This window comes from Engystomops pustulosus, chromosome 2 (assembly GCF_040894005.1).
Source record: "Engystomops pustulosus chromosome 2, aEngPut4.maternal, whole genome shotgun sequence".
NCBI classification, from domain to species: Eukaryota; Metazoa; Chordata; class Amphibia; order Anura; family Leptodactylidae; genus Engystomops; species Engystomops pustulosus.
In genome coordinates, this window is record NC_092412.1 from 62229643 (window position 1) to 62299253 (window position 69611).

The following is a 69611-nucleotide window of genomic DNA, read 5'->3' on the forward strand; positions in this document are numbered from 1 at the left end:
ACATGGGTCGCGTATGTATGTAGTCAATTTATATATTAAAACACTTTAATGAAAAAGTCTTATCTATTTCACTTTACTCTTATTACTAGATTCAAGACTATACATAAATACAATTCATACACATTTCCAGAATCCACCCTTTCACATCCATGGAAATCTCTAAAACCCCAATTGTTGCTCTGATACACTCTTGATTACAGTAGCATAACAACTGCTGTAGCAGGTGTTGAGCCCATCCCTCTATGTCCCTGCTGAGCATAGCCCCTTTTCAGCATCGGGTCATGGGCTACGCTCATCGGGGAGATAGAAGGATGGGCCCAGGGGCCGTAGCTCCGGGCCTGTCCCTCTACTGCTGCCTTAGTTGTTTCAACTCCCTACTTACTTACAGTCTTTACTAAACTGTGGGGATATTAAGGTGGGTTAGAGGTTAGAACAAGGCATGGAAAAAGTGTTAGGGCAGGCATAGGGTATCACACTTTTTTGCATCTTTTGTCCCTCTTTCTGTGTCCCAAAATTTGGGAGTTATGGTGCCTACTGCCAGACATGAACTCTTGTTTCTTGACTACCTCTATTTGCATCTCTGATGTGGTACCATGACATTTTGTCTCCCCTTTTTCATATTCTTCCCCCTTTTAGTGTAGGTAAAATCACCCATTGATATCCCTTAAACAGTTACTGTGATTTCAGAGGATTTTTGATATTGCTTGTGGGGGAAGAGGAGTGTTGTGAACATTTTATTTTAATATACTTCTTTAAGTAATTCTGTTTAGTTTGTAAAGAAACAGACTTTAAGTTGTTACTTGTAAGTTAACGACAGGTACCTCTCCTGTTTACACAGCTGTCACTGTTAACCCATTCTGCTTTCTCGTTGGCTACAGTATGCTATGAGCATTATTTTCAATGATCAAGCTGAAAGAAAGAGTTAATCCTCCCATCTCAGAGCGGTTTGAGCAAACACGGGGAGATAAGATGTGAGAATGCAGAATTTCTTAATGAAGTATGTTAGAAAAATGTTTACAAATCCTCTCACACACAAAATAAAAAATCTTGAATGACGGTTACACTCTGCAATCGAGTTTAACCTAAATCCAGGAAGAGATAATGGGGCTTATTTATTAAAGGTCCGCGGCCGCACTTTAGTTGGTTTTTCCGACATTTTCAGGATTTGCGTCGCTGGGACAGTTATTTAACTGGGGATTGTGCCATATGTGACGGGATTATGGCGTGGCTGCGCTGGCTTTCATGCGACAGAAATCGGGAGGCAGGCCATCGGAAGATCCGACTAATTCGGACTGAGCGCAGGATTTAACTTTCAAATTGTGTAAAAAAGAAGTTGAACTTTGTCGGACCTGAGCGGGGAAGCGACACATGCAGGATATCAGGCGCACGATCTTAGTGAATCGCGGCACAGTGTATTATCGTCGGACAATGCACTTTTTGTGAACTCCACAGGACCGGGTAAGTAAATGTGCCGCAATGTATGCTGCACCATCACCATCAAGCATGAACCTAGCGTGTACTTGTGTGTGAACAAAGTTTCTTTTCATGATGCTGCAACTGAGATATTTCAGTAGATAAAGATGTGCGGCTGATTATTGTGCTTTTCCTTGCAGTTTTATTTTATCTCTTGTTTAGTATGATGACATCTGTGGTGTAAATGTATTTATTTTTATACAGTATGTTATAGCTTTAAGGTTGATGTTTCCATTCTGTTTATGTAGACTTTTTTATTATTGCTGATGGTGCACACTATAAGGTGTTAAAAAAAAGAAAAAAAGCTGATGTCTTGTTTCCAGAACAATTCCATCTTGTGTACCAACAATTAAAATTGTAATGACTTTAGATACAGCTGTCACGCTATAAAAGAGTGTACATATCCTGGATTTGTCAAGCTACGCTTAAGAGGATTGATGTAGGAGATGAAACCGAATATAATACTAACGTAGTCGGCTTCTAACAATGAACAGGTTCTTCTAGCAGTATAATAAGGCCAGGTACAGTATCAACATCAATTTCCCTGCAGCTTTGGAAATAATATCTGTAGTTAGTATTTGACCCAAGCAATTTAATTTTTGTGGGTCAATCTATTGGCATTTATAAGCCTTTAGGGTGAAGATTTCCTTTTGCATTATTACATATTATTGTGATGGAAAACAGTATCCTAGACTTAAAATATGATGTTCCTTCTGTCCTTGTGTTTCAGTGTAACACTGGCAATATTTATTGTACCTGTGTCTCCACAGCGGCGCAGGACACCGAGAGCAGCAGGAAAGGAAAGCACAGGTATATTTTTTTCTACTATACCCGCTTTAACTTACTGTAAATGGAGATATAACCTAAATGGGAGCCTAAACCTTATTCGGGACTATGATGTGGACAGTTATACTAATAGTGGTAAGGAGGGTACTAATCCAAATGAGGGAGCAAATGAATGGGTGCTAAATTTTAAAAATAGCTGAACACTAAAGTTCCAAGATGGCAGAGGGTGTACTCAAACTCTGACACCTTATTATCCCCTTAATGACTAATCCACTTTTCATCTTCCTGACACGGCCCATTTTTTCAAATCTGCCCTGTGTCACTATAAATGGTTATAAGTTTGGAATGCTTTAACATATCCAAGATTTTGAAATTGTTTTCTCGTGACACTTTTTACATCATGGTAGTTGAAAAATTTTGGTGGTATGTTTTGCGTTTATTTATGAAAAAATTGATATTTGGTGAAAATTTTGAAAAATTCTCAATTTTCAAAATTTAAAATATTCTACTTTTTCCATTCATAGTCATAACAGTAAAAAAAACCTTGATAACTAACATTTACCTAATGTCCTCTTTATGTGGACATGGGTTTTTTTTGCATCCTCTCATTTTTGTAGGATGTTATGTGGCTTTGACTTTTAGGTGTGATTTTTCACATTTTCATAAAAAACACAAAATCCTGCTATTGAGGGACATGCTCAGGTTTCAAGTCACTTTAAGAGGCCTAAATAAAAGTTAAACGCCATAAATTACCCCATTATGGAAACTACACCCCTTAACGTATGTAAAACAACTTTCATGAAGTTTGTTAATCCTTTAATTTTTTTACAGGGGATAAAACAAAATCGTGTGCAATTCTGAATTTTTCATTTTTTTGGCTAAAAGAATGTGTTTTTCAAAAAATGTACAAATTTTCAGTGGATAAAATACCAAAACACTCCACAAACTTTGATACCCAATTTCTCCTGAGTGCACCAATACCCCATATGTGGTGGTAACCTGTTGTACACGCCTGGGCATTGAAGGGAAGCTGCGCCATTCAGAGCAGATTATGCATTGTCACTGCTTTACAATCATTTAAATTTTTTTGGAAATTTGGACAAATAAGGGCTTATTTTCAGAGACATAAGATGCACTTTACAAATACTTCATTTTAGTTAGTCATTATCTTATCGATGAGATTTTATTAACTTTTGAATGTATGTAGGGAAAGAAAATCGTAAATTCTGGTTTCCTTTCCTCTTGTATTTTTTGGGGGCCGTAGACCATACCATAAAATAACAATTTACTTACCCAGTCCTGTCGCGATCCCGCGGTAGAAAAGTAGGTGCAAAAAACACAGGTATATAGGTGCGCACTGCCTCTAGAGCTAAAATGTAGAACGCGGTGCGTTCTCCGATGAGGATTCAGGTCTGCCGCGATTCATGAAGATTGTGCGCCCGAGTTCCTGCATCCGTCGCTTCCACCCTGAGGTACGCCGGAGTTTACCTTCTTCTTCCTGGTGTATGTAAGTACATATCTTGCCACACAATGCTAAAAGTTTAATCTTGCGTGTTGTCCAAATCCTTCGGGTTGTCTGCCAGCCTGCCTCCCGATTTCTGTCCCGTGCAAGTCGGTGCCGATGAACCAAAATCCGATCGCGTGCACCAAAATCCCGGGGCAATTTGGCGCAAAACGGAAACCTTATTATGGTGATAGCTCATTTATATTGATTTTTTAATATTTTTTTTACAATTTTACTGAAGAAAACCTATTATAGAGAAATTCTAATTTATTTTCAGAGACAACTTTTATATTTTTTGGTTGACAGAGCTGTTTTAGGGCTTATTGTTCAGTTCTCCTTTTCAGAGGTACCATTTTGGTGCACATAACTTTTTTTATCACTTTTTGGAACATTTTTGTGAATGGATTTCATGAAAATGAAATGCACAAGCACCTTTTTGGCAAGTTTTCGGGTTTTGTTTTTTACAGCGTTCACCAAGCGGGTCCAATAATAATACTAATTTATTGTACAGATTGTTACGGACTCAGAGATAACAAATATGTGGGGTTTTATGTGGGCCCGTAAGGGGTTAACGCCGGCGAAAGGAGGAAACTCTGATCACAGGTGTTAGCGGCAGTTGTCGGCTATAATATACAGCCCACCCTTTGGCTCAATCTTTGGCTAGTTTCTTAGATTCTGCTTGGTTGCTGTCTGGGCTGAACTCAAACTGTCGTAGACTATATTTTTCCTGCCCCTGGTGCATACTACTGGCTTCCTCTTGCATAGACTGGGATACTCCTAAAGCCAGTGGACTCAGTGGGGAAAAAGGGTGAAAAAACAAGAGACGACACTTGAATAACACGATTGTTATACGCTCAAAGAGAAGGGTTCTGTAAATGAACAATAACATAAACGTAACATAAAAGAACAATATGTTATGGTTAAAGGGAACCTGTCATCAGCACTTGGACTCTTAAACCACTACCAGTATATTGTCAAGCACCGTGACACCATTTAGCTTTTGTTTCTTTCATGGACCTTAGTGATAGCATCATCCAGAAAATCAACTTTGAATTGAGAGGTACATTGGTTGTATAAAGTCAAGGAGGTAGAGGTTTTAATACTAATGTCAAGGTGGGGAGCACTGAAAGCCTCCTCCTCTGTGATTGAAATCATGCATCGGACTTCAGCAGATCTTGTTAGTGATGTCTCTGGATGCAGGTCCATCAATTACAGTGAAGGCGACTTTCTGAGGTGGAGAGAACTTGACTTCAGTGGTGACTTTATGCAACCAATTTAGATCTCACTTGAAAGCTGATTTTCTGAATGATGCCACCACACTGGTCCATGGAAGAAACATGATCTGGAAGGTGTTTAGTTTCTTAACAACATACTGTTAGTGGTTTATTAGGTCGATTTCTGCTGACAGGTTCCCTTTAAGTAAAGAAGAGGAATAAAGTCCTTGTACATCATACAGTGACAGACCCATATGTGCCAATACCTTAGTTGCAGGTCCAATAATTAAGGAAAGAAGAGGAGGGATTTTCAGCAGTTTTTGAATCCGGACCCTTTTCCTGCACTTTTAGTTTACTGACACCTTTTTCTGGCGCAATTTTTGTCACACAGTCAGCAAGTCTCCCAACCTCTATAACACCTTCTTGAATGTGGAAAGTCATTTCAGACACTTTCTGCCCTGTGCCAAATTATTAAGTTCTGGTGACACAGTCTAAAAAAACAACACAGGCTCCAAAATACTACCTTGGGGACACTAATAATAAAAGTGCCCCAGTGGGTCCACAACCCGTAGTAGTAGTTTAATGTACAGTCAAATACAAGGACAAACATTAAAAAAGGCAGAGTTGGAATTGGGTATTTGTGGGATTTTGTGCAGAAAAAACAAGGAACTTTTTTTTATTATGCTCTGAACCACGCACCGTCTTTATTGTCGGAGAATCTTGTATAATGAAAACTTTACAATTTCATTTGCAGCTATTTCAGTGGCAATGTTCTTTAATATCAGAGAATATTTAAACAGTAGTTATATTTATACACGTGTCTGCTCTGGGAATATGGTGTAGACATAGAAATCACACAGGGAATTGTTGATCTACAGACTCAATATCAGTCTTGCTACAGTAATTACAGAGACATAATAGGGGCAATTTCATGGCAGCGCCAGGGCCTTGGCGCCTTCTCATGTATGATAAACTGTGAATAAAGATGGATAGCTTACATTTATTACAGTTTAAATCTTGAAGTATATTCACTTATTCTTCTCCTCTGCCTATCTAGTTCTAATCTTCTTTCTATGCCCTTCTTTTTAACCTTTCACCCTTCACAATGCTGCTGATTTTGGGTTGCTAAGCAACTGATTGTCTGGAAGTTTGAGTAGTCCTAAGTCTCCATGCCAACAGAATGTCTACAATACAGATGAGCCCAGACCACCGGCTATCAAGAGACTACCTCAAGGGACAAGATATCTCTTTGCTTGAATAGATAGTACCTGGTAAGTTTACGAAACTTATTCCAGCCTCGAATATCCATAAATCAAGTCAAACACCACATCAAGGCAATGCATTTATTTTCAATAATAGGATATTTTAGAGATCACGTAGTTATGGAATAGGAAATCAGAGAACACCACTGTGAGATGACATTTTACGCAATCTGAGAAAGACAGTCTATTTTCTTTCTTTGGAGGGAGCTTCCAGTAAATATCAATAGCAAATTGATGCTATGGAGTATCTGAATTACCCGGAGCCAATTCAATGAAATAGGGGAAAACTGGAGGGATTTTTTTTCACTGACTCTGTGAAGCCATGACAACACAAATAATTTAAACTTCTATTTTTAAAATCATAGCAAGGGTTGTAAACATTGCCCCATGTCACTTGCACTTGAGGTAAACCACATATACCATTGAGCTATTAAGAAACATCAGGACTGAATGTAGTCTAGAAATTAATATTGAGCAGAAAATTTGCCGCAATGTTTTGGAGCTGTATTTTGTCACAATCCAGGTTGTTGGTCAGGCCTCAATAATAAATGTCTGGACACTCTTGGAGGAACGCGTGACAGTCTTATCCAATGACAGCTACCTCGTTTCAAGGGGACAACATGGCTACATTTTTGGAAAATTATCCACAAATATTTTTATTATAACATGTATATGGCAGATAAATTAAATACCCAGATGGGAAGGAATTGGGACAAGTGCACAAGTAGTGATGTGCGAGCTTGACAGCATGGAGGAAACTTTATCATCAGTAACAGTAGAGAAGATAGTTAAGTGGAAAGGGCATTGGAAATTCTCGGTTGGTTGCAAGGATTGGAGGTTGAAACTTTTCCTGATGCCGTCTATTTTGTTTTTAGAGTCTAAGTAAGAAAGGTGGGTGGAGGTGCTAAAGGTAAAATAATTGTCTGTGGTTGTGAGATAGGATAGTTATAGGATTAATGAAATAATCCTGTTTAGTACACATAAGAACAGATTTGTAGGTGAAGACCATCTGCTTGTATGGCAGGAGATCTTCCATGGAGAGGGACTTCTCCAGTCACTTTGCCTTAGTTGTTTTGTGAGGTTGGTATGCCAGGGTTGCCGGTTGGGTTGTTTGGTTGTAGTAAGAGTGAGGGGGCTGCAGAAACAGTGGTGCTATAAAAAGTGGGAGCAGTTTCTACCTCCTTGCATGAACATATGGAGGTGAGAGGTAGGAGAATCTGAGAGTTTTCAGAGGTTTAGTTGTTTGAGATTCCTACTTTTGGCTTGTGCAGTGGTTGAAGCAAGAATAGTAGAGAAAGTGAATAAATTATGACCATATAGGAGGAGAGTAGTACAAGACCGATTGGATAGGGGACAAAGGCAGGTAAAAATTAAGTCTAGCGTATGGCCCTCTTGTTGGTGGCTGTGAAGGATCAGAGTGAGAAGCCAAAGTTGGAGGTTAGTGAGAGGTGTTTAGAGGAACTAGACTAAGGGGTGTTATGGCACAACACAGCAATCATGCCCCCCCCCGTCCCGCTCCTGTGTTCCTGCTGCCCCACCCCTGTGTTTCTGCCCCCTGCTTACCTGGCCGGAGCGTCGCCGGCATCCCGGTCTACCCACTGTCTGCAGAGCTGCCACTTCGAGTAAAGACACAGGGAAGTGGACATGATCACCGGTGGGTGAGTATATACATTTATTATTTGCGAAGGGAGGCTGCTGGGGTATTTTACAAGTAAAGAGATGCTGCTGCTGAGGCTTGTTATTTATACAGGGAGGCTGTTGAGGCATGTTATTTGTAAATGGAGGCTGCTGCGGCATGTTATTTGTAAAGGGAGGCTGCTGCGGCATGTTATTTGTAATGGGAGGTTGCTGGAGCATGCTTTTTGAAAAGGGAGGCTGCTGGGGCAAGTTATTTGTAAAGAGAGGCTGCTGCTGCACATGTTATTAGTGAGGGGAGGCCGCTGCTGGACATGTTATCAGTGAGGGGAGGCCACTGCTGGACATGTTATTAGTGAGGGGGGCCGCTGCTGGACATGTTATTAGTGAGGGCAGCCTGATGCTGAACATGTTATTAGTGAGGGGAGGTCACTGCTGGACATGTTATTAGTGAGGAGAGGCAGCTGCTGGACATGCTATCAGTGAGGGGAGGCCACTGCTGGACATGTTATTAGTGAGGGGGGCCGCTGCTGGACATGTTATTAGTGAGGGCAGCCTGCTGCTGAACATGTTATTAGTGAGGGGAGGTCACTGCTGGACATGTTGTTAGTGATGGTAGGCCGCTGCTGGACATGTTATTAGTGAGGGGAGGCTGCTGCTGGACATGTTATTAGTGAGGGGAAAACGCTACTGGACATGTTATTAGTGAGGGAGGCCGCTGCTGGACATGTAATTATTGAGGGGAGGCCACTGCTGGACATTTTATTAGTGAGGGAAGGCTGCTGCTGGACATGTTATTAGTGAGGGGGGCCTCTGCTGGACATGTTATTAGTTAGGGGGGCCGCTGCTGGACATGTTATTAGTGAGGGGGGCACTGCTGGACATGTTATTATTGAGGGGAGGCTGCTGATGAGCATGTTATTAGTGAGGGGAGGTCACTGCTGGACATGTAATTAGTGAGGGGAAGCTGCTGCTGGACATCTTTTTAGTGAGGAGAACCTGCTGCTGGACATTTTATTAGTGAGGGAAGGCTGCTGCTGGACATGTTATTAGTGAGGGGGGCCTCTGCTGGACATGATATTAGTGAGGGGGGTCGCTGCTGGACATGTTATTAGTGAGGGGGGCTGCTGCTGGACATGTTATTAGTGAGGGGAGGCTGCTGCTGAACATGTTATTAGTGAGGGGAGGTCGCTGCTGGACATGTTATTAGTGAAGGGAGGCCGCTGCTGGACAAGTTATTAGTGAGGGGAGGCAGCAGCTGGACATGTTATAAGTGAGGGGAGGCCACTGCTGGACATGTTATTAGTGAGGGGAGGACGCTGCTGGACATGTCATTAGTGAGGGGAGGCCTCTGCTGGACAGGTTATCAGTGAAAGGAGACCGCTGATGGACATGTTATTAGTGAGGGGGGAACGCTGCTGGACATGTTATTAGTGAGGGGAGGCTGCGGCAGCCTGGACTGGACCAGTTCAGCCTATGGATACAGGCCTGTATGTCGGCCGGGCCCCACAGACCCACACCTTGCAGAAGATGAAAATTCTTGTATTATATTGAAATATGATGCAAGGACTTCTCATCATTCGGACAGAATGCAACGCTAGCACTGTATAAACTGTATTATCTGCAGTCTGGCCGGCAGTTGAGAAGTCTTTGCATCATATTTTGATATAATACAGGATTTTTCATCATCTGCAAGGTGTGTATTCTGTGTGGCAGGCCTGACAACGAGCATTATATATGGACCCTTATATATCTGCAAAACGGGCAAAGGAGGCGCTGTGGTTGGGGGTGGGGGTAACTCATTCCTAGTTACGCCACTGGCCCTAGCCAAGCTGGTTTGATGGCCTAGTAGACCCCAAATCCTCTACACATTTTCTGCACTTCTAGTTTGGGACCAAGAAATAGAGAGCATGAGTAAGAATTAGTGACATCAATGATTTATTTTTTTTCATCTTTAACTCATTTTTGGTAGTTTTTCTTAAATTGTTTCCCGGACAACCCCCTGGATCATTACTTACAGTTTAAAGGAGGTGTTTTAAGGTGACACTAAGCAGATGGATGTCAAACGATATTTAGATCCATTAGACGTGTAATCATGTGTGTGTACATCCTCCATTTGTTTCCTTTACACATCTACTTGACTTCAGGCAATAATTAGTAGATAGGTCCTGAAATCTCATTACTGGATTAGAAGGGAACTAATCCGTTTTCTGTCCTAGGTCCTAATCTAAATCATCATGCAAAACTCTGTCTTTGTCATGAATCACCCATAATGCCCAAATATAGACCTTTCTAAAACAGACTGTATGATAGGGTCAGATTTTGTACAGACACAGCATTTAGATTTAACATACACAGAAATCATAAGCTGCTGCTAACTCAAAGACAGCGTAGCATTGTGTGACAAAAACAGGTTAACATTGAAATATACCAAATTCTGTAGTTTTTAGAAATTTACCAAAAGAAACCACATTTGACATAAGTTCACAAAGCAGAAACACTATGCATTATAGTACACATAGGTCCATATTTACTGGAAACAGTGCAAACTGTACTATGTGCCGTGTTCATATATAGTACCAGGACAATCAAAATTAACAATTATTGTATAAATTAAACGTATCAATATTATGCAAGAATGCAATATATAGATGATTATCGATAAGCAAAAAATAGAAAAAAGCTGGTGCAAACCCTTATTATGTTTAATGAATCCATCCCACATTTGAATGGTGTTGCATAGAGTGTCATATCTGATTCATAGATATGATCATAGATGATCATAGAAATCAGTACTGATTTGGGGCTGCAGTGTCAGGGACAGCTACATCTAATGTATAAAGCTGAGTGTATGTGTGTGTATGTATGTCCGCTAAAGGAATCTGCACCGTCACGGTTACAATCACCAAATTTTGCACAGTTGCTGCCTGTGACTCAGGGAACGTGTTAGACCACATTGTGATCTGAAATTTTCCGTGCGTTTTCCAAAATCCACCATATACACTCCTGAAAATTGACTGCCGCTGTGGCAGTTGGAAGCTGAGTCGTGATTGGTTGTTGTTCTGTCACAGGTCATTAATATGAGCTCTGAGCTGTGATTTGTTACTATAGGCAACAAGTATAATACAAGTGTGAGGTAAGATGGACCGGAAGTGTGGCAACTAGAGCAGTTCTGCTCTCATACACTTCTGATAAATCTCTCCATAGACAAAGTGACAGTCGGAGACAGAATAACTGGAATGTGTGCTCGAGACAGACAGTCACTGGAATGAGAGTTCCTGAGACAGACAGTCACTGGAATGAAAGTGCCTGAGAAAGACAGTCACTGGAATGAGAGTGCCTGAGACACAGTGACTGAAAGAGACTATCCGAGACGGTTACTGAAAGAGACTGCCAGAGACAGACAGTGTCAGAGACAGTCTGAGACAGTCTATAGATATATATAAAATATTTTTGTTAACCCATTCTATTTTGTTACAGCTGAGAGCAGTCATTTACTATCCTGGACAATGCCAGGAGCTACAGCTAGTATTATAAATTTAATAGGATAGGTCATAAATATTTAGAAAACAACTTTAGCCTGGATATTTCCAGGTCTCCTATGTGAAAATGAGTTCCCTTCTTCTTCACTAAAAGCTGCACCACTTAGCAAACCTTTGGCCTAGCCATGATGACACTTTACTTTATGGTAAGAAATAAAATGTCCAATTGCAGAACCCAAACCACCAATAACACTGATGACCACACTATACAGTGTACAAGTAATAAGGACAGGGCTTCTCAGCAGAAAGGTGTAAAGGACCTATTGAAAGATCTTCCTGGGACCTCATGCGGATCCAAGCCTCTGGATAACAGAAGACTTTCAGAGAAGATAAAGGAAGGTAGGTGTGTCTGTCTATGTGAGAAATTCGACATGTGGCCGTTCAGTGTACATTGTATATTTTGCTCCTGATAGTGTGTCTCCCTCATGACCAGTATTATAGTTTACATATTGTCTGCATCATGGATACAACTATTGGTTACCACACACATGATTATCTCTCATATACTCCAGCATTATTATGTTGAACAACAAAAGTCACATGAAGAAATCTGATGGGCAGTGGAGCTCCAAACAAGACACAGAGCTCACAGTGTCCCATTGCTAAAGCCAGTGTTTATAAACCTCCTAAGTGCTATCTAAGATAAGACATGATAGGTCCATTAAACACCTCTTTTAATATACTTTTTACCTATGCCTAAGGTCAGAAGAAAGCAAAAAACCTGAACACATTCAGCCACAGGGAAAAAAAAATATTAAAATATTCATAAGCACTGGTAAAATGAAAGCTGAGCTGAGCTATGGGCAACTAGCACACTCTTAAACTTAGACAGCTTAATAAATGTACCCCATTATCCCTTAAGCACTTGTCACATCTATATAAGTGTCTTCCTTGGTTTGAACTACTAGACTGACGAGAGGCTGAATTTTACTGTGGTTCACTTTCATCCGGCTGTGTGAACAATGGCCTGGTTATTGCTGCTGAGTGAATTCAACGGTCTTTCTGCAGTGGTGCTCTGGACCAGTCATAGTTAAAACCATGTTAGTGATTGAGCTTGCTCCTATCACCTGAGTTCTTGCTCATGTTGAATATCCTGTACTCAGTTTACTTCCTGATGGTTAAAGTCTTCTTTGCCTGTTTTGTTTTCTGTGTGAGTTTTTATTGGCTTAGGTTTTGTGACTATCCCTTTGTACTTCTGATTCTTTCCTCTATCACTACTTCTCTTGTGTCCAGGATTGTCGACCCTTCGCTTCTTTTGTGTAAACTTGTCTTGTTTCGTGCCTCACTTTGGCGTAGGAAGGGACTTCTATGTGGTAGCCCTGTATCGTTATGGATACGTAGAAGCTAGCAGCCAGCAATTTGGGGGGTTGGAGCTTAAGGCTCTCTGTGCTGTCTTGTCTGTCCTCCCTCAATAAAACTCCTTTCATTATAGCACTTTTGTAATTTTTAAGCAAAAGTATTTAGATCACATAATTATATGGATTGCTTCTTGCATTTTTTTTATTTCACTCATAACACTGCCATAGCCATGCTTCTATTGTAATATTGCTCCTGATAACAGGGAGCACTGTACTCAATATGTATTGTACAGTGGGCTCAAGGGATCTGCAGTACACCAATTTAGATGGAAACTCTCAGAGGATGAGAAGAGCCAAGTAATGGGAGAAAGAAGGACTTTTTTCTGATATTACAGCATCTTCTTGTATTGTGTACTATTCATATACAGCATATTTTATAGACACAATAAGTAACATTGTAACACATGGCTTCATTACTTCAAATATTGGTATCTTAGAACAATATACAGTATATATTAATATTTCTGATGTGGTGCCATGTGCTGCTTTCTAGTGCCTTTTTTCTGTCTTTACAGCACAATTCTGAATCTCTGCCCAGATCAGCAGATTTTCTGTCAGAACCCAGTATTTCTGTCTTTATATATTATGCCCCTGTAACGTTTATAAGTCACTAAGGAGATTTCTTCACACAGTCTGTATACATGCCAGCTAGCTGCAGTATATATCTGGCACATGTGGGAAGCAGATAAATCACAGAGGCTGCAGTCTGCCGTGCCAGACACAGAGGTAGCTCCACATCGCACTGTATTTTGTTTGTTTTATAGATGACAGAGCTTTGAAATATTTTTTTTAGTCTTTTTATAAGTCTTTTCAGCTCATACGATAACAATGTGAAGCTTCTTATTTACCTGCTCGTAGAATGCAATCAAAGCTGAGTCTCTGGTTGGTAATCTGAAATAGGTTCATATCGGAAAGCCACCCCAGTGGCCAGGGAAAGAGAGGTCCCTTTTGGCTCAGAACAGTTGTGCAAACACTATTAAAATATGTGAGCTATAAGAAACTTGCTTGCTTGGCATTTGGAGTATCTCACAGCAATCTACTTGGAACTCCTTGTACTTTGGCGTGATGAAGACTCTGTACGGTATCAAAACATGTTTCCATTTGTTCTAAATCAAATAATCTTTCATATACAAGCACATGACCTTTGTTGTTTGATGATCTGAATGGCCAGGAAGCATAATCATAAACCCCGACACTTTTGCTCTCTTTCACCCCAGTGATCAGTAAGTCACCCACACCATGTAAAAACCACTGGCAATGCCCCATAGAGCCTCAATTATTCCACCGTGCTGAACAATCAGTAAGGGATTCACATACATTACATAAAGACAAGAATAAATCCAAAAACTACAGAAATCAGGAACAAGTGGAAGGAAGACCATGCCCATGAGGGCTCACAATCTATATGGGAGGGTAGACGGAGACACAAGATGGGGGAACAGAACAGTGCAGTTAATGGCAATCTTGAACAGGTGGGTTTTCAGGTTTACGTTTGAATGGAAGGTGGGGGACAATCCGACACATTTTGGTAGAGAGTTCCAGAGTATGGGGGATGCACGACAGAAGTCCTAGATACGGTTGTGAGAAGAGATGATAGTAATAGAGTGCTCCTATGAGGAATGGAGATTGTGTGTAGGATGGTATTAGCTGATTAGTTTATAGATATACTGTATGGAGGAGACAGGTTGTGGACAGCTTTGTATGTCATTATTAAATTCAAAACATTGTTCAAATCAGACTGTTGCACGTTAGAAATCTAACAGGGAAGGAAGCTGTGTTGTTGTGGTTCATCACAGGAAAGGAATAGGTTAAGTGAAAATGTAATATTTATCTTATGGATACCATTAAACCTCAATTAACATTGACTTTAAGAGGGACAAGGAGGTCATAAAGACTTTTAGGGAGGAGTTAAAGGGCCTAAAAAAAAGTTAGGGTCATGGAGAGACACAAAAACTTTCTGAGGAGGAGTTAAAATAACTTAACTAACTAAAAAAATTAAAATAACTTAATTAACTAAAAAAAATAAAAAAAAATGGGGTACTCAAGTTAAGGAGGGGCATTAAAATGATAATGGTATAATGTTCAGAGGGGCCACAATAGCCAATGAGTGGGACAGAAAAAAATGTAATTAAATGAAATTAAAATTAATGAAATTCCATTTTATTGGGTTAGGGAGGGGATACTTCCTAGGGTAAAATTGTAAGGGGGTACAAAATTTATGAGGGTTCAAGGGGCAATAAACTAGCGGAGGCTCATATAATACACTTTAAGGAGGCTACTATAAACTATGAGGGAGCACTAGAACTTTTGTGGGTAGCAGTGGGCATTATTCTCCATCGGTGACACTTTTACCTTTCAGAGAAACAGGGTCATTTTATTGTGTGCTGATAAAGAGGACTATTACTGATTTATGTGATTTTATGTCATTTATTACAATAATGACATTCTCTTTCTGCTACTATTCAATAAAAATCTTGGCTTTCTACACTTTACTGTTTTGTAGGAGGCACAAAACAGATGTTACTATGCACATGGGGAGTTTATGTAGGTTAGAGAATGCTAAGACTGATAACAAACTAGGACTGAAAAATGGAAATTACTCGATAAACATTTAATTGTGACCTCCGTCAAACTCAACCACTCAACTGTATGGTCACTTCATGGTCACACTGGCAAATATTGTTCTTTGTATACTGGATTTTATCCAGTATAATTTTGATGTGGCAACATTAGTGGTGGGTAAAATTTGGTCCCATAAAAGGAAAAGAAAAATTTACCTATGTTGGTTTAATGGATTAAATCCGAATTAAAGGGGTATTCGATGATGTCGGCACGCCAGGCTAATTATGCTAATTATGTATGCCCTCATACCTCACTCAACCCTGGTGGGAGAGGGAGGTGACGTCACGAAAGAAGCATGAATTCATGATGTCACCTCGCTCTCCGACGCTCCCAGCATGGGTGCTTGCATAATTAGCAGCCTGGAGCGCGGGACATCTTGTCTTCACATTCCATGCTGCTAATTATAACTATGAAGAGGAGTATAAGTGTGTATTTCTATACTATAGCTGACTTCTTCTCAGAGGAAGGTCCATAGATGAACACTACCTCCTTAGGAAGACAGGACTCATGCTAAAAATTTTTCTACACATAGGAGCATTTAAAGAAGCCAGCAGAGAGTATTAAAAAAGGGTCACAAGGTTTAACACCGTGGAAGATTGGCTTCAACAATTAGTTTCCAAGGGGCCTTTACACAGAGGGCTTATGTCGAAATGTTATGACACAGTCCTTAAGGTGGGAGGGCCTAAAAAACCTCATTATATAACACAATGGGAAGAGGAGTTACAGACTAAATTCACAGAAGAAGAGGTTACATCTCTACTGAGAAACTCAAATGGTTTTTCAAGATGCACCAGAATAAAAGAAAATCACTATAAAAACTCATATCTGGTGGTCATGTCCAATAATTGCTGACTACTGGGACGCGGTGTTAGAGGCCACTGGGAAATTATGTTCCATGGACATACCCAAATCACCAAAGGCTATACTTTTAGGACTTACTGATTCAAACCTCAGTATGAGTAAGACTTTTCTACACACACATTTAATAACAGCAGCTAAACTGTTAATTCCTACACAGTGGAGATCCACATCACCACCAACCATAGCACAATGGAAAATGAAAGTAAGCGAAATTTGCAGATTTGAAGAACTTTTCCACTGGGCAAATGATACTCGAGCAAAATATCTACGTATATGGTCACCCTGGTTAGACAGACAAAATTCAGAAAAGGAACAACAGAACCCACCCTGCTCCAACACACCCCTCCTCCCCTCCCCCCCCTCTTTTTTCCTAATCCTTAAATTTATATGTTTGGATAAGGTTTATTATAACAATGTTAACTGTTAAAAAGAAAAAACGGTACAACTGTATCAAATGTAATTGTGGAAAACAATGTATTTGTACCTAATAAAAACTGTTTTAAAACAATAAGTGTGTATTTCTAGTTTTTTGTGTGTTTTTTGAGTGATTGATTTCCTTTAAAGACATTATTTTGACATTTTCTAAAACGTAACAATACACGTAACAAGTAGACAAAACAGTAACCTCAGGTGGGCAACCCAGTATACAGCGAGAAAAAAAAAATCAAGCTAATATTATATGGAATCTTGTTAATAAGACCCAAAGGATAGGAGAGATGAAGCATATCAGGTTGTCTCACCATTCAGAGGCCAACACATGCACATACGACAGCAGGAAGGAAGCTAGTCAACTCTCTTACTTAAAGCAGAATGGGCTGAAAGACAGATATCCCAGGGCAGGGAAAAGCAATCCGGAGTACCTCTAGCAGCATAAAGAGCGTATATACAGGAAGGTCTGAATTAATCAGGGCAATCTATCATGCCAAAGCGGAAATTTAGGGAGCTTCCATTTAAGCCGAATTACTTGCCTGACATAGCACATCAATATACTGTAAAATTAGGAGTAAGAACTCATATTTAGTTTGGAGTACATCATAAACCAGGCCAAGAAGGGACACCCGAGAGCAGTGGACACCCTGGAGACCTAATATGGTAATAATGCAGGAATGAATATTCGTCCAAGAATCCTGACTGAATTCCCAAACCATGTGATAAAAGGTCCTGAGTTTCCCATCTACATCTGCCTAAGGGTGTGTCCACACGTTCAGTTTTTTAATGCAGTTTTTGATGCCCAATCCAGGAATAGAGTAAAAGTAAGAGGAGGAGTAGCACCTTTCAATCATTTGTCTCAACTCATTATCATCCACATCGTCCAAAAAATGCATATTAAAATCTGAACATGTGTCGTCAAGCTCAGGTATGTCCCTCTGTCAAACCCCAAAACTCCTCTCTACAGGTGTAGGCTAAACATCATTGAGCTGCTTGTAGAAAGAAGAGGTGGGCTGTGCAACATCTTTAATCTGAGCAAATGGGACCATGTTCAAGTTTTGGACACTCCCTTCCAAATTGTACACCAAAAGCGTGACGTTAAAAGGCAATAGTGGGCAAATCAATTCTTGGCTGAAGGAAGGAAATTATCTAAAGGCACCATCCTGGTATAGTTGGACTTAACTCCCTTGCAGGTGGCCCAGAAGTCAAAATCTAGCTGTGTGACCATATTTGACGTGCAATATGGCCATCAGACCTTCCTCTCTCTGTATACAATGTCCGCAAGCGCTTCATAACACCCCAGATGAGCTGCTTCAAGGACAACCACTGGGTTTTTAGCATCAGCTCTGATCCAACACGTTGCGTAAGTCTGTTGGACTTCCTGATAATATTTTTGCATGTAGGGGGGAGTAAGACCTTCTTTCTTGATGCCAGGTAACAGATAATTGATCATAACTGTATCACAATTATTTATTTGCTGTAATATTACTGTGTTGTTTGTTTTGTGACATCATGTTCTGTATTATACCTGCACCATGATGTGACTATTATTACTCTTGCGTTACACTTGCGTTTTTTCTCACGCGTTTTCTGCGCATGCTTTTGACGTGCAGAACTTGCATTGCACTCTAACCCATTGTAACTAGAGATGAGCGAACATGCTCGTCCGAGCTTGATGCTCGGTCGAGCATTAGGGTACTCGAAACTGCTCGTTACTCGGACGAATACTTCGCCCGCTCGAGAAAATGGCAGCTCCCGCCGTTTTGCTTTTTGGCGGCCAGAAACAGAGCCAATCACAAGCCAGGAGACTCTGCACTCCACCCAGCATGACGTGGTACCCTTACACGTCGATAGCAGTGGTTGGCTGGCCAGATCAGGTGACCCTGGGATAGACTAGCCGCTGGCCGCGCTGCTCGGATCATTCTGTCTCTGGATGCCGCTAGGGAGAGAGCTGCTGCTGGTCAGGGAAAGCGTTAGGGTGTTCTATTAGCTTACTGTTAGGCAGGAGTGATTCTCAAAGAACCCAACAGCCCTTCTTAGGGCTACAATAACGTTCTACTTTTTTTATTTTAATTTGCATCTTTTACCATTTTGTGAGGAATTAGCAGGGGGACTTGCTACCGTTGTGTTTAGCTCTTAGTGGCACACATATCCATAGCAAAGACCGAAGTGGGAAAATTCAGTAGGGGTTGGATTTCTATTAGGCAATAACTCAGTGTCATCTCATCTGGCATAGTAGTGTGCTTCCTTTGATACTTGGCTAGAAAATAGCCATAGGAGAATACAAACAGCTTCTTGAAGCCTACAGTAGCGTTCTATATATTTGATTTCTGGTTGATCTGCTGGTGGCTGTAGTTTCTGCAGTGCATGTACTTGCCAATTCTGAGCAATTTGTAGTGAGACTTGCGACCGCTGTGTTCTGCGCTTAGTGGCGCACATATCCATAGCAAAGGCCGAAGTGGCAAAATTCAGTAGGGGTTGGATTTCTATTAGGCAATAACTCAGTGTCATCTCATCTGGCATAGTACTGTGCTTCCTTTGATACTTGGCTAGAAAATAGCCATAGGAGAATACAAACAGCTTCTTGAAGCCTACAGTAGCGTTCTATATATTTGATTTCTGGTTGATCTGCTGGTGGCTGTAGTTTCTGCAGTGCATGTACTTGCCAATTCTGAGCAATTTGTAGTGAGACTTGCGACCGCTGTGTTCTGCGCTTAGTGGCGCACATATCCATAGCAAAGGCCGAAGTGGCAAAATTCAGTAGGGGTTGGATTTCTATTAGGCAATAACTCAGTGTCATCTCATCTGGCATAGTACTGTGCTTCCTTTGATACTTGGCTAGAAAATAGCCATAGGAGAATACAAACAGCTTCTTGAAGCCTACAGTAGCGTTCTATATATTTGATTTCTGGTTGATCTGCTGGTGGCTGTAGTTTCTGCAGTGCATGTACTTGCCAATTCTGAGCAATTTGTAGTGAGACTTGCGACCGCTGTGTTCTGCGCTTAGTGGCGCACATATCCATAGCAAAGGCCGAAGTGGCAAAATTCAGTAGGGGTTGGATTTCTATTAGGCAATAACTCAGTGTCATCTCATCTGGCATAGTACTGTGCTTCCTTTGATACTTGGCTAGAAAATAGCCATAGGAGAATACAAACAGCTTCTTGAAGCCTACAGTAGCGTTCTATATATTTGATTTCTGGTTGATCTGCTGGTGGCTGTAGTTTCTGCAGTGCATGTACTTGCCAATTCTGAGCAATTTGTAGTGAGACTTGCGACCGCTGTGTTCTGCGCTTAGTGGCGCACATATCCATAGCAAAGGCCGAAGTGGCAAAATTCAGTAGGGGTTGGATTTCTATTAGCCAATAACTCAGTGTCATCTCATCTGGCATAGTACTGTGCTTCCTTTGATACTTGGCTAGAAAATAGCCATAGGAGAATACAAACAGCTTCTTGAAGCCTACAGTAGCGTTCTATATATTTGATTTCTGGTTGATCTGCTGGTGGCTGTAGTTTCTGCAGTGCATGTACTTGCCAATTCTGAGCAATTTGTAGTGAGACTTGCGACCGCTGTGTTCTGCGCTTAGTGGCGCACATATCCATAGCAAAGGCCGAAGTGGCAAAATTCAGTAGGGGTTGGATTTCTATTAGCCAATAACTCAGTGTCATCTCATCTGGCATAGTACTGTGCTTCCTTTGATACTTGGCTAGAAAATAGCCATAGGAGAATACAAACAGCTTCTTGAAGCCTACAGTAGCGTTCTATATATTTGATTTCTGGTTGATCTGCTGGTGGCTGTAGTTTCTGCAGTGCATGTACTTGCCAATTCTGAGCAATTTGTAGTGAGACTTGCGACCGCTGTGTTCTGCGCTTAGTGGCGCACATATCCATAGCAAAGGCCGAAGTGGCAAAATTCAGTAGGGGTTGGATTTCTATTAGCCAATAACTCAGTGTCATCTCATCTGGCATAGTACTGTGCTTCCTTTGATACTTGGCTAGAAAATAGCCATAGGAGAATACAAACAGCTTCTTGAAGCCTACAGTAGCGTTCTATATATTTGATTTCTGGTTGATCTGCTGGTGGCTGTAGTTTCTGCAGTGCATGTACTTGCCAATTCTGAGCAATTTGTAGTGAGACTTGCGACCGCTGTGTTCTGCGCTTAGTGGCGCACATATCCATAGCAAAGGCCGAAGTGGCAAAATTCAGTAGGGGTTGGATTTCTATTAGGCAATAACTCAGTGTCATCTCATCTGGCATAGTACTGTGCTTCCTTTGATACTTGGCTAGAAAATAGCCATAGGAGAATACAAACAGCTTCTTGAAGCCTACAGTAGCGTTCTATATATTTGATTTCTGGTTGATCTGCTGGTGGCTGTAGTTTCTGCAGTGCATGTACTTGCCAATTCTGAGCAATTTGTAGTGAGACTTGCGACCGCTGTGTTCTGCGCTTAGTGGCGCACATATCCATAGCAAAGGCCGAAGTGGCAAAATTCAGTAGGGGTTGGATTTCTATTAGCCAATAACTCAGTGTCATCTCATCTGGCATAGTAGTGTGCTTTGATACTTGGCTAGAAAATAGCCATAGCAATAGGATAGCATTGTTTGGTTTTAAAAACTCAAAAAAAAACAAAAAACACAAAAAAAAAAAAAAAACACAAAAAAAAACAAAAAAAAGTAAAAAAAAAAAAAAATAAAGTTATAACTCTCATTTTAAAAATGTTTAACCCGAGGGCTAGGGGTAGAGGACGAGGGCGGGGACGTGGGCGTCCAACTACTGCAGGGGTCAGAGGCCGTGGTCCTGGGCGGGGTGAGACACCACCTGCTGATGAGGGAGCAGGGGAACGCCGCAGAGCTACACTCCCTAGGTTCATGTCTGAAGTTACTGGGACTCGTGGTAGAGCACTGTTGAGGCCAGAACAGTGCGAACAGGTGATGTCGTGGATTGCTGACAATGCTTCGAGCAATTTGTCCACCACCAGTCAGTCTTCCACGCAGTCCACCCATGTCACCGAAATCGCCACTCCTCCAGCTCCTGCACCTCAGCCTCCTCCCCCCCAGTCTGCCCCCTCCCAGGAAAATTTGGCATTTGAACCGGCATACTCTGAGGAACTGTTTTCTGGACCCTTCCCACAGTCACAAACCACTTGTCCGGTTGCTGCTGAGCAATTTTCCGATGCCCAGGTTTTCCACCAGTCACAGTCTGTGGGTGATGATGACCTTCTTGACGTAGTGGAAGTGTGTAAAGAGGTGTCCGACGATGAGGAGACACGGTTGTCAGACAGTGGGGAAGTTGTTGTCAGGGCAGGAAGTCCGAGGGGGGAGCAGACTGAGGGATCGGAGGATGATGAGGTGACAGACCCAAGCTGGGTTGAGAGGCCGGGTGAACACAGTGCTTCTGAGACGGAGGAGAGTCCTCGACCTGAACAGGTTGGAAGAGGCAGTGGTGGGGCCAGACGGAGAGGCAGGGCCAGAGCTGGTGCATCAGCGCCACTGTCAACTAGTGAAGCTCCCGTGGTGAGGGCTCTTGCGGCGAGGGCTAGATCTTCAGAAGTGTGGAGGTTCTTTAAGGAAACACCGGATGACCGACGGACTGTGGTGTGCAACATTTGCCAAACCAGGCTCAGCAGGGGTTCCACCACTACTAGCTTAACTACCACCAGTATGCGCAGGCATATGAATGCTAAGCACCCCACTCAGTGGCAACAAGCCCGTTCACCTCCGGCCGTGCACACCACTGCTCCTTCCCCTGTGTCAGCTGCTAGTCAGCCCCCTGCCCAGGACCCTGGCACAAAAACCCCATCGTCGCCTCCACGATCCTCCACAGCATCCACCAGCGTTCAGCTCTCCATACCCCAGACGCTGGAGCGGAAACGCAAATATAGTGCAACCCACCCGCACGCCCAAGCCCTTAATGTGCACATCTCCAGATTGCTTAGCCTGGAGATGCTGCCCTATAGGCTAGTAGAGACCGAGGCCTTTCGCAACCTCATGGCGGCGGCCGCCCCTCGGTATTCGGTCCCCAGCCGCCACTACTTTTCCCGATGTGCCGTCCCAGCCCTGCACCAGCACGTGTCAGACAACATCATCCGTGCCCTGACCAACGCCGTTTCTGACAAGGTCCACCTGACCACGGACACGTGGACGAGTGCTGCCGGGCAGGGCCACTATATATCGCTGACGGCACATTGGGTTAACTTGGTGGCTGATCTGTGGCTGGCACCGCTGAACCTCAAGCCGGGAATGGTTGTGTGTGACAACGGCCGTAACCTGGTGGCGGCTCTGCAACTCGGCAGACTGACACATGTGCCATGCCTGGCCCATGTGTTAAATCTGATAGTGCAGCGTTTCCTCAAGACATACCCCAATCTGTCTGATTTGCTCACGAAGGTGCGCCGCATCTGTGCGCATTTCAGGAAGTCCAGCCCAGATGCTGCCACTCTCAGGGCAGCGCAGCGCCGCCTCCAACTGCCCGCTCACCGACTGTTGTGCGACGTGCCCACGAGGTGGAATTCAACACTGACCATGTTATCCAGAGTTTACCAGCAGCGCAGAGCGATTGTAGACTGCCAGATGTCAACTTCCACCAGAACTGGTAGTCAGGTCAGTCAGCTTCCTCAAGTCTACAATGAGGAGTGGACGTGGATGTCTGATATCTGTCAGGTGCTGAGTAACTTTGAGGAGTCAACACAGATGGTCAGTGGCGATGCCGCCATCATCAGCCTCACCATCCCGCTGCTTGGCCTGTTGAAAAACTCTCTGGTCAGCATGAAGTCGGAAGCTTTGCGCTCGTCACAAGAGACGGGGGAAGAATATTCCCTTGTTGATAGCCAAAGCACCCTGAGGTCTGTTTCTCAGCGCATATCGGAGGAGGTGGAGGTGGAGGAGGATGAGGAGGAAGAGGAGGAGAATGTTGGCGAGACACAAGAGGGGACCATTGTTGAGTCCTTCACTGTTCAGCGTGTATGGGCAGAAGAAGAGGAGTTGGAGGAGTTGGAGGAGGAGGAAATGGACAGTCAGGCCAGTGAGGGGAGTGAATTCTTACGCGTTGGTACTCTGGCGCATATGGCAGATTTCATGCTAGGCTGCCTATCCCCTGACCCTCGCGTTCAAAGAATTTATTCCAGCACCGATTACTGGGTGTTCACTCTCCTGGACCCACGGTACAAGCAAAATCTTCCCACTCTCATCCCTGGAGAGGAAAGGAGTGTGAGAATGCATGAATACCAGCAGGCCCTGGTGCACAAGCTGAAACAGTATTTCCCTTCTGACAGCGCTAGCGGCAGAGTGCGTAGTTCTGCGGGACAAGTAGCGAGGGAGAGTAGGCGAGCAGGCAGCTTGTCCAGCACTGGCAAGGGTACGCTTTACAAGGCTTTTGCCAGCTTTATGTCACCCCAGCAAGACACTGTCACCTGTCCCCAGTCTCGGCAGAGTAGGGCTGATCTTTACAGAAAGATGGTGAGGGAGTACGTAGCTGACCATACCATCGTCCTAAATGATCACACAGCTCCCTACAACTACTGGGTTTCAAAGCTGGACATGTGGCACGAACTGGCGCTCTACGCCTTGGAGGTTCTTGCCTGCCCTGCCGCTAGCGTGTTGTCCGAGCGGGTTTTCAGTGCAGCTGGTGGCATCATCACCGATAAGCGTACACGCCTGTCGACTGACAGCGCTGACAGGCTGACGCTTATTAAAATGAATAAAGGCTGGATTTCTCAGAATTTCCAATCTCCACCAGGTGAAGGAAGCTCAACCTGAATAATTGATCCACTCCTCCTCCTCCTCCTCATTTTCCTCCTTCTCCTCCTCTTTGTACAGTAAAGCAGAGGAAACTGGCTATTTTTTGACAGGGCCCACTGGCTCTTGCTATAGTACTTCATGCATTTAATTTTTCTGGAGGGCCACCTACCCGGTCCTCTGTTTGAAACAATTTTTGTGAGTGCCACATACAGGCACTCAATCTATTCCATTTTACTGCAGGGCCACCTACCTGCTCCTCTGGTTTGAAACATTTTTGGGACTGCCACATACAGGCACTCAATCTATTCCATTTTACTGCAGGGCCACCTACCTGCTCCTCTGGTTTGAACAATTTTTGGGACTGCCACATACAGGCACTCAATCTATTCCATTTTACTGCAGGGCCACCTACCTGCTCCTCTGGTTTGAACAATTTTTGGGACTGCCACATACAGGCACTCAATCTATTCCATTTTACTGCAGGGCCACCTACCTGCTCCTCTGGTTTGAACAATTTTTGGGACTGCCACATACAGGCACTCAATCTATTCCATTTTACTGCAGGGCCACCTACCTGCTCCTCTGGTTTGAACAATTTTTGGGACTGCCACATACAGGCACTCAATCTATTCCATTTTACTGGAGGGCCACCTACCTGCTCCTCTGGTTTGAAACATTTTTGGGACTGCCACATACAGGCACTCAATCTATTCCATTTTACTGCAGGGCCACCTACCTGCTCCTCTGGTTTGAACAATTTTTGGGACTGCCACATACAGGCACTCAATCTATTCCATTTTACTGCAGGGCCACCTACCTGCTCCTCTGGTTTGAAACATTTTTGGGACTGCCACATACAGGCACTCAATCTATTCCATTTTACTGCAGGGCCACCTACCTGCTCCTCTGGTTTGAACAATTTTTGGGACTGCCACATACAGGCACTCAATCTATTCCATTTTACTGCAGGGCCACCTACCTGCTCCTCTGGTTTGAACAATTTTTGGGACTGCCACATACAGGCACTCAATCTATTCCATTTTACTGGAGGGCCACCTACCTGCTCCTCTGGTTTGAAACATTTTTGGGACTGCCACATACAGGCACTCAATCTATCCCATTTTACTGGAGGGCCACCTACCTGCTCCTCTGGTTTGAAACATTTTTGGGACTGCCACATACAGGCACTCAATCTATTCCATTTTACTGCAGGGCCACCTACCTGCTCCTCTGGTTTGAACAATTTTTGGGACTGCCACATACAGGCACTCAATCTATTCCATTTTACTGCAGGGCCACCTACCTGCTCCTCTGGTTTGAACAATTTTTGGGACTGCCACATACAGGCACTCAATCTATTCCATTTTACTGGAGGGCCACCTACCTGCTCCTCTGGTTTGAAACATTTTTGGGACTGCCACATACAGGCACTATCCAAATTAAATTGTCTCCATAGCAGCCTCCACACGTTGTCTCCATTGCTACCTCCAAAAGTCGTCCATATAGCTGCCTCCATACATCGTCCCTTTATCAAACGAGGTGTGTCAGGCAGAAATTTGGGTTGTTTTCATGGATTCCACATCAAAGTTGTTAACTTTGTCGCCACCCTGCTGTGTTATCCACAAAATATACTGGCAAACTTTTACCATTTAGGGATATTATTTCAGCGCTTCTTGCGCATCTGTTTACATTCCCCTCACCCGGCATATCCTAAACTTATAAGAACGCTACTACACTTGATCTTATACAAAAGGTTCTTAGAAGTGCTGTTTGGGGAGTAGCCTAGAGACAGGGGCTTGGATTGGCGAAAGCTCGCCTGGCAGCGGAACGCCAGCTCCATGCGCATCATGCGCTTCTTGCGCATCTGTTTACATTCCCCTCACCCGCCATATCCCAAACTTATGAGAACGCTACTACACTTAACTTGGTGCAGGCTGGGACCGAGTCTGACCCTGGGGCTGGTCATATACTGCCGACGCAGAGAATTGCGGGGCCTACCTCGGTCCAGGTCTCAAAGGCCTACTATACCTCCTCCCACCCCTCCTCCACCTCCTCCTCCTCCGAATTACCATCCGTGGGCATGGCGCCATCAGTCGGTAGCTCTAGGCACAGCAGCAGTGCCGTCGCTAAGCGACAGCAGGCGGTGCTGAAACTGCTGAGCCTAGGCGATAAAAGGCACACCGCCCAAGAGCTATTACAGGGCATTCCACATCAAAGTTGTTAACTTTGTCGCCACCCTGCTGTGTAATCCCCAAAATATACTTGCAAACTTTTACCATTTAGGGATATTATTTCAGCGCTTCTTGCGCATCTGTTTACATTCCCCTCACCCGCCATATCCTAAACTTATAAGAACGCTACTACACTTGATCTTATACAAAAGGTTCTTAGAAGTTCTGTTTGGGGAGTAGCCTATAGACAGGGGCTTGGATTGGCGAAAGCTCGCCTGGCAGCGGAGCGCCAGCTCCATGCCAAGATCCAACTAACATAGTTTTAACTGCAGCACCTTTAATCTACTACTAGTTCACTGCCTCCATACATCGTCCCCTTATCAAACGAGCTGTGTCAGGCAGAATTTTGGGTTGTTTTCATGGCTTCCATGTTAACTTTGTCGCCACCCTGCTGTGTAATCCACAAAATATACTGGCAAACTTTTATCATGTACCGATATTATTTGAGCGCTTCTTGCTCACCTCCTTTGGTTCCTCTCTGCCACCCATTGGTTTGAAGCCTGAGTCCATTTAGGGTATGTCGCCATGACACTCTCTAGCCTGCTGCCGCTGCCTCTGCATGCCGTCCCCTATAGTGTCAGGGTCAATTATTGGATGTTTTAGATGCTATCTAGCTTCATTCTGTCACTCTGTCATGGCCATGCTGTTGCCCATAATTTTGGCATAATGGTGCAATTATGCAGCCTCAGAGGCATCCATGCATGCTGCCCCTGCTGTTTCCTGTCCATTTCCGTGGTGTTTCCATCCTTTTCTGAGGTTCCCAGGTGTTTGGCCAAGCTTCCCTGTGCAGAGCCTTGGTCCCCTTGAAAAATGCTCGAGTCTCCCATTGACTTCAATGGGGTTCGTTATTCGAGACGAGCACTCGAGCATCGGGAAAAGTTCGTCTCGAATAACGAGTACCCGAGCATTTTAGTGTTCGCTCATCTCTAATTGTAACCAATGGGTCTTTTCAGACTTGCAATTTTTTTCACGCACACATGCGCGTTTTTTTTAACGCGCGTTTAAATCTCGACATGCTCTACTTTTGCAAGTCACGCGCGTGAAAAATGCACCATTCAAGTCTATGGAGACGCATCAAAAAAGCATCGCACTCTGAGACACTTGCAAGTGCAATGCAAGTGCAATGCGTTTTTCACGCATCAATTGCCATAGAAAAGATAAAGCTCAGTCCTGAGTCCATTTCACGCGCATTTTCTGCGCGTGAAAAACGCATTGAAATTGCATTGAAAACGCGAGTGAAAAACTGAGACACTGAACAAACTCAGACTGAAAACTGATTGCACTCTGATGCAAAATGTGTGTTTTTCATTGACCAAACCCTGATCGCACCCTGATCAGACTCTGACGTGATCTGCAACGCAAGTGTGGAAGGGGCCTAATTCCCTGCTGTGCAGTGAAATACCATTTATCTCTAAATTGTGACATCAATATATTTATTATGGCTTTTCTGTCATGTCAATCTGTATATTATAGTGTGAAGTGACATTGTCCACTTTACAATCCCTTTGGGATATCAACAGAGTGTGCAGTCTACACAAGAGGTGAGATAGAATGGAAAGACGTGTATCTGTTCTGTGCGTCCCAACACTCCCGGTTTTGGCTCATATTGACTGATGAAAAAAAACTGATGAGAAAACTGAGGTGTGAATTGGAGACACTTTTATTTCTGTTAAACATTCATTATAATCCTATAAATAATATTTATAAATCATAAAGCAGACATGATCGGAGCCTATGTCAGGGATAGTACAGTATATAAGGGTGCCGATATTTGTATGTCTCCCTCCGTATTCAGATTTGGTAGCCTATTGCTTAGTGAACAGCAGGAGGCGGCTATGATTGTACTATATAAATAAGAAATTCATCTCTGACAACCATGCCTCAGGAGATCCACTCTTCGAGCTCGATTACACTTATCCAGTTAGTGCCGGGCGTCCCGCTGATTGTTGATGGACCTATTACCAGCATTCAGCAATATCTTTTCACCATTACATTAAAACTACATTTCTTCACTGAGCTCTGCTAGACATAGCGGTAAACAGAATACGTCTTCTGCTCTGTCATAAAAATCATTATTTATCTTATGTGTTTTACCCTCAGCTCAACATATAGATTTCCAGTAATAAATCCATCTCACTCCACATTGTAATGTATGCATGTATTTGTCAGTGTCACATATCCCCATATGTATGGCACGGGGATATTATAATGCATCTCTCGTCTGCCGTCCCTCAATATTGTACTGGCAGCAATAATGCTCCGCATATTCATCCACGTCAGCAGAGTATTTCTGCTTTACCTGAGAAAACTGATTATTCTTTACAGGCAAATCCAATAGAAATAAACTGAATGTCGGAAGTTTATTATTAGACGCGATAGAAATAATTTATGATTATTTCTAACTCTTGTCCAGAGCAACAACTTACAGATAATAGCTATGGTAACATGGGCTGCATAGATCCAATCTTCTGACATATCTAATTATCACATTTTATTGACCTATGAACAGTGTGTATTAGGTTCTCTGACTACTAAACCTAATAGAATCAGTATCCATGTAGTAAACAACTCCGCCACTGCTGGGATAAGTGGTAGGATAAATCTGAAAAATAAACTAACAGGAAAAGTTAACTGTTTGCTGTCCACTTTGAACATGAGGCAGGTCAGACGAGTGAGGATATAGAAATAATTTCCATAGCTCTACAAGCATTGTGTATACAGGTCGCTTTCATAGGGCTTTATTACCCGGGTCCAGTGATTATATATGCAGTGTGCCTCCCTTACTTCCTCCATAACTGAGGCTATTATGTCAACATGCCAGTTGCAGGGAACATAGTAAAATAAGTAAATAAATAGGTTTAATAGGCAAATAAATCAATTGTGGGACTCTCAATGGTCATGCACACAAACATAGAGAGACATTTATCAGGGCTTCAACAACCATGAAATGATCAAAATGCCTCGCAAACCACCAGGCATTGGGGCTCATTTACTAAGGGTCACACTGCTCACTTTTGTCGGACTGTGTGCTGTTTTCAGGGATTGTGCGGCATGGACAGGCATGGATTGTGTTGCATCCAAGCCTAAACACTAACATGCACCACAAATGGTGAACTCTGTCAGACCTGAGTGGGGAAACGACACATGCAGGATATCAGGCGCACGATCTTAGCGAATCGCGGCAATGTTCAGTGAACTCCGCGGACGAGTGAGTAAATGTGCCCCATTATGTTTATTATCCCCTTCATGCCATCTCTGACATAGTGGTGTCAGCACGGCCAGCGGCAGAGTGGGCCATTGCAGTGCGTTCCTGCCCGCCGACTGCACATAAACCATGTGAGTGTTCACCTTAAACATTTGCATGGTTTTTGAATAAACTACCCTAGCTTGCACAGGGCATAGTTTTGACACCCAGAACAGCCACGTATGCTAGGTGCTGTTTCAATAGCTAGCACGTGTCCCCATGTATTTCTATGGGCTTATACACACAGGGATACATTTACTTACCCCGTCTGCAGAGTTCACCGAAAGTGCATTGTCCGACAATAATGCACTGTGCCGCAATTCACTAAGATCATGCGCCCGATATCCTGCATGTGTCGCTTCCCTGCTCAGGTCCGACAGAGTTCACCTTCTTCTTCCTGGTGCATGTAAGTGCTTGGTCTGGTGACACAATTTGAAAGTTAAATCCCGCGCTCAGTCCAAATCAGTCGGATCCTCCAATGGCACCCCCCGACACAATCCCAGTGCAGACACCTGTTAAATACCTGTCAAAGCAGTGCAAACCCCCGAAACTGGCGAACAGTCCGACCAAAGTGCGATCCATGACCCTTAGTAAATAAGCACAATTTGTTTTTAATGTCCTATGTCTGAGCCGACTGCCTGAGTTGCAAAAATTAAAGCAGTGAACCTCACACACCAATGAAACTATGGCAACAAATCATAGATGTGAACTATATTAACCCTAGGTCCCATTGGTAAGGAATTAGAGGCCTAAGAGATAAAGGGGCACAGTTAGTATTTATGTTGCAAGGTCCTTTCTTTTAGTGCACAAATTGTGTGGTTTATTAGACTGATATTTTAGATTGTGTTGCAAGGGCTTAATAAATAATCATTTGGAGCACAGCAAAAAGTGCCTGAAATGACTCTCCACATTCAACAAGATATTATAGAACTTGGTAGATTTGCTTTTCAAGGGTCCAAGTGTGTGACACTTAAGAGACTAATAAATTAAAAGTTGTGAGCTTCTGAAAAAGAGGAAATTTGTGGTGCTGACAAATATTAAATAGGTTGCATGAGCACTGTAAAAGAAAAATAGCAGCCCACACCAAAAACAGGCATAAACAGCAAAATAAATGTATCCCAACAATTCTGTCTATAGAACCACTCCAGTTTACCAGGAATATGACTTTTTTTCTACATTGTAATATATAATATGTTATAAGATACAGCCACATAAGTTACAGTATGTTGTTTTTGCCTATTATAACATATAAAGGTAGGAAAAACTATAAAAGAGTTACCTTGTATAAGCCGAGTTTTTCACCACAATTTTTGTGCTGAAAATTCCCCACTCGGCTTATACTCAGGTATATAAAAAAAATAAACTGACTACTCACCATTCCGACTGCCCGGGCAGTTCCTCTTCTATCTCCATGTTCGTGGCAGGTCCTTTTCTATCTCCATGTTCGCAGCGGGTTTGCAACAGCACCTCTTCTTTCTTTAGGCCGGTGCCAGGTCCACAACAGCTCCATGCCATGGTCTGGCCGGCACACAACTGTGATGTCAGCCGCCGAGTGTGCCAGCTGGCCCGTGCGCACCGGCCTGCAGATAGAAGAGGCGCTGGCAGGCTATATACTACAGGGAACTGGCAGGCTATATACTACAGGGGCTGGGCAGGCTATATACTACAGGGGCTGTCAGGCTATATCCTACAGGGGCTGTGACCAATGCATTTCCCACCCTCGGCTTATGCTCGAGTCAATAGGTTTTTTGTGTTAAAATTAGGGGTCTTGTCTTATACTTGGGTCGGCTTATACTCAAGTATATATAGTACGTAAACTTTTACATGCACTAGATTTACTAGCTCTATTGTTTTTTTATTTACAATACTGTATAAACACATTGGGAGTCACTCATCATTGGATTTCCGCCATTTTTTCTCGTAGCCATTTTTTCTTTATTAAATACTTTTAGTTTCTCCAACACTTTTTTTTTGCCGCAAATTTTGGTGCAAGATCAACCAAAAGCAAATCTACCAAGTTCTATTTCACCTTCATGACTGCGAAGTCATTTCAGACACTTTCGGCCGTGCGCCAATTTATTAAGCCTGTGAGACACAGTAAAAAATGACAGTCTAATAAACCATACAGTTTGTGCGCCAAGAAAATGGATCTTGCGACACAAATAATAAATCTATTCATTGGTTTGTAGATTCTGTACAAATCAAACTCAAATTTCTTCTGATACAATTTAGACAAATCTGATTTAGACAAATCAAAATGATGGCTAGCTAATAACGGGAGAGGGAAATTTATAATCAAAATAAGAGCTTTTCATGACAAATTTGTATTTTAGACGACTGGTGGGGGGTTATATGCAAATTTCCAGAACAATTGGAGCAACATCGGTCCTGAAAAGAATCTTTCGAAAAAAAGTTGAAAGAGCTTCTATGAATGGAATCTTGGATCCTAGTTTGTACATTGCTACATCTGAACTCCTAGAATAGTGACACGTTTCCTGTAAAGGTGTAGAGAAGGGTTAATCTAGAAGAATGCATTATTTTCAGTCACATCCTTTTGCCACAACATTATATTTTCATCAAGTTATTTTTCATTTCTAGGGTACAGAACCTGCTCAGATCAGCATTTTTTAGTAACTAGATTACTGCTGTCTCTCCCAGGAGAGAACGCACTGCTTGTTCTGTATTGACCAGGGAATATTACTGCAGGCTCATTTCACAAACATTGTTTTCTGCTAATACCATTTAAAGGGGGATTTATCAATATGTTTAAAAATATATGTTTTTTGTGTTTTTTTTTTGTGAGATAAAGCAGAGTCTTTAGCCCCATCCGAATGTTTCATCCCTGGCTTTAAAATGCAATATACAGTCGGATGTCTTCTATGGCAAATTATATAACATAAAGCAAATGTGTTGTGATTATTTACAATTAAACTTTTTCTAGAAAACTTTTATTTGAAAACTGAAAAAAATATTTCAAAGATGGCAGAATGTTTGTAACTATTAATATCATAGTATATAAGGTTGGAAAAAGATACAAGACCGACCTTTAAGAATTGAACAAATATTTTCCCCCATAACCCGTGATATTTTTTCTCTCCAGAAAGACATCCAGGCCTCTCTTGAACATGTACATAGAGTCGGCCATAACAACCTCCTGCAGCAGAGTTCCATAGTCTCACTGCTCTTACAGGAAAGAACCTTTGTCTATGGTGATGGCAGAATTGTTTCTCCTGTAGGCGTAGAGGGTGCCACGTCTATGGTGATTGTAGAACCACCTTTCCTCTAGGCGTAGAGGATGCCCTCTTGTCCTGGTCACAGGCCTAGGTATAAAAAGATCTTTGGAGAGATCCTTGTACTGTCCGTTCAGGTATTTGTACATTGTAATGAGGTCTCCCCTCAGTCGTCTTTTTTCTAAACTGAATAATCCCAAATTTTGTAATCTGTCATTGTATTCTAATCCCCCCATTCCCCTAATAATCTTCGTTGCTCTGCTCTGCACCCGTTGCAGCTCTACTATATCCTTTTTATACACTGGTGCCCAAAAATGTACACAATAGGGGTCATTTACTAAGCGCCCGATTCACGTTTTTGCGACGGGTTAACCGAATTTTTCCGTTTCCGCCCTATTTTCCCTGTATTGCCCCAGGATTTTGTCGCACGCGATCGGATTGTGGCGCATCGGCATCGACATGCACTCGACGGAAATCGGGGGCGTGGCCGTATGAAAATCCGACGGATTCAGAGAAACTGCCTCATTTAAAAAAAAAAAGTGCCGCTGAACTACCTTAGTGAATCGCCGGAAGACCCGAATCCACCGCAGAGAACGTGCCGCTGGAACGCGAATGGACCGGGTAAGTAAATCTGCCCCAATATTCCATGTGTGGTCTGACCAGGGATTTATATAAGGGCAAATCTATGTCTTTATCATGAGAATCTATTCCTCTCTTGAAACATCCAGTGCCGGGCTCTGGTCACTAAAATTAAATTTACCATCCACCAATAATTGACTGTTTAGAACATAATTGTTCTTTATGTTTCTTACTTTGTTGTTAGAAATTATTTGTGGTGTGGATAAAAAAAGGGGGAAAATGTCATACAAATAATTTCTTACAGCTATAGTATATCACATGTCTTACTTTCCCATAATTTGCTGTTTATTCCCATAAATTTATTGATAAGCAGTTTGCACCTTTGGAATAAAGGGCCACATGTATCACTTGTTTTTTCTGTTGTTTTTGCGCCTTTTCATTCAGGGGCACCGTTTTTGCGCCATTTTTGCGACTAAACACCAAACTAGCCGCGCAGCAAATATAACCAGCTTTCCCTCATCTATCTTAATAATCCAGATGTTTTGCTGCGCCTAATGATATTCTTCAATTGCAACGTTTTCATTTAGGCGCAAAAACGGGCGCAAAAACACTCCAGCCCAAAGGTGTCGTTAACTGAGAAGAAAGCACTGAGCCCCTTTGCAGAACAGCTCATTCCTAGCAGCAAAGCTCAGCCAGACACTAGTACATATAATACAGACATGAGATGCTCTGCAGACTACAGTTCATCACCTTCTATTTACAAAACATTGCAGAAGCCTCAGCTCAAAGCAAGAGAGAAGAGAAGTTTGCAGAAGTTTGCAGAATGTTGCAGATATTACATGCAAGTGTCCCCCATGTAATTCTGCACAGTAACTGAGGGGGATACAGTGCAGAAGTACAGGGGTGCAGCAGGAGACCAGCACTGGGGGATCCCCTCCAGGAGAAGCCCCTGCTGAGGAGGTCACTGGGTGCTGTGTGTCACACACCTGGGTGCTGCTGTGAGTGTTATCTTCATTCTGGGATGTGGGAGAAGCAGAGAGGAGCTTGTAGCAGGATCACATGTAAGTGCCTGAATCTAACATTACGCCTTAACTGCGCCAAAATTGCACCTAAATTGTTTGAAAGTAAAGTGATTAATAAGAGGCAGGAAATTACCTTATCACAGATGGTGATAATTCTGGCAAAACAGTGCACCAGAATTTAGGTGCAACTACTACACTTAGGCGCACAAACGTGATAAATGTGGCCCAAAGTTCTATGCTACAGACAAGAGATCCAATAATTTTCATATATCACGTAGAGTCTGAGCATAGCTGTGCATGAAAAACGGTGTGAATTTACTGTAACTGATATTTCGACCTAACTGGCCTTCACACATGTGTAATGGAAAAGACTGGGGATCTGGCGCAGGGTTATATGCGACTGCACTTCTCCAGTAGTTCGGCTACTAGTGAAGTACAGCCGCACATTACCCTGCGCTGGATCCTCACTCTATTCTATTAAACATGTGTGTAAAATTCTTGCAAATCTATGCTCAGACTCTACACAATAGTATTTCCATAAAATGCTCAATATCCTAAGCCTTTTATACAAAATGGATTTTTGCATGTTTTCTCCAAGATATTTGACAAACCAGAAAAATATAAGGATAAACACTTTTTGCAAAACGGAATAAAACAGCAGCATATAAATAAACACCATGTAAAACTGTGTACAATACAAGGTAACAGGCCTGGAGAACTGTGTCACCAGCCTTTTGTATGTGATGTTAGTAGCAGCAGGACAGTGAAAAGTTCACATATATTCCAGAGTCATAGCTTTTTCATTTGCATCCAGGATTTGTCACTAGGCTGCTGAACCCATAAACTCAGTATTCATCTGCTCCACAGTGTCTCCCCTATGCTCTGACAGATCTACCACCATAGTAGCCATATCATAACAACAATACAAAGGGGCCCCAGACAGCCCCATGCATAACTCATCATACACCTCTGAGCATTCGGAACTCAATGCATATGTACTCTCACCGGCCACTTTATTAGGTACACCATGCTAGTAACAGGTTGGTCCCCCTTTTGCCTTCAGAACTGCCTCAATTCTTCGTGGCATAGATTCAACAAGGTGCTGGAAGCATTCCTCAGAGATTTTGGTCCATATTGACATGATGGCATCACACAGTTGCCGCAGATTTGTCGGTCTGCACATCCATGATGCGAATCTCCCGTTCCACCACATCCCAAAGATGCTCTATTGGATTGAGATCTGGTGACTGTGGAGGCCATTTGAGTACAGTGAAGAAGACATTGCAGATGTATGGAAACATCTGCAATGTGTTCTTTACACACATATATATTGTTCTTCACATGCTATTTTGTTCGCAGCGCTCCGCGCGTATCTCCCGACAAGTAAGCAGATGTGCCGAACATCTGTAATCTATTCTGCACTGTGTTCTGCACTGTGTTTTTATCTTAAATGATCCTGTGGTCACTGTTTTCACTGTGTTCACTGGTTTTATTCTATTCTTCACTGTTCTTCATTGTGTTTTTTAAATTAAATGATCGTTCGCGAGCAGGGGAAATACTGTTATACTGGTCACCTAGCAACCCTTACGTTTAAAACGCATTGCACTCGCATTGCACTTGCAATGATTGCGAGTGCAATGCGTTCTTGATGCATCTCCATAGACTTGAATGGGGCGTGAAAATTGCGCGTGACTCGCAAAAATAGAGCATGCTGCGATTTTGACGCGCGTGCAAACGAACGCAAGCACGCGCGTTGAAAACCACGCAAATGGAGAAAGACCCATTGAATACAATGGGACAGAGTGCAATGCGAGTTCTGAGCGTCAAATGCACGCGCAGAACTCGCGCGTGAAAAACGCCAGTGGAGAAGGGGCCTTAGACAAACATTTTTAGATTCATTGCAAAAATTGTTTGGTGTCCCCTGTGGATTTAACGTTCCTTTTGCTGCATATTTTGGTGAATATACACATGTGGGGACTGTATGATCTCCTCACATCTTACTGTTTTAGGAAAGTAGATTTTCTATATATAGGTATTCTGGATTTGTACATATTTAAGAGGAAATTTTGAATGTTAATTGCCAACTGCATCGCCTGGTTGTCTGTTTTCAAAATTATAGGTTTTATGGCACATTTACTTTTTATTCTGTTTTATTGATATATTTTGCAGGTTGTGACTGTCTTAAAATTTCTAGCTGAAAAGCAGATATCTAGTTATTACAGTTTTAGTGATATTATGTGATTTGTGAACTCTACACATGTCCATCTATTACATTTAGGAAATGTGAAGGTAAATATTTTTTGTTTGGAGAACATTTTTTTACATCAAAGTCAAATTTTTGGTATTTTTTATAAAATGTTTCAGTTTGAAACAAAATTGCATGTAGGCGCCTATGTCTATAAATTATTTAATGCAATTTTGAAAATGGGGCAAGTGTCTGCTTTCTGAAATTATATGGTTTGTTGGGTTTTTCTTTTAATTCTATTAACTGTAATTTCAATTAATAAATCTTCTATTTCTCTTCATCCTTCATATTTATCTTCTATCATAATAATTATAATTAATAATTTATTTATATAGCGCCTACAGATAACGCAGCGCTGCATAGAGCTTGCCAAATCAGTCTCTGTCCCCAATGAAGCTCACAATCTATTCAACCTACCAGTAATTTGGGAGTGTGGGAGGAAACCGGAGGACCCAGCGGAAAACTAAGCAAACACAGAGAGAACATGCAAACTCTTTGCAGATGTTGACCGGCACTGCAAGGCAGTATTGCTAACCACTGAGCCACCGTCCTGCCCATCAATCTAACTATCAACTGTCTCCTGTAAAATTCTCCCATATTACAGTTTGTTTTACCATACTAAAGGGAGTCTCATACTGACTGTGACTAGTCATAAAATAGTTTTATTTTGGGGCCCCACTTTTAGTTTTGCCCAGGGCCCCACTTTGTCTAGAACCGGCCATGATCTGTATGTACAGTGGGGAAAATATGTATTTGCTACTCTAAGGATTTTTGACGTTTTCCCACCTACAAAAAATTGATAGCCCTGTAATTTTCTACTTAGGTAAACTTCAACTGTGAGAGACAGAATGTAGAAAAAAATACATTGTTGCATGATATCAATATTTGTTACATTAAATTAAAGAGAATATTTGATACAGAAACCTTTGTTTGCAATTACAGAAGTCCGACGTTTCCGGTAGTTCTTGATCAAGTTTTTGCGCACTCCTTCATACAGAGCTTCTCCAGCTCTTTCAGGTTTCAGCTGGGTAGCATTGAGTTTTAGCTCCTTCAATTGGGTTCAGGTTTTGAGACTGGTTAGGTCACTCCAGGACCTTGAAATGCTTCTTATGGAGTCACTCCTTAGTTGCTCTGTGTGTGTTATGTGTCAATGTCATGTGACAATGCATTAACAACCGCATGCGTTAACCGCAATGTTAACACATGTGTTAACAATGCGTTAACAGTTGCGTTTTGTAAACACAGGTATTAGCAGCTGTTTAATTAGGCAAATCACTCTCCAGCTATTGCAATGCGTTTTTAAACGCATGCGTTAAACGCGACGTGTGACCGCACCCTTAAAGGGGTTGTCCACTTTCAGCAAATAATTGATATTGTTTGTGTAAAGAAAAGTTAAACAATTTTCAACAAACTTTCTGTATGAATTCCTCATGGTTTTCTAGATCTCTGCTTGCTATCCTTGTATAGAAAGCTCCTACGATACTTTACTTCCACTGGATAGAGATCTGTCCCTGGTTATGTGATGTCACACAGCTCTGATTAGTCTCTGATTCCAGTGGAAATAAACATAGAAGCTCTATAGCAGGACAGCAAGCAGAGATCTAGAACACCTGAAATAATTAGTAAGAAAAGTATATTGGATAATTGTATAACTTTTCATCAAGCAAACAACATCAATTATTTGCTGAAAGTGGACAACCCCTTTTATTCAATATTATTTGTGACCTCAGGATACAATACAAAGCTGTGACAGAGAAGAAAGCAATGTTTAAAATGGCATGTTGGCACTTTGGGCTAAATAGGTGCGCTTCGGGTTCAGTTTGGGCGCACTGTCTCTACGAGGTTCCCCATCACTGATATAGTAGTTTCAGCTGTTATGAAAAGCACTGACATTACTAGTGACTTTGTTTCAATATAAACCTTGATGTTAAATCAGAACAATATAAGTAGTACCAGTTACTTTGCTGGGTATAGACTCATGTGGAAGGCTAGCTGGGCACCTCCCTGCTCCATTGCTTTCCTTACATCTTCCTCGCTGCCAGCGTCAGTCAATATAAGCCCCTGTTTTACTTCATTTTAATATCAATGCAACACATATATGTGTTCTAACTACATGACCAAAAGGTGGGATATAATTGGGATATAATGGGGCAGATTAACTTACCCGGTCCATTCGCGATCCAGCGGCGCTTTCTCTGCGGTGGATTCGGGTCCGGCCGGGATTCGCTAAGGTAGTTCCTCCGACGTCCACCAGGTGTCGCTGCTGCGCTGAAGTTCCCCGGAATGAACTGATCTTCACCAAGCCGGACCAAGTGAAGGTAAGCGCGAGTCCCGATACACTTTTTTTTTTTAAATGCGGCAGTTTTAACGAATCCATCGGGTTTTCGTTCGGCCACACCCCCCAATTTCCGTCGCGTGCATGCCGGCGCCGATGCGCCACAATCCGATCGCGTGCGCCCAAATCCTGGGGCAATTCAGAGGAAATCGGCGCAAATCGGAAATATTCGGGTAACACGTCGGGAAAATGCGAATCGGGCCCTTAGTAAATGACCCCCAATGTATGCTATCTAAGGGCCTTGTGCACACGAGAGGATGCTCATCTGGGACACAACCCGGGTGGGCATTCAGCTGGGCATAGGAGAGAAGAGGGGTGAGTGCCCTTCACCCCTCCCCTCTTCATTGAAAGCCAAGTGGGTGGCTTTGTAATATTGCAAAATATAGGACATGTCCTATATATTTCCATGTAACTGCCTGGCCCGGTCACTTTGTCAGACATTATAGTTTTTTTTTGTAAGTGTTTATTAAAAAAATGTGTTTTTTTTGCACATTCTCATTAAGTGACGAGCTAATAACTTCTCAATGTACCTCTCTTTCTCACCCTTTGATACCGGGGTGCAGTATTGAGCACATGAGCATATGTGCATGTTATGCCCATTTCACACTTGCGTTTTTTACGCATGTGTTCTGTGCGTGTATTTGACGTGCAGAACTTGCATTGCACTCTGTCCCATTGTAATCAATGGGGCTTATTTACTAAGGTTCCGCGGATAGCATTTCCGTCAGACTGTTCATGTTTTTCGGGATTTGAGCCGCTGGGACAGGGATTTGGACTGAGCGCAGGATTTAATATTAAAATCGTTTCGCAACTAATGCACTTACATACACTGGGAAGAAGATGGTGAACTCTGGTGGACCTGAGCGGGGAAGCAACACAGGCAGGATATCGGGAAGTGTGCTTCCACTACTAAATATGAAACTGATGAGAGGGCAGCAGTGTAGGACCATGTACATGGGCTGAACCCCACCCACCTATACAATTGCTGGCAAGTTAAAACTAACATATTTTTGTGATTTTGGAATATTCAACACTTCAAATTCTCCTACAGTGTTCATCATTTTGTTTTTAGGCGATTCATTTCATAATATTTTTTTATAGATTGAAGCTTCATGTTTCTCAGCTTTGATGTTGCTGTTTTTGCTCCTTTGACCTCTTACATTTAGGAATCCAAGTTCCCCATGTCTGGGCAGGAGAGTAAATAAAATAAAGGGGTCATGCCGTTGAACCTGGGAGCTGAGGAATATTTTGTTTTCTTATGTTTACCATGCTTCAACCTCCCAGGGTGTTTCAGTGGACCAAAACTTGCTTCCTTTTCTGGCCTTGCAACTAATTGTTGAAGGCTACACACAGTTCCCTCTAATGTTGGGTAAAGATATCAGTGTGAATGTGTTCCAATATTCTACTTGAACTAAAAGAAGATTTTTTTTCCAATCACTCCACTCTTGTGTTATAGGTCCTATACTCCAGGTTTTTTTGTATTGCCTACACACTAAGTAACCCTATATGGATCGTGAGACCTTACAAGCAGGGTCCTCCTTCTACATGTGCCAGTTCAGTTCTAGATTTATATAATTTCATTTGTACTAGCCTTAATGTATTGTTTTTGCTGCCTTATTGAATGTATTGAATGTACAGAACCAATGAATTAATGTATTTGTTGGCTAAATCATGGTGGTCCAGCAACATCAACTTTTGGAATGAAGTTTACAACAAAACTATTACGACTTACTGTACCTAGTTAGTACTGTACACTCTAGTTAGTATTTTACCCTAGTTAGTACTGTACAATCTAGTTAGTATTTTACCCTAGTTGACACTGTACACTCTCGTTAGTATTTTACCCTAGCTGACACTGTACACTCTAGTTAGTATTTTACCCTAGTTAGTACTGTACACTTTAGTTAGTATTTTACCCTAGTTAGTACTGTACACTTTAGTTAGTATTTTACCCTAGTTAGCATTGTATACTCTATTTAGTATTTTACCCTAGTTGACACTGTACACTCTAGTTAGTATTTTACCCTAGTTAGTACTGTACACTCTCGTTAGTATTTTACCCTAGTTAGTACTGTACACTTTAGTTAGTATTTTACCCTAGTTAGTACTGTACACTTTAGTTAGTATTTTACCCTAGTTAGTATTGTATACTCTATTTAGTATTTTACCCTAGTTGACACTGTACACTCTAGTTAGTATTTTACCCTTGTTAGTACTGTACACTCTCGTTAGTATTTTACCCTAGTTAGTACTGTACACTTTAGTTAGTATTTTACCCTAGTTAGTACTGTACACTCTCGTTAGTATTTTACCCTAGTTGACACTGTACACTCTAGTTAGTATTTTACCCTAGTTGACACTGTACACTTTAGTTAGTATTTTACCCTCGTTGACACTGTACCCTGTACTTAGTACTATACACCCTAGCACTGTACCCTCCAGTTAGTACAAACCGAATTCAGTAATACATACTGAATACATCCTAGGTATTTCAGTTATGGATTGGGTTATCATTTGTAGACAAGGGACGCTCTATCATGAGCCTTCTAGACACCAGAATCGGTTACATTACAACTCTCATAATAAGGGGTGATTAATTGAGAGCCGTCTTGTAATTTATTTAAACTCTTTTCTTATTGCTAATTGTCTTTTTGGGATCATTAAATGGAGTGTCACAAGTATATGCCCTGTGAATACAAGTAATGTCATTTACCACATTAGTCATTTCAAGAAACTGGACTGAAATAAATTATGATCACTAAAAAAAGAAGCGATCAATGGAGGCAACAGAACCAGGGGCTATGTACACTATAGACCAGGATAGAAATGAGATGTCTAATCAAATTACATCCCTTACAGCCTCATTACACAAAATTATGTCAAGATGTGTACGAGTGTTTTCAAGAGAGGCAGGCTGCAGATTTACTGTATACACCCACCCTCAATTGTCACCCCCTCCTTAAATAGGACACTCTTCACCAGAGACGCATGCTGGGACCTGTTGCTTGTAGAAGTCACCAGAGCAGGACAGAGACCTTACTTGGACAGAATGTGGTGGAAATTTTCAACATTGTCAAAGCAGGTGAAGAAGCACCCTGGAGTAAGTCCTGCTTTATATATTGCCTTACCTTTAAGTTATTACCTGTGCTACTTGTAGGTTAGTAGTTAGTAGAGAGTGTAGCAAGAACAATTGTGTAGAGTAAAAGTTTCTGAAGTAATCTGTAGTAACCACTTTTTATTGATTTACAGGATTAGATTAAATACAGATGTTGGTTACAGTTCTGAAATATGTCTATTACTAGTAGGTGCAGTCATAGTAGTAGCTTATGATGAATGATAGGTCTCAAATCAAGAGGAGGACCACTGTTTCATCATATCTCTTAGATCATGGGGAATGTTCGATACTATGAAAATGTAACTTATTAACAAATACCTTAGATATGTTACAACGTATTAATATATCTTTACACAGTGCAATCATATTACATGGGATACATATACATATACCATAAGACATTACTGAGCAGTATGAAAGAATAGGAATGAGAGCCCAGTTCACAAGAGCTTACATCTATACATTGCTTTGTATAGATCATATACTGCAAGCATGAAGTTAGTTTGTACTGATTCCAGAATTATGTCATTATGATAAGAGATTATTATGGGATAGGCTGAGACTTCTCTGGTGATGCTATGAGCTATTTCTCCCATAGGAGGTTATACAGAGTGTTTCTTGTAGACAGTCACGTGTAGATATTAACCAATAAATTAACATTATGTATTGTGATGTAAAAAATACTTTATCAATAAGAATTCTATATATGTGGCATAAAATTACCTAAAGAGCAATCTACAGGTTGTAAACAATCCCTTCCATCATGCTTAATCTATATTATTATCAGCTTGATGTGATACTCCAGTATATAAGGAAACTACACAAGGAGCAATCCCAGTGTACAGTGGTACCATGCTGTGAAAGGTCCATTAATACACAGGACCAATCCAGTAAAGACATCTTTGCCCTGCAGAATACAGATGTCAGGCTCCTGGAAGCATCAAAAGAGAAACAATTATTGGATTAATTTCTGGAACATTTTTTAAGAAATTGCTAGTCCTCTAATTCCAAATTTAAAAAAAAAAAAACAATCCTCAGATTTAGCATCATCCATCCATAGAGCACCTTCCCATATTGGTAGCAAGAGGGATTCATTTGTGAAGTCTAGGGGGTGTCGTAGAAAGGTTCTGTAAATGCAGTAATCCCCTCATCTTTTATGGTATGTTAACATGTGGGAGAAAGAGCAGAATTTCTGTAGTTATCACCTTTTGAATAGGAAAAAATAAAATCGATAGGATACAATTCACATGCTATGGATTGAATATCTGCCCTACAGGTCAATATCCACACAGATTGCATCTGCATTGTGTGGAGGAGATTTTAGGAAACCCCAGATTCTTCCAGGCCTGTGTTGCATTTTGCTTCTTCAGCTATCGGTGTAAAATTTGGGGTTTTTTTCTCAATCCTAAACTAACATTTATTCACTACAAAGAGTCAATATAAAAGTGATATATTGTATGAAGAATATACATTATTAATAGATAAACCTTGAAGCTCATCATACAGCCCTTCTTCTCTTCTTCCCATAATGCAGTGTGTTACAATTTTCCATGTGCATCAATGTGGTGTCAATGGAATGTGTATATTTTTCATGAAGATGAAAGTAAACCTTTGTGTGCGCACTCATGTGCTTGGGAATGCTTATGTTTAACACCAGGGGGTGAAAGGTCCATCATTTGGAGAAGTTCCAGAGGAAAAGTACGCTTCCCAGGACCTTTATTCCCCTGGATACATCCTTGAGTATTCCCACTCATCCCATCAAGTTGCTAAGAGCTACTGCTGCATAACTACCTCTAGTATCTTGTCATTGTCTCAGTGTGAACATCCTACTAACACAATTCCTCAATTCTACATCCCATCCACTGAGAGATTACACTGCAGCTGAAGGGCTCTACACTATGGATCTTTCATGTATAGTAGAGTCTATTATACTGCAATATGGTGCCGTTATTATGACTTGAAACTCAGAAAAGTATCAATAGTAACGAGTATAACAATTTATACCTAGAGACCAGAGACACTTACCATTATACCTTCACTGCCCTAGACCACCAGGCACACTGCAATTCACCCTTTCATAAACCTAAACCACTGAGTTACATTCACCCTATCTCTGCCCTCTCTGCCCTGCCTATAAATCCTTAAATTAATCCTGTAATTGTCTTAGACCACCAAATATTTTGACATTAGAGCTTTCAGAGATGTAAATTAGAATATTGACCATAATTGATTCTTTCAATGTTATAGATTATTATGGATATTGATGCTAACAATTCTACTGTTACAGATGACTAGGGGCACATAAATAGACTCCTTCACTGCCCTAGACCACAAAACAGTAACCTACAACGCAATAGATGTTGTAATGCTGTTCTCTACTATTTGCTTAGGCCCCACTTACACTACCATAATTCTGGCCATGACTGAGATTGGCGCCTCAACTTCCTATGGAGAGGGGAGGCTGAAGAGCCTTCACTCTCCCTCCATTCTCCATCCGGCCATGTGCTATACCCAGGATCCGTTCTGGGTGAGAACACAGCTGTGTCAATGTGGCCATGTGAAAGGGAGTAGCACAAGTCTTCAGTTGACCAGCTCGCTAATTACAGAGGCTTAAAGCATAACTAAAACTTTGCAGCAATATGTTTATTGCAGTAAAAAGTGCAGGTGATAATAGTAAACTTTGCAACAAACTTCATTGAGTAAATCAGATGCTCTTTGCCTTTTTGCTGCTCCTTACGAATTCTCTTGTAGTGAGCACTTTATTTGAAGTCCCATATACAGCATATAGATAAGGAAAACAGACAATCTTTTAAGGGTTGGTCTCTCTTTTCCAGAAGTTGCCCATGTGCGAATGTAGATCAAGGGATTCAACAATCCTCCTATTTACATTTGTGCTGTTTGCAGACCCTCTATGAAGCTTTGTTTATATGTGTGAGCACTGATGAATAGGATGGGTTGCAGCAGGAGACTATGACTCACCTGTTCTCTCCTCTTGCTGAGTCCTTCAGTGAGATGGACTGTGAGAGATAGGGGCACAGTGGGAGACTGCATGAAGAGGGGCTGGAACAGTGAGAGAGAGAAAGATGTGTATATATGCAGTATGGTGAAAACAGGGAAAAGCTGAAACTCTCAAAGGAGGTAAAAGTACAAAAACTTATAGATGCAGAGACATGTCTAATGGGACAGATTTATTTAAAAGTGGCCAACCCCATTTAGCTCTTTCCATACTTAGAGACTATGAATTTCACATTTCATCTATCTGAGGAGAGTGAACATTTACAGAGACTGTATGTAAAGAGATAAGTCATTAGGAACATTGTCAGGTTCCTTTATCCCTCAGCTGTCAGTGGATACAGGACAACAAAAGCATTTACACAAACTGCTTAAGTATGGAAGAAAGGCAGAGGAAAAAGATGGTCACAAAAGCATATTTCTTAAATCAAGTATTTTCGCTTTGGGCTAACAGTCACCAGTGTAACTGCCCAAATATTAGTTATTATGATCTGCGCTATTGATTTATACATTTATATTAAAGTTAAGTTACTCTTTAAAGGGAACATTACCAGTTGGCTAACACAAAATCTTACAACACATTCCAGCAGAGTTGTCATTATGCTAATTGTGTTCTCTACAGTATTGTCAGGTGGGTGGTCCTGGGCTGAAACTTGTATAATGGCCAATTCAAAAAGAAATTTTAAAAAAAGTATGCTGTGTTATGTTTATCAAGCAGTAATATAAGCGTTGGAAGATTCATGGAAGAATGGGCATGGCCTAAGTAGCACCAATTATTATTCAAAATGTTATGGTGTAAACTAAGCCAACTGTGTAAAGTATAAAGTTAAAGTTGAAAGTATAAAGTTAGTCAGTCTAAAACATAAGCAGCACAGTCCTTCCCAAAAATGAAAAAAGGGGCTATCCGGTACAGTGGTGATAAATGGTTGCAACATAGTGACGTTTCTTATTCATCACTTAGTACAAATCTATAAATATACTCAAAGAGTTTACATAAACCTCATAAACAGTGACAAATATATGTGCAGGATGAAACATATATATAATATCAAGATTATACAGTGTTTAGTTACTTGGGAAAATTACATTAAAGTATTAATTAAAGCAAGAAATCACCTTTTTGATTCATTCCTCTATCCGCGTCTTAAAATTGTAAATGTGCATATTCGGAAGGTAGATCGTAATGTGAACGGCTGTACTGCGCATGTCACATGCACAGTACAGCCCAGCCCACTCGGAGTGAATCGCACAGGTGATTTCTTGCTTTAATTAACACCAAATTTTATGGGCTTTCTAAAGTAGGTAGAGTAGTAGGCCACCATCTACAACTACAAGTCCCATGATCACTCAGTAACAGCTCCTCCCTTGCATGTGCTGCTCCAATGGATGATGAAACAGACTGTCCTGCTCTGTTACCATCGTAATGATGTTTGTAACTGCCGTCACTGCACATTGCCCCACTAGCAAGCTCGCGGCCTTACATACGTCCCCCAGACAGTCGTGTAAATGAGCCCTAAGATGGATCTCGCTACAACACTGCTTGTACTGCAACCAACCTACTACAGCCAAACATAGTGGATGTCACATGACCTGCCCAGGCAAGTGCAGGACATGTGATGTGGCCATGTGTTCAGTGACCATCTTCTCTCCTGTGTTTCCTCACGGACAAAATCAACAGTAATGCCAGTAGCATTTAAAGGAAATCTACCACCAGAACAAAGAAGTGTAAACCAAGAACACTGACATGCCCTTATTTTTAAGAAAAAAAGGCTATAAATTATGCAAATGAGCCTTAGGGCTCCATGCTCAATTAAAACTTACAGAGACTGGAGCCCCTTCGACTTATTTGCATAATTTTAAGACCCTAAAAGAAGAGCGGATCCTGACAGAGGGTGTACACACCAGTATGTCAATGTGCTTGGTTTACAACACATGATCCTGGTGGTAGATGCCCTTTAAATTCTATTTTATAGTGTATGTTCACAGCATTTTTCTGCTAAACGGATCACAATTTGAAATAACAACTAGCTACATATTAACTTATCTGTTAATGACCCCTTTGAATATGAATTATGCTTATTCCTGGAGTACACCTTTGAGTGTCATGTCTGCTATGTAATGACATAACCGTGCCCCCCCCCCCAACTTCTACAAGTGGTGACATCTGAATTTAGCTCATTGTAGGTGCACCCTTAACTGCATTCTATCCAAGCATACTCCAACATAAGAAAACTGTGAAGGTGGTGTTTAGCTGCAGTTTCATGGTCACTAACTTTTTAAAAAAGTTTGCATTCAAATAAATGAATAACTCCCATCACCCGGGATTGGCTGTAGAGGAGCAGGGGGCGTCGCTAAGCCAAGTGATGGGTGTTTTCATGTATTTGAAAAGGACACATGGAGAAGCAGTTTCCCAGGGTTGTGGGGAAAGTGCTCCTCTATAGCCACTCCCAGTGCACAAGTGCCTAGTCACAGAGCACATGGCATTGAAAGGTTCTATATAACTTTTTTTCAGCAAAACCTATTTTCTTATACAAAGACATTTTGGCAGTGTATGTACTATGCTCTGTGGGGACTGGGGGGTGCTAAAAACAGCCTGGTTTTCCGAATTTTACAAAAAGAAAACAAAATGAACCCTCTTACAATTGTGACATATTGATATATAACTTTTGACGATAAAAAAATTGGATGAATGATGTCAGGGCTTTACAAAGAACACAGACTAGTCTCCTCGTCCTAAATCGCTCACCACATTTTGATTATTTCCACACTTTGTATGTGAGAGCCCTTCTGTGTGCTATTGGTCCATTCTAGATGAGACAATCAGCAGCAGTACACGGCCTGGCAGGGGACTCCAGCTTAGTTAAGGTCAAGAGCTTGTGTATAGTATCCGATTGAGGGCAAAGCTTTTCTCTCCCTTGGGACAAACACAGGCAAAGTAGACCTGAAGACAGCAACAAAAGCCATTATTCTGAGAAATGGAGAAACAAAACTCTTATTAGTGCGCTAAGGAGGCAGAGATTTGACCCATTGAATGCTGGACGGACTGGGGATGCTGCTGTAATGGTGTATTGCTACCAAGATTACTATACGATTTTTTGTCTTGTTTCATTTAGCAAACAATTAATCTTGGGAAAACTGGGGAAAAGAAACTGTAAAAATATATATTAAAATTTGTGTGCAATTGTTTTGTATAAAATACGCTTGGCTCTCAGTGTCTTACATTTAAAAAAGCTTCTGGAAACCTGGAGTTAATGTTTCAAAGAGATTTTTCAATTAAGGATCTTCCCTTTTTAATGATCAAATCAAAATATAGATAGGTAGATCGATTGATAGATAGGTAAGATACAATATATAGTTCTATTAGTGTAAAAAAAATGCTGCAATACTGTAAAGGAATTCACTTTTCATATGAATGCAGTATAGAAATTTGAAAGCACCAAAGAAATAATGGTCTGTGGATGCTGTATCCTACCAATTCTATTACATGTAGTTTTCCCTAGAAATATCTAGACAAAATAAGGGAATACCAGCTACTGCCATGTATGGAACCTTGGGATAGGTCATGATGAATATCAGATCTCTGGGGTTTGCCTCCAAGTCACTGTATTGTGATCTGCACCAGTATAGTTTAGCAAGCTGTTTGGTTGAATTGCCAAGAGTTGGACCCCCACAGATATGATATTCATTCCCTATTAGCAGGGGCGTAACAACAGTGGTAGCAGCCGCTATGGGGCCCACAGTGTGAAGGGGCCCCATCATCTCACCTGACACTAAAGAATGGAGAATGTGCATCATTATATACATAATATACCTAATATGTATATGCAACACCCCTGCCAATGTATAGGCAAGGGAGTAGTTGTGAATAAGGCCCTCTACCTGTCAGGATCCATCTAGTGAGTCAACTCATCCAAGGATAATGCTGGGAGATCTCGGGTAATCAACAGCTGTAGATCCTGCCTGAACAGGCAATGGTTAAATGGGTGTAAGTTATTGACCAATGAGGTTGGCTGTATTGTAAACTGGAGTGTGATTGGAGAGGTGCTACCACCTAACCAGGAGAATAAAAACCCCTTGGCAGGGAGGAGCACAAGGTCTGGCACATTCTCTTCAAGTGTTTAGTACACCTTCAGTGCTGACATCCCAGCCTGAATCTACTATCAGGCTGGTGCACTATTCCTGAGGACTACTCTCCATGACCACTCCATCACCAGAACCGTTGTCTGCTACCTGTTCAATAAAGAGCCATGAGTTAATTTGCACAACGTTGCATCCGTCTGATCCCTAGATACGGCTATCTTCCACCACGGGCTCCCCCATCTATTACCCAGAGACTTATCTTACAGACACTCAGGGGTTGCCCCATGGAGAACCAGTACATCAGCCTCTCCCTCCATATTTCTTGCACACACCACCTGCTGGAGACCTGCCAGGCTGTAGGACAACCCTCCGGTCCCCATACCAAGCACCATGACATAAGCGTGCCCTAGGCCCCAATCGCCAGACACTCCAGTATTCTGGGCCCCAGCTGTCTCCAAGAAAAAGCTAGGCCCCTGGTGGGGGATGTTGCATATATAACATATTTGTATATTTGTGTGTATCTGTGATATGTATTTGCTGTGTGTGTATACAGTGTATGATTTGTATACAGTGTATTTGTGTTTATATGCTGTAACTCTGTATATGGTACTGTATATGTGTGCATATGTATATGTGTGCGTGTGTGTGTGAGTGTATTAATGTATTATATGTATATATGTAAATCAATGTGTATGTGTGTATATATGAGTGTAATATGTATATTTTAATTCCAGAAGGGGGACCCATTCAGAAGTCTGCTAGTTATGCCCTTGCCTATTAGGTATTTCTAATGATCCAGTTAAAGGGGTGGTCTACTTTCAGCAAATAATATCGTTTGTCTAATGAAAAGTTGTACATTTTCCGAAATATTTTCTCCATCAATTTCTCACAGTTTTCTAGATATCCGCTTGCTTTCTATAAGAATCTTCATATATCTTTTCTTCCTGTGAATGAAAAATGGTCCCTAGTCATGTGATGTCACACAGGTGCATGGCTCATTAAAATAAAGACGCTAATCAGAGCTGTGTGTTATAATGAGCCGTGCACCTGTGTGACATCACATGACCCGGAACCAATTTTTATTCACAGGAAGTAAACACTGAGGCTTCTTATATAATGACAGCAAGCAGAGATCTGGAAAACTGTGAGGAATTGATACAGAAAGTATATTGGAACATTGTATGACATTTTTAGTGGTATTCATAGAAAACTATTGTTTTGTTTTGTGGGTTAGAGGTATATGATTTATGCCAACTCAGCATTGTTCATGTTCTCATGTAGTTTCTATGACAACTTCATGTCAAAGTCAATATCACACTCAATATTTTAGCTTTGGGCTAACAGTCACCAGTGTAACTGCCCATGACACAGAAAATAAAAACTTTTTTGTTAGAGGTATCCCATACCAAAAACAGATATTTCAGCTTTCAAATGGAGTTATAAAGCTCAGAGCTTTCATTTACCTGAATGGTGCAATTTCTGAACGACCCCCAGTTACAGACGAACCCCTCTGCCCCCTGTGACCTCTGGTGAAGTTCTCTGGATGCTTTACTTTAGTCCCGGGCTGCAATGATCAGCTGCAAGGTGTCTGTAATGAAGCTTTATCGATAATCCTTGTTCCCATGACAGCAAAAAATAATGAAAATCCAATTTTCACAGGGACTCATTTTGTCTGGAGTTACAATTTTAAAATATACCAGTTCTGACTTCCGATAAATTCAACTTAAGTACCTAAAGAACCTATCTTGTACGTAACCCAGGGACTGCCTGTACTGTCCTATAAAAGGCCACTAGTAGAATTATAGTAGGAGTAAAAAGTTGACTAAGAGAAAAGGAGCCCATAGTTAAAGCCAAATAGCCCTCCGAACCTGGACAGGTCACCATTCCATTGCACCAGGGCTGCTGAGTGCTTGTATTTTTTTCTGCCTATTGCAGGATAAAATAGATTTGAGGCCCATTGGCTCCTTTTCTTGAATTGCTAATTTCATTTTCCTAATTGGTGGAGTCCTGAACAGGTTTAAATTACCCAGAGATGAGCGAGCACTAAAATGCTCGAGTGCTCGTTACTTGAGTCGAACTTTTTCCGATGATCGAGTGCTCGTATCGAATAACGAACCCCATTGAAGTCAATGGGGGACTCAAGCATTTTTCAAGGGGACCAAGTTTCTGCAATAAAATGTGTCATTTTATTGAGAAATAAGGAAGTCAGTCCTGTTTCTTAATTTTTTTATTCAATGGAATATTCGTGGAACTTTAAAAAGGAGAATGACCCGTGTTAAACATCTGCAATGTGTTCTTCACACATATTGTTCTTCACATACTATTGTTAAGAACACCTTTCTATACTAATGTTTTCTGATAAGTTAGCAGATGTACGGAAACATCTGCAATGTGTTCTTCACTGCAGATTCTTCACACATATTGTTCTTCACATACTATTGTGAAGAACACCGTTCGGCACACGTGTCTTCGGATAAGTTAGCAGATGTACGGAAACATCTGCAATGTGTTCTTCACTGCAGATTCTTCACACATATTGTTCTTCACATACTATTGTGAAGAACACCGTTCGGCACGCATGTCTTCGGATAAGTTAGCAGATGTACGGAAACATCTGCAATGTGTTCTTCACTATGTTCTTCACTTAAATGATCCTGTCTTCACTGTGTTCTTCACTGTGTTTTGTTAAGTGAAAACTCGTTATCGAGCAGGCGAAATACTCATCCGAGCAACGAGCCGTTTCGAGTACGCTAATTCTCGAACAAGCATCAAGCTCGGACTAGTATACTCGCTCATCTCTAGTTGTACATTATGTACATTGGCTTCCTCAATGGTATGGATGTCCAAAACATCTAGGCCTACTAAATCTTACATATTACCAATGCACAAAGCATTTACAAGACAAAGTCATAATGTAACCTAAACAGTTTACATAAAATATTTATCTTTATGGTGTCCATTACAATGCGAAACAAATAGGATCTAAGAAATACATAAGAGGAAATTTACATTATACTTGACGTTTAGCAATTTCTATGAATATCTGGGTAATTGTTATACATTTCTAACTCCCTACAAATCTTTCTTTAAAAAAAACTAAAAATGACTAATGAGGAGCAGAATCCTAGGAGCTCTTACATTAACACCTATGGCTCTGTAATATCATTATTCATAGCTGTGACATCATCGTCACAATTACTTTGGGTTACATGGTGGGAAGAAAATGAATTTCATTTTTTTCAGTTAAAAAGCAGACATGAGGCTCTTGTTTTAAGGTTAGCTGCCTTCTGCACCTACTCTATGCATTCGACTTTTTAATTCCAATTAGAGAGCTATACGTTTTTTTATGCAATTTTGTGAGATATTGGGTATTACATAGTATCAAACACTGTACTTACATGAAGTATTATGCAACCACAGTTTAACCATTTCGCGCTGCATGGAGAGGATATTGCAGCAAAGACTTACCGGTAACCCCCGCGATTGGTGCTAGCAGCAAAACTGCCGGCAGCCATCTTGCCGCCATCTTACCGCCATCTTACCCGGGATTGCCGCTCCCCGTGACATCATCGGGGAGCGGCGATCCATCTCCATGGTAGCCTCGGGTCTTCTGAGGACCCGAGGCTATTTAGTTTTAACCCCTTCATTACAATGTGCTGAGGAGTAAAATCCCCATATACTGCCATACTGTAGTATGGAAGTATATGATAGGATCGATCAGACAACCTAGGGTTAAAGTACCCTAGGGAGTCTGAAAAATAGTAAAAATAAAAAAAAGTTAAAAAAAAAAATTATAATAAAAAAACCTAAAATTTCAAATCACCCCCCTTTCCCTAGAACTGACATAAATATAAATAAACAGTAAAAATCATAAACACATTAGGTATCGCCGCGTCCGAAAATGCCCGATCTATCAAAATATGATAACGGTTTTTCAATGCGTTTAACCCCGTAACGGAAAATAGTGCCCAGTGAAATACGCTCAGTGAAAGACGTAATATCCAAGCCCAAAAGAAAATGGCGCAAATGCGTTTTTTCATCATTTTCACTGCATTTGGAATTTTTTTCCTGCTTCCGAGTACATGGCATGGAATATTTAATACCATCACTATGAAGTGCAATTTGTTACGCAGAAAACAAGCCGTCACACAGCTCTTTACGTGTAAAAATAAAAAAGTTATACATTTTTGAAGGTGGGGAGTAAAAAATGGACATGAAAAAACAGGAAAGGGCCCGGTCCTTAACCGGTTAAAAAAATGTTAATAATGGCACACTAGCATAGTACTACAGATGTGCCAAAAATAATGAGCATCATGCCATCCTACGTTTGACCACATAGCTCAAAGAAAATCCTGAAAACCTGCAGTTTTCACTGTGGCCTTGGAGCCTCCTAGAGGACAAATACTTCCGGTTATGTGGAGATCACTTCTCAGCTACCATATCCCAGGATTGCATTAAAGGTCTACACTCACTGGCCACTTTATTAGGTACACCTGTCCAACTGCTCGTTAACACTTAATTTCTAATCAGCCAATCACATGGCGGCAACTAAGTGCATTTAGGCATGTAGACATGGTCAAGACAATCTCCTGCAGTTCAAACCGACCATCAGTATGGGGAAGAAAGGTGATTTGAGTGCCTTTGAACGTGGCATGGTTGTTGGTGCCAGAAGGGCTGGTCTGAGTATTTCAGAAACTGCTGATCTACTGGGATTTTCACGCACAACCATCTCTAGGGTTTACAGAGAATGGTCCGAAAAAGAAAAAACATCCAGTGAGCGGCAGTTCTGTGGGCGGAAATGCCTTGTTGATGCCAGAGGTCAGAGGAGAATGGGCAGACTGGTTCGAGCTGATAGAAAGGCAACAGTGAGTCAAATCGCCACCCGTTACAACCAAGGTAGGCAGAAGAGCATCTCTGAACGCACAGTACGTCGAACTTTGAGGCAGATGGGCTACAGCAGCAGAAGACCACACCGGGTGCCACTCCTTTCAGCTAAGAACAGGAAACTGAGGCTACAATTTGCACAAGCTCCTCGAAATTGGACAGTAGAAGATTGGAAAAACGTTGCCTGGTCTGATGAGTCTCGATTTCTGCTGCGACATTCGGATGGTAGGGTCAGAATTTGGCGTCAACAGCATGAAAGCATGGATCCATTCTGCCTTGTATCAATGGTTCAGGCTGGTGGTGGTGGTGTCATGGTGTGGGGAATATTTTCTTGGCACTCTTTGGACCCCTTGGTACCAATTGAGCATTGTTGCAACGCCACAGCCTACCTGAGTATTGTTGCTGACCAATCTGCAGCAACTGTGTGATGCCATCATGTCAATATGGACCAAAATCTCTGAGGAATGCTTCCAGCACCTTGTTGAATCTATGCCACGAAGAATTGAGGCAGTTCTGAAGGCAAAAGGGGGTCCATCCCGTTACTAGCATGGTGTACCTAATAAAGTGGCCGGTGAGTGTATATGTAAATAAAAGGGATACAACATTTACAATAGGTCAAGGTTTACATTTCATGTTTATACAGTACTACACAATATATTGGCACCATAGGAAGCAGTATAAATACACAAAAGACTAAAAAAAAGTGCATCAAATTTTAGATTTATGCAAAATACAGAAGCAAGTCCTTCAGGTTATAGAGTAGAAGAAAGTATGTACTCACAATAAATATTTTTTCTAAAAAAAACTTTCTTTATTTCATCCTTCTTAAAAGGTGGTTGAGACAAAACAGGGGAAAGGGGGTACGTTGCAGGAGCGAGTCTTTGGGACAATTTGTTTCGCGCTAAAGTGCTTCTTCTTGCCTAGAAGCGAAATGTCCCAAAGACTCGCTCCTGCAGAGTACCCCCTCTCCCCTGGTTGTTTCAACCTCCTTTTAAGAAGAATGAAATAAAGGAACGATTTTAAGCAACATTTATGGTGGGTGCCTACTTTATTTTATAACCTGAACGATTTAAAACAGATTTGAATGTAACTACAAGTAAGAGCAAAGTAAAAGACTGGGAGCCCTAGCCTAATCCTAATCCTAATAGGTCCACAGTGACACCTCTTTCTGTATGAATATTTTCAGATAGTGTCCCTTAATCTAATTTGTGTGAAAATGTTGGATTCTGCAAAAGCAAGTCCATTTCCCTCTGCCTGGAGATACACATTATATGATTTCCTGTGGTTGCTTACAGATTGTATATACTGAAATTATAAAATAAGTTTTATATAATATATCATTCGCACAACTTTGAGAACAACAAAGTAATGTCACCTTTTTTGTACTCCATACAGTTGGTGCCTTTGCTTGGTTTCACCGTATTGGGTATAACAAATGCATCACTCTACCTGATGAAAACTGCCCTTTTCAACCCAGAAATAAGGTATAGTAAGACATACAACACTACACTTCTCTTTCCATTGGTTCAATAAGTTTTGGAAGTAGAGATATTTGTGTATCAGGATGCAGATACGGAGCACAGTGTACTTCCAATGCTTCGCCTGGACTTTCTGCTACTTTGTATCACGGTCACACTGACTCCATCTGCCGTATGAGCCGCTGTGCAATACTTATTGAATTTGATTCTATCAAGTACAAAGAACTGCCATGGAAGAAACTTCTCGTACAATCTTAACACAATCATTGCTCCAAATCTCCCAAGATCAGTCCATTAGTGTCCTTTATCTGTTCTATTGGTGGGGAGAAAAATAATAATTTCATTTGACTTATATTTTCTGTTTTGGCTCTTTTTTCAGTTGGGTAAAGAAGGAAGAACCTGAGCCTTGGTATAAATGAGGTCCAGACCTCTTGGCGAAAGGTGAAGACCTTAAGATGTTTCTATAATGAAAAGAGGTAGAATGGATTGAAATCTAAATGACTGTACTTGTACATATTGTAGAGGTAGATTACTCAGCAGATCCGATGTAGGTACCGCCCGCACATCAATGTCCTAAAAGCATGTCATTCTTTGTAGTTATTCCCTTACTTATCTTCCTTAAACCTCCAGCTAAAATGAGCTATTAGACAAGCTGTCATTGCGCCTTGTTGTTCTATATCACCAGCAGGTTTAGTTTAGCAGTAATCTTCCATTGGTCTCATAAGGCTGCTGATATGGCCGATGGGGCTAAATAAAAATCATATCATGCTCAAGGACATAAAGCCTTTCCCTAAAGACTGTGAAGAATGATTATATAGGGAGAGATAACAAAATACCTTAATAAAACAAGTTATTTTATTATAATCTTACTTTAAATAAACTGTAATCTAAATAAAGCTAAAACACCAGAGAAAAATGAAATACTAATGCAACAAAAGCTGCTGTTCAGTGACATTGTATCATTAGGAGATACATTGTTGTAGGTAGATTTTCACGTGCTCCTATTGTATCATTGTTTTTCTGTAAAAAATTATGCTAAAAGTTTTTTCGTTATTAGATATTTATATATATAACACAATTAATTCCATGGTGCTATACAATAAGTGAGGGGTTCACATGCTTTACATTAAGACAAGAACAAATACAAAACTACAGTGATCAGGAGACAAGTAGGAAGAGGACACTGCCTGGGAGGGCTCACTATCTATATAGGAGGATAGATGGAGACACGAGGTGAGGGAACAGAACAGTGGGGTTAATGTGCATTGCTGCGGTGCTGCAGCACATTGCTTCAGCCAGAGACAGCTCCCAGTAACAACACAGTGAACAGACATGTCCTGAACAGGTGGTTTTAGATTATGTTTAAAGGTTTGTAAAGTGGGGGACATCTGACAAATTTTGATAGAGATTTCCAGAGTATGGGTGTATTTGAATATTTTCAAGAGAAGTCTAAGGCCTCTTCCCTATGAGCGAGTTCGGTCAGTAAAAAATCGCTCAGTACGCTGAAGGGATGTCTTCCGGCACAATCTCTAATCACAGAAATGAAACAGCAATGTCAATTCATTTCAGTGACCATAGGTTTGGGAAGGGTGACAGAAGACCAACAGATACAGTATTTTAACATGTTAAGTCAAAATAAACGTTAAAAAAAACTACTATGAAAAAACAATCATGATAAACCGGGGGCACTTACTCATACATCCAGGCATCGTGACTGTGGTAATCTTCTCATATGTGTGTTCCATGACCTCCTTCCTTTTAAAATGATGCTAATAAACCACAAGTGCTTTGGGGGCATTACTAGTGCCCCTCCGTGCTCTATCTTCACTGGCTGTTACACTGTCTTCTCCTCCCCCCTTCTCCTTTGGCACTTCCCCCTGCACAGAGTAACAGCCTATTGAGCTGGCAATGCCCCCAGAGCACTTCTGACCCATTAGCATAATTATAAAAGTTGATTTAAGAAGGAAGGAGGCCCTGGATAACAAATATAATAAGATCACTACAATCACTGTGCCTGGATCTGTGAGAAAATGTCTCTGGTGTATCATGATGGATTTTAATGGTAGATTCCCTTTAAAAATGTGTAAAACATCATCTGAATGTAAAATATGAATAGATGTTTATTCACTGAGTAACTTATATTCCAAGTCACATGTTACTACTTTAAAATGTATTTCCATGTTAATATTAGATTAACAGTACTTTTGCATTTTGGATTTTTATGTTTGGTCCCTCATCCACATTTGTTAAAGAACTATTATATAAAGGTAGAAAATGGAATTTATATTTTATTATTTTTTTTAATATCTTGTATTACAGGATCTGAATATTCCTCCTGAAGATGATAGACCACCTATGAAGCACAGAACATATAATTCCACTACTAGATGAAATAACGGCTATCTCTCTAAGGGCTCTTTCACATTGGCATTGTTTTCCACATACGTGATTTAGTTTCCACGGATGCCTTACAGGGCCATTGTATTCAATGGGTGTTTTCACATTGGTTTGTTTTTTCACTGATCCATTGTCTATGGAAGGACGGAAGCAAAACAAAGACACCTCCGAGACAAAATGCAATGGCAGTGCAGCACCAACGCCAATGTGAAACTACCCTGTCTGGGGGAATCATAATGTTTCGCCAGTCCAATTTATTTACTATTCACTAGTCACATAGCCGCCAGAAGTTCACTTAATTACGTCTTCTAGATTTAGGATCCTTTATGTTGTACACAATTCATTTTTAAATGAGACCTGGGATTTTTATGCAGAGTAATACTGGATAATATGAGGGGGCATGGAAGAATAGGAGAGTAGCATGGTTGTCTGTGCCCTACCAGTGGCCATGGGGAAGAAAACATCAGTACGGTCTACAATAATGCAATGAATATAAGAAACATTGAAAAAATATCCTTCTTCTTTCTTGCTTCTTTGTTTTTGAGTACAAGTCAGGTAATTTTTATCCGTTATTTGACAGAACAGTATAGAATAATCAGTAGTACAGTCAATGTATATGTATAGAATACAAATGTGTGTCGTGCCTACAAATCTACATCTATTGATTGTAAAAACAGAAACAATGCAAATTGTTTTCCACTCAAATCTATGAGCCTATCATTGGGAGCCACAGTCATAATGAAAGTTGTGGTGCACATGTATAGCTATTCCTGAACACATGTCTATGAAACTGCTGAAATGCGGAACCCTAGAAGTTGCTGCCAGTCCCACAGCAATGAATCTGGAGAGGTGTAGCTGTCCATTCTTACAAGCAAATTGAACAAACATGTAAAATTGAAGAAATCCATCACCACAATTTACCTACCTCATCTAAAGGCTATGTTATATAGGAATATGCTAACACACAGCTACCCACTCCTTTGTTTTTATTGTCCTGATGCTCCTTCCATGCCAAAATTCATTTTAAAAATGTGTAGATTGAACGGAAGTGCTTTGGCAGAGACCTCAGGGATCTGGATACGCATCTCGCTGGACCCAGGAGAGACATAGATGAAGGGAATGATGAGAGAAGAGCCTGGGTGGTGGCGGTGTAGCAGGGGGCATTATTATTTCTGTGGAGACGGAGACCTAGGTTATTTGCTTACACCTGCCAATTTGCATATTTTTAATTTACATTTTTGACACAGAAGGAGCAGTTGAAAAATAAAAGGTATGGGTGGCATGTGCAGGCATAGTGTGCCCTGAGGAACACAGCAGTTAGTTTGGGTAGGTAATGTGGTAACAGATTCTCTTCTGTGATAGTAAAAGAATAATATAAGTTTGTTCATCTGTAGATTGGATGGCCCCTCAGTATGGCCGACAGAAAACTATACATGCAAAGAGTAGGCAGACCATTGAAGCTGGGGTGCATACAGTGACAATTGTCTACATCCAAAAAATATACTAACAAAAGTGAAGAGTTGGAAGTATTAACACAAAAAAGTTTGTGAAAGTAATAGAAATGAATTGAAGGTGATTTGAGTTGATGGAACATCATCATTCTATAGCTAGTTAGCAAAGATAATGAGAGCGGGATATACAGTAGCAATATAGGATATATGTAGGTAGGAACAGCATGTGTGCCCTGTACCCACAGTGAGCAGAAGGTCCCACTATGATGTAAGGAAGTTGCAATAGTATAAATAGGAGACAATGTAAAGCAATTTTATAGATTGGGCATTAAGAGCCAGAGGGCTATAAAATACTTCAGTCATAGGCGTATTTCAAGACTTCAGGAGGGGCCCATTTCATGACTTCCAAAGGTCCTGAAACTGTTCTTGTCTAGATGTGCATTGAGAGAATGAACGGATGTATGAGGATTTCATGGGTGTGGGTCCTTTTCAGTATAAAATGTAATGGGTGGTTTGGCTGGCCATAAGCCCTCTATAATGCTTGGGCTCTGGGCCACCACCCAAACTGCCTACATTATAATCGACTAGTATATCCATATACATGTCACTCCACTTGGGAAACAGGTGCACAAGTAGGGTACCACCCCGATTCAATATAGAAGAAGTATTCAAAAAATACTTTATTCCACCCAAATATATGCAATCCACTTTATTTTTGACGTGTTGGTCAATTCATGACCTCAGAAAATGGACTGCTGGAGGACAAATGGGATGAAAAAGAAAATAAGGAAATGGAGGCCACGATGTGGCTCCATTTTGAGTATGCAGCGTGGTAGGTAGTGCGGCTCACCGCATGTGGAAAACACTCTACATGCAGTGAGATGCACTGCCTACCACGCTGCATACTTAAAACGGAGCCACATTGTGGCCTCCATTTCCTTATTTTCTTTTTCATCCCATTTGTCCTCCAGCAGTCCATTTTATGAGGAAGTTCATAAATTGAGCAAAACGTCAAAAATTAAGTGTATTTGGATGGAATAAAATATTTTTCGAATTTCTTCAACATGTGAGTGCTGAGTTACTTCTTCTATACATTATAATCAACAACTGCTTGCATTCCAGAATTTTCAGCAACTGTCCCAAAGTTTACAAAAAGTTCAAACAACAGCCAAAAGACTACTTTTTGTCTATACGCAGCCATTCTGGTGGGGAAACGCAGAAGTGTTTGACTTCATAGTGACCAAGCATTGTCTAATGCTTTATTGGCCAATCTCATTGGTTTTATTAATATCAGCTACAGTGTAATTTTATAAAGGCATCTTGACTGTTTGCCAAGAAAGGCTTTGAGGTTGAGCATGTTGCATTTCTTCTGTCAAATCTTTCATCCCACCCGCTACCCCGTTGGTTGTAGTACACATTTGTTCTGGCAGCCAACAATTTTATATAGCAGGGCAAGAACCCACAGACAAGTCTTCCCATTGATCAAGCCAAGTTAGGATTCTCATTGAAGCAAATCTTCCATCAAATCCATCATGATGAACTAGGGACACCTATCCAGGCACGGTGACTGTGATAATCTTCTTATATTTGTCATCCATGGCCTCCTTCCTTTTAAACTCAACATTTAAGATTATGCTAATGAGACTGAAGGGGTGTGGTTTATCATTCTTGCTTTTGATGGTAGATATGGTAGATAAGGGCCACTGTCAGATGGGGGCCATGGTCAATGTTATACATTTTTTCTGTATATGTGGTGTTGATACTAAGAATTAATAATGAAACCTGAATAATTGATGGTCACTAATGGGATTTATGTGCTGAATGTGTAGAATACAATCAATAAAGGTCATTTGGAAGAATCCTCCTGTGGCTCCTGTGGTATCTTTGTTTCCAGGTTAATCATTGACATAGCATTGCTATATAAAAGGGATCATTCACTCTAGACCTTTGCTGTAATAGAAGCTTTTTATCCATCTGTTTGTGTGAGAGGTCACCATTTCCTGCTTTCCATGACACTATGGTCCTTCAAATGTAAAGTGTTATACATGTTATACTCTTGTGGCTGTATACTGTACATCATATGGATGCTACTGTGAATGCATATAGTGGTATATATCACCTCTAGGCTCCCACGTTAAAAATGTATACAGAATTGCGTAAGACTAGGATATTCCATACAGATAAAAAGATGTGCTGCATCAGCTGGACAAAAGGCATCCAAAGGGTGAATTAACTTCTATGGATATGTGTGACATATGGGCCATAGCTTTTCCACAGTTCAGGCTGACAAAAGCAGAATTCCAGAGAAGTTAATGGGAATAAGATGCAATACCGTATGTACCCTGTGGACAGGTGTGGGGCTGTTTAATAAGATGCAGTCGTGTTTTTCTTATCCTGTGTAACCCCTTTAAAGGATCACTAACTTTTCAACAAATCTTTCTCCACTTACTTTGGTTCATATAACCTCTCCTTCCCTGCTACTCTCTTAAAGGAAACCTACCATGAGGAATCTACTATCAGAAGTAGATCTGCTAGTAGATGCCTTCTGTCTGCCTCTGTCCTAATCTGTAATATAATAATCCTTGAACCTAACCTAACTAGTTATAAACTTTATTTTAGAAATATATTAACTCCAGAGGATACTGGGGTGTGTACTAGCCTGGCCGGGCACTGGGAGCTAAGGATAGTACACACCCCAGTAGCCCCTGCAATTAATTTACAGGTGTTAACAAGGTGTTAACAAGTTAGGTTAGGTTCTAGGATTATTGAATTACAGATTAGGGCAGATGCAGGCAGGAGAATTCTACTTCTGATGGTAGACTACTCATTGTAGGTTTCCTTTAAATCTATGCTGAATTCAGTTTTGCTTGCAGGACAGACAGAAGCTCACTTGTGTCAGACTACATAGCAGCTTTTAGCAGAGGAGGAGGGGGATGAGTGAGTCCCAGCAGTTATCTTAGGCCGGGGCAGAAGGAGAAGTCTCAGCATAGTGGATGGGATTTAGAAGGAGTGGATTTCCGCATCCAGTAGTAGATCCCTACCTTTACAATACAAACATTTCAATTCAAGCAAGACCTAAAAATGTAAGGCTTTTTTCCACAGTCTTAGGGCAGATTCACATTGGCATGTGTGGTGTACATCCATGTTGGATCAATTGCGATTTGTCTCTTTTTTGCTTCCATTTTGTATCCACATCCGCAAAAAGGTTTAACATTGGTTAGAAAACACAACCTCTAGTTCCGCAGCCTCATCAGTGGAAAAAAACCAGACCTGTCATTTTTTTTTTTTGTCTTCTTTTAAAGGAACTGTATTTGTGAAAAAAATAGAACAGGTTTCAAAATTTTTTCCACGGACAACAGATCAGTGAAAAAAAAGCCAATGTGTATACGCCCATAGAAAACAATGGCTCAGTTAAAAAAAATCATTGAACTACAGACGTGAGAAACAACGCCAATGTGAAAGAGCCCTTTGAGGGAATTTATTACATTTGCGTTTAACATGCCATGGAATCACAATAATGGAAATTTTGGTGAGCACAGAGGTTGCATTAATGCCTGTGCAAGCGTTATAGACCCTCATTTATATAAATCTGCATGAGAGTTTTCCTCCTTCTCTTTACATGGGCCACACTCAATTCCCACTGGAGAATAGCAGTCATTCAGTGCCATTATATAGAGAGTTATGAATAAGAACGCTGTGGTGCGTTCAGAATGAGTTGACTGAATTTCCCCTGTGATAAGTATGTTGATGGCAATGATTTTATGCAAATGAATTAAGAATGAATAAATATTGAACATATGAATTTCACAGTCCACATTTGTTCCAGAGCACAGTTGTGGATTTCAATGGAAGGTCAAGTGACAGGAGTACAGTTACTCAGTACTGGCTGCTGATGCTCCAGTCTCTTGAACTGCACAGTGATTCCCAAAGCCAGGCGCCAAGTCTCTCACATGACATGTATAGCTGTGACACTCTTTAAGAGTTTGGGATATAGGTCGGGGCACCTGGGCAGACCTGTGTGTGATAATGATTAAGACGGATTTCCAGTAAGGGCGGATTAGCTTGCATTCCCACCACATATGTGTAAAGGTACCTTTTTGTTTTAAATATCACCTGCAGACTTCTAGGATATCCTTTCTGTACAAGTGTAGTGTGGATGGTGTTCTATATCACCTGCAAACCATCTTGTTGCTTGTTTCCTGTAGTTTGCTTGTTTCTAAATCCGGCCCACGGCCTTGTGTTATCCGAACTGGTTCTGGCTCCATGCCCCTATCCTGTGTTCATTGGGAGTGCATGATAGGGGCAGCTTACCTCAAATACTCACCTTTTCTTGATCCCCCAAAGCAGTGCTAGCAGAGGTCTTCTTTGCTCCAGTGTGCACCTGCTGTATGCTGTAAAAAAGTTTTCAGATCATAACAAGCAGAAACGTAGTTCAAGTGTGAGTAGGTGCACAAAACTAAAACCAACCAGATCATAACAAGCAGAAACGTAGTTCAAGTGTGAGTAGGTGCACAAAACCAAAACCAACCAGGTGGAAACAAGAATCAAACAATCTACAAGACAAAAAAGTTAGAGGAGATAGTGGTGTAGAGGCACAGAGGCTGCTGGGGCGACACTGTAGAGGCACAGAGGCTGCTGGGGAGACACTGTAGAGGCACAGAGGCTGCTGGGGCAACACTGTAGGGGCACAGGGGCTGCTTGGAAGACACTGTAGGGGCACAGAGGATGCTGGGGAGACACTGTATAGACACAGAGGCTGCTGGGGCGACACTGTATAGACACATAGGCTGCTGGGGCGACACTGTAGAGGTACAGAGGCTGCTGGGGAGACACTGTAGAGGCACAGAGGCTGCTGGGGAGATACTGTAGAGGCACAGAGGCTGCTGGGGAGACACTGTAGGGGCACAGAGGCTGCTGCGGAGGCACTGTTAGGGGCATTGTGGCTGGTGGTGTGGGGCACTCTTGACTATTGGTTGGTGTTGTGGCACATACAGGTCATGGCGGTGTCTCAGTTTATTGTTATTTAACAACATGCTTTATGGTTGCCTTCAAATGGCAATTCTGTATAAATGTAACTACTAAACAGCTTAAGTAGATTACGGTATTTACATTGATATAGGAATAAAATGACATTTGCTCCTCTAAGACAATCACAAGGCTGATGTGGCCCACCATGAAAATGTAGTTTGACACCCCTGCTGTAGTGTGATATGGGGGGAGGATTCCCGGCTATTTCATGATATGAATCTTGGACTTGACCTTAAAGGGGTATTCTCATCTGGGCACTCACATTCAGTTTCATTAATCTGCCAGATGTAAACATTTCTTCAATTAGATGTTATTAAAAAAATGTTCCTGTGTGAAGATAATTTCTCATAAATGTAGCCATGTTGTCCCTTAGAAACGAGATAGCTTCCTCAGATACGGCCACCTCTGCTGGAGGGATTGCACAAAGAAACAAAAGGTTATTGTATATAAAATGTCCAGGAGTTACTACATGTCGCACAGCCGTCCTGTGGTAATGATTGCTGAATCCTGGTGGTCCGGCAGGACTCTATAGCGCAAGTCTGGCCACCGCTGCCAGAGTATGACGTGGTCGTATCCGAGCAAGCTATCTGGTTTCTAAGAGACAACATGACTACATTTATGAGAAATTATCTTCACACAGGAACATTTTTTTAATTAACATCCAATTGAAGAAATGTTTACAGATGGCAAATTAATTTAATTAAATGTAAATGCCCAGATGGGAATACCCCTTTAAATTCTTTTCCCAAGCAGCAATAAAGCACAGTTCAGGTGTGTGTTCATATGAAGCTACGTAGTTCTACCTATATCATAATAATCTCTTAGGTGTTTTTTGTATATGATTCACTAAAAACTTGTTTAACTAGATGATGATGATGATGACGTCGAGTCTTTTGTATCATTTGATTGTTGCTGAACTAAATGTTCCATTTTCTGTCTACAGCAGGATATCACTCAGTTTACATAGGGATGTAATTGATCCCTGCTTAACCTAACACTAATGTAGAAAGTAGTAATCTAGAGCTTAGGCTGGATTTCTGTGCAGAGCATGACCTGATCACATAACTCTCATTACAGTACTCGCCTGGGTAGCAGCTTCTTATAATTTCCCAGATGATAAAATGAGTTTTTTTCCACCCAGACCCCTGGTGTCATGAATTAGGACAAAATATCTCATATCAATTTACGTGCAAGAAGAGAGTTTCTGTCATAACTGCAGATGTTCAAGATGTGAAGGGTCAAGGAAAACTCTATTTTGGAGTTAGTCCTGGTTTTTAAGAAGGAAATGCTCTGGGACATGACTGTAGATGGGAAATGAATAATTGGAAGGTTAATAAACTTTTTATTTCAGAAGTAAGTCTACTAGAAATTTTAAAGCATGTTATACATCATAGACAAGGTCCTTTGCTATAACAGTAGCAAACACTTCCATCTGGGTATTTAGAGGGAGTTGATCATCAGTTTTGACCCTACAAATCTGCAGTGTTAGGAGATCTATGCAACCATACTTTTGTGGTGGTTGTTAGTAGCAGCAGGACTGTGAAATGCATTTATGATCCTGGATTGTAGCTGGTCTTAGTGCACTGGGGGAGTGTACTCATATTTCAGTGTTGTTTGGTCTCTGAATTACAACTTCTGCACAACTCTCCCCTTTACCATATCTAACCAGATGCCTGCTACTGTTCTTACTCAGAGCAAAAAAGAGGTGCTATGATTTTTTGAACTCAAGCAGAAGTACCACTAGTGCAGCAAGTTCAGTTACATTCCTTGAATGTAAATGCATTCTTCACATGAACGCTTCTAACAACACACAAGACGGTATCACACAAGATGGTACCACAGTTCTCCAGGGCTGCTACCTAACACTGTCTACAGTTTTATATGGTCAAAACTGATGGTAAACTCCCTTTTAGTAAATAGTCCATACAAGTCGATTTATTTAGTATGGAAAAGAGACAACTAAGAGGGGACATAAGACACGACTAAAAGGGGATTCATTTATATAAATATATGAATGGTCCATACAAAGAAAATATGGAAGTTTTTCAAGGTTAAATCAAAAGACATGTTAGCACTGTCTCAGTCTGGAGAAAACAAGGTTTAATCACCAGAGGCGACAGGGCTTTTTTACTATGAGAACTGTCAATCTGTGGAATAGCCTGCCTCAGGCGCTGGTCACAGCAGGGACAGCAGAGAGCTTCAAGAAGGGTCTAGATGCCGTTTTACATTTAAATAACATTGACATGACATGAAATCTCTTCCTCATCCAATCGCTTCCCTTCATTGGTTGAACTTGATGGACGGGTCTTTTTTCAACCGTATAAACTATGTAACTATGTGTCAAATATTTTTCAAAAATCTATCCAATAATACCGAACTGGTGGTGGGGCAGTGTACAACTTTGAAATCTTAAATGGGAACCTGGATTTTTATTGTAGATTTGGATTCTCCTGGAAAAATTACATTGATTTGACCTAGATCTTTTTCAATTTTGGTGACAGATGGCGCTGTAATCGCAAAAAATTTAAATGTCTGCAAAACATTGAGAAAGAGGATATTCCCATAAAAACACATCCAAGATCCAAAATCTGAAAATAGACGTTTGCAATATTTTTTTAAAAGCCATGCAATGTTATCAAATCCAAGCACTTAATGTAGAACATTCGATATTTGAAAATTTTGTAGGCAATGAGAAAAATCCCCACCTCAGAGGGGAGGAGACTTAAGTTATTCAAGCTTTGCAATGTGTGGAGGTGGGGACTTATTAAACAAGCCCCAGAAGAGAACAGAAAACTACAGTCCATGTCATTGTTCCTGTGTTACACTGAAAGCAGGTTCTACATAAAAAAAAAAAAAATTTTCTCTAAAATGATAAATAGAAATAGGAAAGGTTTGTCTGGGAAAACATAATTGCCCTACACAAAGCCATCTTTACTATTGGGATGATTTGGGATCTGGTTCACTCCCTTTAATATGAATGATGGGTAGAATTCTGGATGGATATCTAAGGTGCTGGGTAGATATAAGTGGACCCTAACTCTTACACACTACACTACAAACGTCCCCCATAGACGGTAATGGGCGCGCAGCGCCCTACGGGAGCGGTACCCAGGAAAAAGATAGGACCTGTCCTATCTTTTCCCGTAATATGGCGCCGTGTGCCATGTATCCCTATGGAGAGGGGCGGGGGTGAGCAGCGCTCACCTCCTCCTCCTCTCCCCGTGCACTGCCGTTGCCCGCTACGGTACGGTACGGGCGGGCAACGGCAGTATGAATGTAGCCTTAGTTTGGATGCATCCCGCTTGACCGGGACATACAGCCAGATTGGCAAATAGCAAATCCAGCAAATTGACACCGCTGGCCAATTAGCCATGGCTATGATCGGCCCCCTGGCCAATCACATCCAAACCTTGTTGGATATGGGCGTCAATTATCACAGTCTCTGGAAATGTACCCAACCCCAAGGTCCTGTACTAAGAGTTTGGGTCCACTGATTTCTAGTTGGGGGTGGTGATGACCTCAAAATTATGATCAGGGACTGAACCCTGCCCCTGCTATTTAACACCTGTTTGCTGTACCTGGTTGTACAATTTGGCTGTAAAAAAAACAAATGTGTACTTCATGTGCTACAGGTCTCCTCTGCTGAAGTAAACTTCCAGCTGCCTTGTATGCTTACCCGTTCCTTATCCCAGCGCTGTATAAGACATGGCTCAGACGAACAGTGGCGTGGGAGAGTGGGAGCACTGCCATTTTCCTGGGGATAGGCCTTCCCCCCAATGTCATTAATCTCCAAGAAAATGGCTATGGTGGCTTTTATTAAATTATTTCTCAGCATTAAAAGAGTTTACTGGCAGAGATTATGTTAAATGGCAGGGAAGGGGGATGAGCCGAAGCCCAACATGACTCCAAACTTCTGACTGAAGTCCAGGACGGGGGTCCAAACCTGCGATGTTCAATTTTCGCTCATCACTAGTGTTGGGTTCATTTGAAGTTTCTATCTAATAAAATCTACACCTCTGCCTATGATAGTGAGTATAGACACCTCCTTATTGGTCAAGAGGCGTATATGATTTCCTGCTTATAAGTAGGTTGCAAATAGTCCGACTGATGACAGTAATTAATAAATAATAATTTCTTTATTTATATAGCGACTACAGATTACACAGCGCTGCACAAAGCATGTCAAATTGGTCCCTGTCCCCATGGGGCTCACAATCTAATCACCCTACCAGTATGTTTTGGAGTGTGGGAGGAAACCAGAGAACCCAGAGGAAACCCACACAAACACGGAGAGAACATACAAACTCTTTGCAGATGTTGACCTGGGTGGGACTTGAACCCAGGACTCCAGCACTGCAAGGCAGAAGTGCTAACCACTCAGCCCCCATGCTGCCCAGTAAGATATTGGTCAGATGTCCAGCAATTCTATTTATGTTAATCTTCCATAACTGACTCAAGACAATAACTGTGCTCGTTTCCCTTTTTTTAAGATAATACAAGGTGACAGATTACAGATATTTTAGGATTCTCATAGAGATGACTCAAGGTATAATTCCATGTTGTGATGAATGAAAACTCCTAGGAACTCTTTTACAGAGTTTCTTCTCCTTGACTCTTACATTTTATCAAGGATCTCAAGCAGAACTCTGTGTTCCCAGTGGGGAAGTGAAACTGAGTTTTAATCCCTGGTGGATAGCAATGTACAATGGAAAGAAAAGAGAGCAAGGTTACCCAATTGTGTACATCCCACAGAAAAATCACAACAATCTGCAAGCTTAAGTGTCTGCATTCTGGGACAGGCCCGGCCTGCCCCAGGCAACATATGGAAGCTCCAGTCTCAGCAGCAGGGTGTTCATT

The 69611-nt window shown here is 41.3% G+C and overlaps 1 long non-coding RNA gene across 3 annotated transcripts; it reads left to right on the forward strand.

Annotated features, from left to right (window-relative positions):
* Positions 1–6135: 6135 nt before the first annotated feature.
* On the forward strand, positions 6136–60494 carry LOC140117812 (uncharacterized). Of its 3 annotated transcripts, XR_011853090.1 has the most exons (7): positions 6165–6248; positions 11589–11755; positions 42277–42409; positions 55796–55884; positions 56258–56354; positions 58198–59690; positions 59722–60494. It is a non-coding gene; the product is annotated as an uncharacterized lncRNA (long non-coding RNA). The 3 variants fall into 3 exon arrangements; XR_011853088.1 differs by having other exon boundaries at positions 6136–6248; positions 58198–60494; XR_011853089.1 differs by having other exon boundaries at positions 6137–6248; positions 56258–56319; positions 58198–60494.
* The last annotated feature ends 9117 nt before the right edge of the window (positions 60495–69611 follow it).